Source organism: Eucalyptus grandis, chromosome 2 (genome assembly GCF_016545825.1).
Source record: "Eucalyptus grandis isolate ANBG69807.140 chromosome 2, ASM1654582v1, whole genome shotgun sequence".
Lineage (NCBI taxonomy): Eukaryota > Viridiplantae > Streptophyta > Magnoliopsida > Myrtales > Myrtaceae > Eucalyptus > Eucalyptus grandis.
The window spans coordinates 57159883-57229858 of NC_052613.1; the positions used below are offsets into that span (position 1 = coordinate 57159883).

At 39.1% G+C, this 69976-nt stretch overlaps 6 protein-coding genes and 1 pseudogene across 6 annotated transcripts; 5 read left to right on the forward strand and 2 right to left on the reverse strand.

Moving 5' to 3' along the window:
- The first annotated feature begins 671 nt into the window (after nt 1-671).
- On the forward strand, nt 672-25611 carry LOC104434102 (E3 ubiquitin-protein ligase UPL6). The gene is given in 27 exon segments (XM_010047064.3): nt 672-1221; nt 2020-2117; nt 2436-2563; nt 3110-3221; nt 5270-5450; nt 7221-7403; nt 7983-8165; nt 9700-9781; nt 9956-10074; nt 10223-10521; nt 10614-10710; nt 10924-11067; nt 13175-13258; nt 13336-13422; nt 13590-13730; nt 13837-13962; nt 14437-14535; nt 15089-15156; nt 16804-16870; nt 19724-19894; nt 19975-20064; nt 21944-22024; nt 22598-22671; nt 23201-23217; nt 23220-23271; nt 23387-23476; nt 24942-25611. Coding segments are annotated over 27 exon segments (3099 nt in total). The 5' UTR covers nt 672-1062; the 3' UTR covers nt 25009-25611.
- Nucleotides 25612-29754: 4143 nt separating this feature from the next.
- On the forward strand, nt 29755-32440 carry LOC104434103 (galactinol synthase 2). Its single transcript, XM_010047065.3, has 4 exons — nt 29755-30213; nt 30630-30950; nt 31477-31611; nt 31998-32440. The coding sequence occupies exons 1-4, from the start codon at nt 29878-29880 to the stop codon at nt 32217-32219; spliced, it is 1014 nt and encodes a 337-aa protein (XP_010045367.1). The 5' UTR covers nt 29755-29877; the 3' UTR covers nt 32220-32440.
- Nucleotides 32441-42237: 9797 nt separating this feature from the next.
- LOC104435748 lies at nt 42238-43525 on the reverse strand (annotated as a pseudogene).
- Nucleotides 43526-53279: 9754 nt separating this feature from the next.
- Nucleotides 53280-53970, forward strand: LOC120285866 (stress-response A/B barrel domain-containing protein HS1). Its single transcript, XM_039306338.1, has 2 exons — nt 53280-53583; nt 53779-53970. Exons 1-2 carry the CDS (start codon nt 53360-53362, stop codon nt 53963-53965), a joined length of 411 nt encoding a protein of 136 aa, XP_039162272.1. The 5' UTR covers nt 53280-53359; the 3' UTR covers nt 53966-53970.
- An 855-nt stretch (nt 53971-54825) lies between these two features.
- Nucleotides 54826-58136, forward strand: LOC104434106 (protein DOUBLE-STRAND BREAK FORMATION). Its single transcript, XM_039306137.1, has 5 exons — nt 54826-54970; nt 55068-55275; nt 55612-55755; nt 56487-56613; nt 57840-58136. The coding sequence occupies exons 1-5, from the start codon at nt 54909-54911 to the stop codon at nt 58043-58045; spliced, it is 747 nt and encodes a 248-aa protein (XP_039162071.1). The 5' UTR covers nt 54826-54908; the 3' UTR covers nt 58046-58136.
- A 5438-nt stretch (nt 58137-63574) lies between these two features.
- LOC104434107 (LOB domain-containing protein 12) lies at nt 63575-64610 on the forward strand. Its single transcript, XM_010047070.2, has 2 exons — nt 63575-63860; nt 64235-64610. Exons 1-2 carry the CDS (start codon nt 63696-63698, stop codon nt 64547-64549), a joined length of 480 nt encoding a protein of 159 aa, XP_010045372.1. The 5' UTR covers nt 63575-63695; the 3' UTR covers nt 64550-64610.
- A 390-nt stretch (nt 64611-65000) lies between these two features.
- LOC104434108 (ferric reduction oxidase 7, chloroplastic) lies at nt 65001-69198 on the reverse strand. The gene is made up of 9 exons (XM_010047071.3): nt 68740-69198; nt 68546-68648; nt 68233-68427; nt 67869-68103; nt 67292-67619; nt 66944-67211; nt 66417-66672; nt 65917-66328; nt 65001-65450 (listed from the first exon to the last, which is right to left on the reverse strand). The coding sequence occupies exons 1-9, from the start codon at nt 68969-68971 to the stop codon at nt 65281-65283; spliced, it is 2199 nt and encodes a 732-aa protein (XP_010045373.2). The 5' UTR covers nt 68972-69198; the 3' UTR covers nt 65001-65280.
- Nucleotides 69199-69976: the final 778 nt, after the last annotated feature.

The following is a 69976-nucleotide window of genomic DNA, read 5'->3' on the forward strand; positions in this document are numbered from 1 at the left end:
ACTTTCCTTTAATTGATTGGACTTTTTTGCAATTTATCTCGAGTTGGATTTAGTTAATGAGTTCAAACACGAGACATATTTTAACAAAATAAATAATAAAAAAATCCAAAATATGTAACCAAGAGAATTTCAAATCGAACTAGATTGGTAATTGTAGGAACTTTAAACCGAATCGGTTGGTCCTGGTCCCTAAAAAGCACGCATGATAAAATTTCTACTTTTTTATTTTTTCGTTTTTATTCTCCGGAAGAGGTTTTGAATAGAAATTTATTTGGTAACGCAATTTGATTTTTTTATTTTTGGAATAGATTTATATTCCAGAAATAGATTAGAAGAAGAAATCAGAAGCTAAAATTTTTAATTTCTTAATTTCTGAAATAAAAATTAAAAAATTTAATATTTGGTCAAAAATCAATTTTCGTTGTAGAAATTTTGTGACAATCACCCTAATTTTCTCCCGGACTGTGCTCAGCTTAGAAGATAAGGCGCGTGGCGAAAGATTCGAAAGAAACGCGAAGACAAACCAAAAGAATTTGAAGGGATGGGGATCGGGTCGACCCGCTCCGCAGCCGACGTCTAACCCGGATCAGCCCGACGCGATCCGACCGCCTGGCCCGGTTCCCGAACTCCAGAGTACGAAGTTTACCCAGAAAGAAGAATATATCGAATCCCTGCGAGAAGTCGAAGTCGAAGTCGTCGTCTCCGTCTCTTCCTCCTCTTCCTCCTCTTCCTCCTCAAGTCACGCAAAAACCAGCTCACCGACACCGCGAAGGAAAGAACCACGAGGGAGCGCGCGCGAGAGGGGAAGATTTGAACCGACCTCCGCCGCACGTCTTCTTCCAATCGATCCTTGAATCCTCTCCATTCGAACGCGGTAGTGGGGCACGCGATCGGAGCCCCGCCGATCCAAACCTCTCTCTCTCTCTCTCGCTCTTCGCATCGCCGGCTTTGGACCGCTAGGGCGGGTAAACCCGATTCTGTCGTCGCCCCCACGCGATCGTCTCGGGCGATAGGTTTCTTTCTTCCGGAGGAAATCTCGAGGCCTCTCTGCCTGATCGAGCCATGTTCTTCAGCGGCGATCCCTCGTCTCGCAAGCGCGTCGCTCTCGGGGGCCGCAGCACGAAGGAGAGGGACCGGCAGAAGCTCCTCGAGCAGACTCGCTTGGAGCGCGAGCGTCGCTCGTGGCTGCGGAAGCAGACGCTGGCGGCCATCAAAATTCAGGTTCGCTCCCCTGGGCTTTTGTCTTCTGCCCGCTCTTTCTCTCCTCCTCCTCCTCCTCCTCCTCTTTTTCCTTCCTTTTTTGATGATCAGAATATGACTAGTATATAGAATTGCTGTTTTGGTAGCATCTTTCTTTTTGATGAAATGGAAGCTTCTTTTCTCCGTGTAGTAGTAGTTCAATAGATTCACCATGATAGTTGCCATGCCCCTTGATAAGGTCGGAAGGCTTTAACTGTCAAACGAGCAAATGCTCCAGGTTCTACAACTATTCATAACATGTGCCGACAATGCGCGTATACAAGTGGAGATAGGCAGTGTAAATGTATGGGCATCAATTCAGGTGGTTCGATTTAAGTTGGAATAATGGTTCCTGGATCATTGGAAAGATGATGGAATTTGATTTGTTCCTGTGCCCTGCTATCAGCCTTTATTCAATCTTGTTTCTGATTCAACTTCAAGGGAAAAGAAAGTCGTCCTCTTCTTTTTCTTGATTGAGGTGGGGGTAGGGTTAAGCTTGGAAGAGCCTTCCGTAGTCCTAATTTTACAATTCGAGCCAACAAGTAAAAGAGAAATTAAGCTTTTGCTGGAGCAGAGGTTGATTATAGCGTTGTTGAAGCCATTTGCTCACGTGAAGAACTACAGGGCATCTCGTCTAGTCTAAGATTGTCGATGGTCCTTACTGATATTTCTCACTTTTCTCTATCCCAAGTAATTTCAAGTCCTCGATTGAGACTATTTCTTTGAGAGGCATTATGTATTGTGGTTTATGTGAATGTGTTGACCAACTTGTACCTGCAGAAAGGCTATAGAGGAAGAAAGGATGTGGAAGCTGCCCGTTCGGATGTAAGAATGGAATTCTATTGCACGTATGGGAAGCGATGTGAAAATGTCAACAGGTAGATGTTAAACCTTTAACTTTAGACCATTGCCCATAGTTATATAGTGGTTGAATATAATGTTTTCGGAAAAGTGGGTGTCATGGCTGCCACTCAGGTGCAAGATCATTTATTTGCAAGAATTACATTTTTCAGGCCATAAAAAGAAAAAAGGATGTACTAGTGAGCATCATGGAAAATGTTTCATGATCTCTTATTGTGCTCTTATTTTACCTCGTTTTTTTTTCTTCTGGGGGGTGGGGTGGGGTGGGGTGGTTGATAGATTGTTCTCCTCCTTTTAAGCAATTGATTTGTGCTAAAATTTGCTGCATATTCCAGGCATTGTTTTGGTCCAGATTCAGTGTTCCTTCGTCAGTTGCTTTTTTTCTTCAATGCACACATTGACGGCGACCTATCAATCCTTGTGGAGGTCTGCTTATATATTCGGAGATATGTTCATGATAGTGGTATGTTTACCTACCACTTTTTTCCAGAAAGTTTCTTGACTTTGGGAGCTGACATTACCTAATAATTGTATGTAGTCTGTTATTTGTTTTTGGGGCCACCGAAGACTTCTTGTTTGAGCACACCGTTTAGTTTCTGTGCATGAAACTATTTCACTTGCAGTTTGATGTTCTTGTGGCCTGGCTTCCCAATTATTGTTTGCTAGGGTTGGACACATGCTAAATGCTTTGAGGGCTTATTTAGAAACACAGTGGGTTTCTCCATTGCATTCTTTTCAAGAGTCAACAAGGGGAAAGGAGAATTTCTTTTGCAATTTTTCTTTTCCATATGCTCGGGGTTTCAAATTGTTGGGACAAAGTTCTAGTTTACCCTGAATTGCTGAATTAGACCAATAATTCTGGACATTTGGAATCTTCTTGTTTTCTTGTTGCCCATCTTCTTGTGGTTTCATGTTTATCTTTCTTGTTCATTGCTTGGAGTTAGGGATGGTTTAATTATGTTCTGTTTAATTTCTCTCTGCAAGGGAAATAATCTTTGTTCTGCAACAGGTGACCTTGTGAGCCTCTTTGCTGGAGAAGATTATCTGTCCAGGCAGGCTTTGGTGGACTTTAGAGTGAAACGACTTGCATACTCTTGCATTGATGCTGTATATAAAAATAGGTTGGTTGTATTAAAAGATGTTTTGGTGAATAGAGTTGATGAGTTATTTTATTAGTTGCAAAAGGAGAATTATATTTTTCATCCTATATCTTTGGTTTAGTTTCACCTTACATCCTCAACACAATGGTAACAATAACACTATTAGATTCTTGGATGTAATTGTCACATCCTTCACCTAACATTATTACGTTTCACGCCCTAATTCTCCTTTTTTTGTCCTCATCGTATTGATCCTTCATCACTAGTATAGCATTTCTTCAAAGCCTTGAGCTATTTAAAAAGGCTAGAGAATGACAACAAACAAGTGCTAGTGGCAATCGTGCATATTCTAGGAGGGAGTGGTGTGTGTTTGTGTCAGGCCATCACAATAAACAAAAGACAATTATTTAGCAGGTGAAGGTGAGGAAAAAGCCATTGACATGAGCAAGATAAGTTGTGAAGGTCAGTTGGACCTAAGGAAGAAAATCTGCCAGAAATAGGGCCCTCTAACTTCATTGTTTTTGTTTTTTTTGTTTTTTTTAGTGGGAGAGGGGAGGGGGTTGGAGAGGGGAGTCCTGTTTCCAGTGGGCTATTTGAATTTTCAGGGTGGTGGTGTTTCGTTTTCCTGCTGTGTATTCAGGTGTACGTTGCCTATAGTGAAGCTTTGTAGTTGGTGTTTGTTGTGTGGATTTATGGGTAAATCATGCATGTTGGTTGGACGGTGCAGGGGGTGTTGTGGTGCCAACAGTGGTTGTGGAGGGCATGTCAGTGATGCCCAATAGGACATTTTATGTGGGGGTGGTTTTATTGAAGCTTGAGAAAGGAAGGAGAGCGGTCATGTTCGCTTGTCGTGCCCAATTTCTAGAATGTTTTCCTTTTTGAAATCATAATAATGTCATTTCCATTATCAAGTGAAATATTAGCTCACAGTGGCTTTAACGGGTTTCCAAACAACAGTCTAAAGAGCTAACAGATAATGTAATTGAAGGATGAAAAATATAATTTGTGAAAAAGGATGTATAGTGTAATTGGACCTGATATATATGGTGTAAAATGGAGTTTCCCATTTGAAAATGAGTTTGATGCAAAATCGCAATTTTGCTTATTAATGGCTTGATTGTTTATTCAAATATGGAATCTCTAGAAATCTATTTATATTGTATATGAAACTGCTGCATTACTCATGTTTTTGGCGATATGTGAACAAAAGCTTAGAATCTGCTCTGATGATGGGTTAAATAATTATTATAAGACTTTCTTGTTGATTGAACTTCAATCAGGTGAATACCTCACTGTTCACGAGGTTTGAACGAATCATCGGGCACTAGCAATAACCATTGCTATGTCCCTGCAAAAGTCCCTTGTATTTATTTGGCCATCAAAAAGGCAATACATAAGGTTTAGTCCTTATTGTGAGTACTCTGGATGTCAACTAAATTATGTCTTTTGTTACTCTTTACACCGTATTAAGAGTTTGCAAGAGTTTGCAAGCTGAAAAGGACTCTAGGAGCCTTATAGAAATTATAAATGGTGTAGTTGGCCACACCACACCGTCAACTGTCCAAATTAACATGTGAACTAGAAATGAAAACGTGGAAGAAGTTAGGTGGTGCACAATGATGACACGATGAGATGAACTCATCGATGGTGATTTGGACGTGTGAGAGGCAAATCGAAAAATTTCCAGTCCAAAGATGCAAGGACTAGGATTTAGGTTGTTGGCCTAGGCAAGAAGTCTTATGAGAGCTGCATTGAAATACTAAAGATGCAAGCGTTAAGATTTGTATTTACTCTTTCACTGCTGTACGGTAAGACTTGTTTGTCGTTCTCTGGTGGCTCCCTTGCATTTCCTGTTGTTGCCATTGATTTATTTTTGCTGCCTTATGTTGTTAATAGGTGTAATGTTGTTAGTCATTTCATTAATATGGTAAGTTGACATTGGGTGATGGATTTTCTGGGTGCTTGCTTCCAACTAAAGAGTTTTCTTCCCCATGCTAAACATAAACAGGGAACTTTTCAGTGATTGCAGTTATAATCTGATGTTCTTATTTAGCCTTTTCTCATCACAGATATAAATTCAGGGATCAACTTATTATGACATCGAGTGAATCTAGCCAACCTATGACTCTCTTGCTGGAGGCACTAGCTCTGCTGATAGATCCTAGACTTCCATGGGTTTGTAAGACGGTTGGTTATCTCTTGCAGGGAAGTGTGTTCGCTAAGTCTAGAGAGATTGTTCTAGCAGGGCAGGTATATATCTCTCTACATTGTATTTCCGTGTCATCTTTTTTTTTTTTTTTTTTTTTTTCTGTTAGTTGTGTTAAGTTTGAACCCCTTTTTTTCTGCCAAGCTTCTTTATTCGGCCTTGCTACAGTCAAACATGGGATCTTCGTTTCTCAGAAGACTGAAACAGTACCAGTTATTTTGGCTTTGGAGCCTTTGATGTTGGATGATGCTTAGGGGATCACAAGTGGACCGTTACGTGAATACATTTCTGAAATTTGGAATGACTGAACATGTTTTTCTTTGTCTAGGTTTTCTCTTTGGTATGTTTGTCCTCGATAAACAAACATTATAGGAAGATTGAAAAAAGAATCTGCAATAAGGAAGATATTTCAGGCAAAAGTATCGTATAGTTTGCTGGAGGTACAGATGTGTCAACTTTAGAAGCTGACAAATATGTCTATAAACACATATAGTGGATCCTCTGATGCTTGAGGATGACATCCTCAATATCTGAAATTTTGAGTTCATATTTGTGAATGTCTTGATATACTTCCACATTTGTTTATGCCCTTTTAACCTCTAATTTATAGCAGCTTATGGTGGTAAAATTTCTTTAGAATTTCGCAGTTTGTTGAGATCGAAGTTGTAGTTAATCCAACTCAATTCATGCAAGACTTCTGCTAGGTTCCCTTTTTTTTTTTTTTTAACACAGTGAATTGAGGAAATAAATGGCCAGAGAAAGGATCATAATGTCTTTATTGGCATATCAGGGGTCTTGCTTGGTCTTTTTCTGTAATAATTTATGAATTTTGGGTTAGTAGGATGTCACCTAAGCTTAGGTTTGTGTCTTACCTGTTTTGTCAAGTTATCCAGGATTTGGAGTTCCATGTCATCAAAAAATAATATTGGTAAAAAGTCTTTTTTTAATTAATCAGAAAGTGTTTTATTTATTTATTTATTTATGATCAAAATGATATTTTTGTTATATACTTTTTGTCTGAGAAACGTTGATGAAACAATGCCACACTAATTATTTTGGGTAAAATCATTTATAAATTAATCCCTTGTAGCAATAAGTTGCTTCATGATATGCCAAAAGAAATTGTAATACTAAAAGCATCCGGACTTTGCTCTTTTATCTGTTTTCAGATGATTCTTCTGTTATGTGAATAATCTTAGAATTACTTTCTTTCTGAGTGAGAAAAATTACTCAAAAGTTTCTGTCAATTTCTACTTGCCTATATCATTGTGGCTTCTCTTAGTGGCTTGGCCTGAACTACAATTTATGCAATTATATTGTATAGCCGTTTGAAGGATTCATCATGAAGTCTGTCCTTTTCCCCTTTAAATGAACTGTAAATATGTCCAACCTCCTGCCTGGAGGTGTGCTTTCATTGTTCCATGGAAGTTTTTATTGGTTTCATTGGGTGGAAATCGGAGAAATTACTCTTGTTCCGTCATATTCATCTGGGTATATTGATTTTCGGTTCATGCTATAGGCCTGATTATACTGATCATGTGTTATGAGACTGAAATTTATTGTGGATACCATCTATCCTCTGTCAAATGACTTGACTAGAGAACATCTGTGATGCATTGGTTTCAAGTAAGATATGTAGATGTTGATCTTTAGCTGAATTTATTTGTATGTCGTGAACTTCATTCAAGGTGTATCTGACTGTTACTAATTGCTAGTTTTGTTTCAGTCCACTGGTAATTTGCTTATAATTGAAACAAGATATGTTTTGTATTCTCTCTTTTATATGAGACATCTTAACCCCTAATGACATGCAGGAAACTAGGAAAAGTTTTATTTTCAGTGGATCTGTCGCTGCATTGGAGTGTGTTCTTTGCCAAATGATCCCTCATACCAGTCAGGAGCCATGTAATTGCTTAAGCATTGATCCTCAGCGGAGTTTTTCATGCCAGCTTCTTACAATTCCTTTCTTATGGCAACTTTTCCCCCATCTGAAGGAGGTGATCCTTTCTAATCTTTCTCTGTTTAGAAGAATCTACATTTTGCATCTCTTTATTAGGGGATCAACTGTACTAATCTTTGTAGTCCCGGTATATCTGTATTCAAACATTCTGTATGTCAGTTGATTAGTCACTAATTATATCAACCACTGTATGCGAGAAAGCAACCGTCTCCTGCAAAAACATTGTATCTAGATTGTTTAGAACGTTTTTTAGTCAGTTACTGGAGATTAAAATGCATGTGCAATAATTGCTTTTATGGATGATCTAAATTCTCTCTCCAATGAGCTCATATATGGATATGTGCTCCTTGTATATATTCTCAACTTCTGTTCCTCCTTCAGTAAAATCTCTAATAAACATTCCCTCCCCCAACATGCACACTCACTCCCCAAAGAGAAAAGGAAAATACAAAGATATAAGACACATAGTGAAAAAGGAAGAATAAGATTGATAGTATTCTTCTTTTGAATGTGTGGGTGTCAATTCTTTGGATTCTTCAAACTGAACTATAAAGAAAAATACTAAGAAAATTATTTTTAAACAAAGGCTCTGATGATGGACATGCTCATTTTCCAGGTTTTTGCAGCACAAGGTTTGAGTCAACACTACATACATCAGATGGCACTCTGTGTGAACAATCAAGCTAATTTATTGCCAAAGGATTTATCTCATGATCTTCCAGGCTATGCCTGCCTCCTTGGGAATGTATTGGAAACTGCTGGAATTGCTTTATCTCATCCAGGCTGCAGTTTTGACATGGTACGGCAGTTGCAGTTCCCATCTATTTAAATAACCTTTCAATTATCATAGCATGGGGTTACCTCCTTTTCAAGTTTTTAACAAGGAATGTAGTACATTAATGCTGATAAATAATTCACTGAAGAGAGTGCAGTTATTATATCCCCAATATACGGTAAATTTTTGTCTTGGGCAAGTGATTATATCCCCAATATGCGGTAAGTTTTTGTCTTGGGCCATTTTCATTTCCTCATGAACAAAACTGGTCCAGTCTTGTGTATGAGATGAAATGTTTTAACAAGGATTAATCAATTTTTAGGTTGTCCTTACTCCTTAAAGAAGGTTCTTAATGAGCTTCCATCCTTCTTCTTTCCATGCTTTAAACTATGTTTTTTAAAGAAGAATATGCTGACGAGGTTTTATCCATGTCCTAGTTTTGTCCTCTGCTAATTGCCGACTGTCTTAAATCTTGATGTCATCATATTCTTGGATAAATGACTGCAGGCATTGGAATGCCAAGCCTAGGAACTGCAGTTTCGTATGAGTCGTATTAAATCTCACCAGTTTTATGTTATGTAATCTTTTGCCTGAAAAAGGATGGTTGAACATTAATGAAAGAAACTTGTAGAAGGTGCTTCACCACCTACAGTTTCATTTTGAAGTCTTGTTATTCAAATTGTTTTATTAGGAGCTCTCTCTTAAAACTCTTGTCACGATTTGAACTAAATTCAAGTGAGGCTCCTAAGTATGGTCTGATAGCCACTAAAAGGGTCATATCCTGTTGAAGAGGAAGTGAAAGGAGCGAGACCTTGCGGAGTATAGCAGAAAATAGATTGGTTCATGACTATACAGGAAGTTGGCTGAAAGGAAGTATCTAGTTTGTTAAACACATGCAAAACGCATATTCTTAATTAGGATTTCAAGGTTAATTACCACGTAATATTTCTACAATCATATCAGTCGGTGTCGTTTGTGCTTGCCTCAGCTAGATTGCCTTGTAGTTCTCCACTTCCATTTTTACCTTATAGCAACTTTACAGCTGAATGACATTACTGCCACAGTATGTAATTCCAAAATGATAATATTTTGGATTGAAACCAATAGATGTTCATAGATTTAAGAAGTGGATTTCTAGTGACTAGGGTTATGAACTAATGTGTTCACAGTTTGTTATTGTGATTTTCAGAAGTATGGTCTAACATGTACGATAGAAGGATTCACCATCACTGAACTGAACATGTGGAAACTCGTTAGTAGAGCACATTGCATCTACCTGCTTACCTTCAGCTATTTTTGAACACTAGTTTTTAAGTGTTACTGTTGTATGTTGTCTGTTCATTTTAGAAAGGATACCAGCAACAATTGCTTGAGTTCATTAGTAAAACATAGTATGGGATATTAGTGTCTGTTTATCTTTTGCATTTTGGTGGTTCTTTCCAATAATTTTTTTTCCATTGCTGAGGATCCTGGGCTTTGCTTGATCTAATAGAACTATTTATTTGTTAAGTAAATCTAAATCTTATAATTCTCATATGTTTTACAATCTTATGATCAGGCTGTAGATCTTGCCTCTGTTGCAACCTTCTTATTGGAGGCCCTCCCCCCTATAAAACAACCCAATATGGAGATCAATGAGGGTAAGTTTCCTTGTGAACTATTACCTTCATGAAGCCTTTTTTCTGTCATGTCCTTTCAGAGATTTTTGGAGGTTGCCCATTTCTGTAACTGGTTGTTAGATGATTACTACGATTGGCACTGGCTTTGAACTCTTTTTTGTGCATTCACTGACTGCGTGCATGTATGCTGTTCAGGGTCTACATTTGGTGAGGATGATGTGATGGCTGGTGATGAATTGATGAAACCATCCTTAGATAAGGACTTGGAACGGCAGATAATCAATGCAATTGATCCACGCTTTCTTCTCCAATTGGTGAGATAGCTTGTAGTAACTTTTCAAGTAAAATTACCAGATTTCCTTGGATTCTCTGAAAGCTTTGTTGTTTTTGGTGAATATAGCTTATGTTCGTCTACTTACTTTATTTCTATGGTTTTCTTACCTTGGTCATTATATGGAGAAGACCAACGTTCTGTTTGGGGGACTGTCGTGCGTAGTTGGTTCACATAATGGAGTGGATGAGAAAGAGGCAGCAGCCATCAGTGCTGCTTGTGCTTTTCTGCATGTTGCATTCAACACCTTGCCCCTTGAACGAATCATGACGGTGCTAGCTTACAGAACAGAGCTGGTACCTGTTCTTTGGAACTTTATGAAGCGCTGCCATGAAAATGAGAACTGGTCAACTTTGTCTGAATGTGATTATTTGAGAGGTGAATCACCAGGGTGGCTTCTACCACTGGCTGTTTTCTGCCCTGTATACAAGTAAGATAAAACCTTTGACTCTGGAGTTCACTCCATTAACATTTATGAGCTAATCTCGTGATTGATTGGAAGTGCTCTTTGGTTTTGGCCAGGCACATGCTTATGATTGTTGACAATGAAGAGTTTTATGAGCAGCAGAAGCCCCTCTCCCTGAAGGATATCAGATGCTTGATTGTAATTTTGAGGCAGGTAAGATTTTGTGAGAGAATCAGCATACTGTTGCCTTGTGGAAAATGTGATTGATTACTATTTTGCTTCCAGTGATTAAAGAAAAATTTCCATCAAGTGGTTTTCTGATCAAGATGTGTATTAAATGGAAATTCAAAAATCAATGTCTTTGATCAGATGCTACAATTAATGTCTGTGAAATTACATACCTGGATTTGGTCCTCCATCATGCAGGCCTTGTGGCAACTCTTGTGGTTGATGCCTATGACCACTCCAAATCTTCCAAAATCAGCTTCTAAAGCCCCTGCTGATGGCATGAATCGCCTAGATCTCATTAAAAGCAGAGTCAGTCTTGTAGCTTCTGAGCTTCTTTCTCAGGTAGTTGTTTGTTCTTGACTTGTTCTGGCTTTCCTTTGTCGCCTTGTGGAAAGAGGCTGAGTTACAGTTAGCTATTTCTTAGTACACATGATGAATGAACTAATTAGTACTATCCTATGAAGGAAGACTTTCCCTCTCATATTCACCCAAGATACTGAAATCATAGGCGCATAGGAATAATACTGGCAAGCTAGGAAAGTTAATGTGTTAAAGTTATTCCCTTACTTTTGAAAACTCAGTACTGATGATTCTTTCATGCACAGCTTATGGTTAAGAAAGCCACCAAAGGAACTTCATCTCTCTTAAATCCATCAGAAGGTTTTTTGTTTGTATTTTCAAACCACATTTATTGTCTTAGTGGTAGCAAGGCTTGATAGGAGACAAATGTTAACTGTTTATTGTTTTTTCAGATTCATTTTGATCTTGTCTTTTCTCACTTGCCTACACATGATCTAACGAAGAACTCCGCATGTCTACTAAACTCATTTTGTGCATAAGTTGTTATTGACCATTTGAATTCCATGCCATACAACATTCTGGTCATATTGCCATCTTATGGAATATTCCCTTAAGCTTAAGTGTTACACGACGGTTTCACAAATTACTATATATATTTCTCCACTTCATCCATCCTGTTTGTACTGTATGGGTGAGCTCTCCAGCGATGTCTCCATCCTTTTGCAAAACAAAATACAAGATACTGGAATTGTTCAATTTTTGGTATGTTTCGGTCCCTAATATTGAGTACTGTTAAAATTTCTACTAGCTTCTATAGTTGCACGGTCATTAATGGTCCTTGATAAAGCATTTCGATAGGGTTAACATGTATAGTTTGAATGTAACATTTGGAAGACTGAACAGCTTTTCATTGGCTTGCTAACTCAAAGAACTCTATTAGAACAAGTGACCTCGTTCTGGCAAAACTGGCTTCTAGAATTCTATTGTGGCATGCACGTCAATTGCAGTCTCTTCAGGTTGAAATACACAATTAATTGACAGGTATGCTTGACATGAGATAAAAGTGAATCTTGATTGAAAACTGTGAAAATCAACTTACATTCACTTAGCTGTTACCTTTGCTTGATTTTCTCTTCTTTCTCACTCTTTTGCTCTCTAGATTTTTCTCTTTTTGAACTCATTCCTTTCAAGAGGTTTGATGATTTAGTGAATTCGAGAGTTCTTTTGAGCTTTTACAGTTGTTGAAGTATCGAGATGAACTGGTGGGGCAGCTTGAATATGCTAACTTTTTCATGCTTGCAACACCACAGTTTTGTCTAAACCGGATCAATTGGTTTCTTATTTACATTCTGTATTGTTTGAGTTGTATCTCGTATTTATGTTTTGTTCCATTCATTAGAAAAAAGAGGTTACCTTCGATTTATTAGAGACATTTATCAAGAATGAGGAAGCAGTACTCCTCACCCTCACAAAAGTCTTGATTCGAGAAAGATTAAGAAAAAATTTCTAAAGAATCTGTATGAATATGCAAGTTTAAGCATAAAAATCAGATTCCTGCGAACTTTCTGGTATTCAGTCACCATAAGGATGTTAAGGTAATAATTTTATATAGGTTGTTTTATGATGGTACTTTAAAAATCGTATTAAAGTTTCTTATAATGATTATTCTGAAGTTAATGTTAGGAATCGTAAGGACACCATTGTGATGTAATTAAAGTTGCAATTTACAATTACAATCATGGAGAAAGCATGGCGATACTTATAGATTCTATACTTTCGTGTAATTAAAATCTGATGCCTCTTATAAAACTAATGAACCTTGGCTTTTACAGCTATTACAATCTTCCAGTACAAAACAGCTAGATGTTATTGCAGCTTGCTTGCCTAAGACAAAAATAAGCCCATCGAATAGACAAGTAATCATTAATAGGTTCAGCCCAAATTAGTGTCAATCTTGAACTTTGGCTTGTGGCAAACATAGAATAAAAACTTTCTTATATGCAAAAATTGGGCATGAAATATGTATTCCCCATGGGTTAGCAAGCAATTCTGGATAAACGGTGACCTCTGTTATTTTTAAGAGAAAAAAGTAGTATTTTGAGAAAGCTGTGATTTGGTTTTCCCTTCTAACTTTTGAAGTCCTGTGAAGTTGCAAGATTGGAACAATAGAAGACAGTTTGCTCCTCCCAGTGACTTTCATGCGGATGGCGTGAACGAATTTTTTATCTCTCAGGTACCAATCTTGAAATTAGTTTTTAGGATTGTTGTGCCATTACTGATGCAGCTACTTGGCCAATGCCATTTTATCAGGCTGTGATTGAGAATACCAGAGCGCACGACATATTGAAGCAAGCTCCTTTCCTGGTGCCGTTTACAAGTCGTGTTAAGATATTTGCTGTAAGCGATTGGAGCATCAGAATTTTTCTTTTGATGAGTAATCTTGGCAGTCATGCAGATTGATTATTTCAAGGAAGTTTGACATCATCATTGTGATTGAGGGTCATGCAAATTTGCTTGTGCTTTCTCAATATTCCACGATTAATTTGTTCAAACTGATCTTGCAGTCACAGTTAGCAACATATAGGCAGAAACATGGCTCTCATTCTGTTTTTACTAGAAACCGGTTTAGAATACGGAGAGACCATATCTTGGAAGATGCTTATAATCAGATGAGTGCATTATCTGAAGAGGATCTTCGAGGACTGGTAAGATTTCTCTGATTACTTTTTCATTTGACCTCAGCTTAACATAAGGGGCAGGAAGGAGTAGCTTTGTGTTTGTTCAATGTTGACATGACCACTTCACTTGCAGATTCGCGTATCCTTCGTGAATGAATTAGGTGTTGAGGAGGCTGGTATTGATGGTGGTGGAATTTTTAAGGATTTCATGGAAAATATAACACGAGCTGCCTTTGATGTGCAATATGGATTGTTTAAGGTTTGGTTCTTCAGTCCTTCATTTATCTTTTCTGCTTATGCACAATTTCCCATCATGATCCTATGCATTGTTGAGATTGTTGATGCTTAAGCTTTTTCTAGTTGATTCAAACCTTTGATTTGAGGAAGAATGCAGGTTCTGTTTCTTAATGCTTTATCATATTTCCCTGAAATTGCACTCTTTTAGGATATGGGACTTCTCTTCTTTAGTAAAGTCATAATGAGATTACTCCGTATGGATCTTGATGGCCTCTTAGATCTGCTGATATTAAGCTGGTGATTCTTTTTGCCTTTTTGTATTCTGCTTTGAAGTATGAGGTCTAGTTGTTTTCTTGGAGTCTAGCAAAAGTTAATATCCTCATAAACAAGTTGGTATATCTATAGCTTATCATATGGACGACTTTGACCTTTTTGTAATTGCCTCTAGGTTTGATGTTGTCATGAAACTCTGTATTTGACTTTTCCGCATATACAGGAAACTGCTGATCACCTGCTCTATCCCAATCCTGGGTCGGGCTTGATACATGAACAGCATCTCCAGTTCTTCCATTTTTTAGGTACTCTTCTGGCAAAGGTATCCTTCCTATAACTGATGCTTCTCTTAACGAAATGTCATCTCTCTTCGTTTTGACGGCAAAATATCCAATAAGGCATTATTAAACAGGCATTAGGGACCGAGAAAGCCAATCATCATTTTTTGGATTAAAATTACTAGTTATTAATGTACCAATGGCTCTTTTGTTAGCCAATTCTATAGTTTCACCACAAAGAAACAATGTTTTATACAGGTTTTTATAGGAGATATGCCAATTGTAGAGTGGATATTCACTTTCCTCTGTGCCTTTCTAGCTTTCCTACCATAAAGTTCAAGTAGGTTTGCGCCGAATCCACCATCACCTCTCATAGGGCTTAGTTTATCGAGCCATAGGTTCTCACTCTTGTTGTGCTCCTTACAAAACTATTTTTGACTTAATGTCATGTAATGTTTTGAGTGTTTTTGCATTACATAGGCACTGAGATTTTTATAGCAGTACACCAAACCCTTTACTTGTACCACTCTTTTTAATTGAATGAGTTCAAATTGGTTGATAGCATTGGGCAGGTTTTAATAAATCTTCTACTTGTAGGCAATGTTTGAGGGGATTCTTGTGGACATACCATTCGCGACCTTCTTCTTGAGCAAATTAAAGCAAAAGTAAGATTGTGTTACCTTTTCTGCACTCTATATCAATGTCAATAGCCATCCATCCACCATGGTAATGTGTATATATGAATCTAAGTGTGTCATTTCACACTTGAAAATGTGAACCCGCTTAAAGGATCTGAACTCTGCAAATTTTTGTGAAACTCACTGGCAAACAGAGGTAGTTTCTTTGATAGATCTGTTGGCATTATAAATAGGGAAAAGACCACAAAAAACTCCAAACTTTGTCCAAAGTGACAAAATTACCCCAAGCTGTTTTGTATGATATGAAAAATCCCAAACTTTGCTAATCGTGACATATTTACCCCACCAAAGGCATTTTCGTCTTATTTTTTCTGTTTTTCCTTTTTTTTTTTTCCTTTTTTCTTCTTTTCTCTTCCCTCTGCCGGCCATGGCGGAGGGAAGCTAGAGTTAGGTGAGGGCCGTCCTTGCTTGACTCTGGCTTCCCTCTGCCATGGCCGGTGGTAGGGGTGTGCAACTGGATCGGGTATACTCGGGAACCGGACCGGTCCACTTGGAAAACAGGGCCGGGAACCGGTTCCCGTTGAAATCGGTTTGGGAGCCGGGTCCGATTGATTACCCACCCAGGAACTGGTTCCCAAACCGGTTTTGTAAGTATAGGTCAAAAACCCTATTTTTTCTCCGTATTTTTATTTTTATTCCTGCAATCACATGGTGTTTTTCCTCGACTCTCTCAAACATGCACGGCACTCCTCCATCATTTCTCTTCCTCACTTGCTTCCCTCCCTCATCGACTTCCTCTCATATCGTCTGACGGGCGGACGGTGTTCGTCGCCACAAAATTCTTGTGTACTACGTGAATTGGCTCGCTTAATTTTTCTTTTGTAGGAGGAGTTATGCTTGCATAAATAAGTAGTTTCATGTAGTAGTTGTGGGAATAAGACTAATATTAGACCCATGTTTGTTGCTAATTCTTTGCCTTATGATTTTATTTATTACAAGTAGCTCTGTGGATTCTTAATTTTTCGTTTAGTCAAAAAGTTCATATATTTATTTATTACAAGTGCTTAAAGTTTTGATACAAATTAGGAGGATTATGTTACTTTCTCGCGTATTAATATAAAATTTGAAGTTGTATAGGATATTGAGAGATTGCAAAACAGGTTTCAGTGGAAAAAGGTTGACCCTAGAATCGAACCGGAAAACAGGGTGGGTCTAGTACAGGGTCTAATACAAACAGGGTCAGGTACCGGTTCCAAAAAAGGAGAACCGGTTATAATGGGGTCGGGTATAGGGTCCAGGTCTAGGCCCTACCTACCCTGGACCCAATCACCCCTAGCTGGTGGAGGGAGGGAAAAAGAAAAAAAAGGAAAAAGAAGAATAAAAGACGAAAATGCCCTAGGGTTAATGTGTCACATGGATACAAGTTTAGAGTTTTTTGTGTCATGAAAAAAAGTTTGGGGTAAATATGTCACAGTTGTCAAAGTTTGGGATTTTCATGCCACAAAAAAAGTTTGGGGTAAATTTGTCACTTTGGGCAAAGTTTGGGATTTTTGGTGGTCTTTTCCCTTACAAATATAACTAATTGAGTAATTCTATTTAAAAAAAAAAAAAAATAAGACTAGGAATTCTGTTCCTTTCTTTGTTTCTTATATGTTTGGTATTTATTTGCATTAGGTACAACTATCTCCATGACCTGCCTTCGTTGGACCCAGAGTTGTACCGTCACCTTATCTTTTTGAAGGTAATTTCTTTTTCTCCTGCTTACTCACAACAGGCTAAGGATCTTGCTTCATGTGATATGCTTGGCAGTGTTAAACTTTTGCTATGGCTAATTAGAGGGGGGAGGGAGAGAGGTTATGGTATCTTTAGAATAACAAGTAGTTATGGGAGAGAAACTGTTCCAGTACATTAAAACAAAAGAAAAAAAGAAAGACAAAACAAGACAGTCAAACATACCTAAGTACATGACAGCAATAGGCAAAGTAGAGACTACCCAGCTTCTGGCACCCTGGTGTGGCTGTGGCCTGGAGTGATGGGCTTGTACACACCTACGGGTAGAATTAGTAGCTATTGTTCAAACCGAACACATCACTTTTAACTGAAAAATTGGTATGGGTACAGCTAGTTGAAGAGATAGAACTCACTTTCCCATTGATTGGCATTTAAAAGCCCGTTTGCCAAGTGTCTGGTCAGAAAAATCCAAGTTCCAAGCTCACTTCCAAGAGTCTTTGTTCAATGCAATCAATAATATCTCAGGATACTTCACCTTCTAAGAGAATCCTTGTACAAGGCATAAAATATGATGTTAGAATATGTTTAGAGTCCAATTGTTTTCCCTTTCCCATCCTTGAACTGTTTTATTGTAGCTATTTTCAAAGTGCGAGATGGTCCATTTGTGAGCTACGTTTTTTATTTTCATCCATTGAGAAGACGTTCTTTCCTGCCAGCATTTTTTTGCACTATGAATCTTCAAATTACTAGCCTAATAGTGCCTTTTGAAAACATTGGGAGGATTGATACCCAGACAACCTTTGTCCATGGGCCAATCACCTACTATGAATCTAGCAAGGTGATGTTTGAGAGCATCTTCAGACAGACCTGATGAGGTCACTTCTGTGTGTACCCAAGCCTCCCAGCAATTGAGATATGAGTTGGGATGAAGATAAATCTGTACATTGGACAATGTACTCTTTCTGAAAGACAGTGCTTCTTTTGATTGGGTAGATATTTCCGATTATATTATTTAGGTGGGTCTCAGAGGTTAGATCCTTCCTAGTGGGATTCCCAGATAATCTGTCGGAGAAGAACCTCCTTTTCCACCTTGGGATGCTGGCCAGCTAAGAACAATTGACTCCCTCACCAACTACAATCATCTCTTTGAAAACAAAAGGTGAAATCATATGATTACTTATCCTAAAACTAGTCATAACCGTCTGTAGCTGCCTGGTCAATCATGCTGAATGCTTTCATACAAAAAAGATCATACTTATATAAATCAAGGTGATTGGTGGAGCTAATTGAGATTATGCCAGATGCACTATTAACTAGCTCAAAGAGCTGAGTTGGCAGAACCACCTCTGCATAAGTTAGCTGAACCCTGATTTTGGGATTCAAAGTTCTGCGTCAATTATGATTGCATGTGAAAGTTGAGGATTTATTAGTCAATTTGGTAGAACTAAGCAAATTTCCTTTCACTTTAGTTGCCAAAGATAATTCTGTTACCATTTTTTTGGGTCAGGGAGTCACAAAGATTTGAAGAGTTCCTCGGGGACTTGTGATGTGACCTCGTTCTGAATTGGTTTGCTGGAAAATATAAAGAATGAAATTTTACTCATTACAAAAAATTTCAACTTCAATGAGATAAGGAGACTAATGGTCTATTCGAAAAGGACTTGAGTAATATTTGAATGGAAAAGAATATGCTGTGATATTGTTGTTCAACAAAACTAAGTTGAGCGATTCCTTGGTAAACCAATTATATGATAGCCCATGACCTTGTGACGATCATCGATGGCTAGAAATATGTGTAGTGGATGTGACATCTCAAAATTCACTAAGGGCGTGTTTGGTAATGTTTCCATTGTGGGGAACAATTTTTGAACATAAATAGTTTTATTTATTTATTTCTGTTCCCGGGAACAATTTTTGAACAGAAGAACACGATTCATAAATGCACAAATTTCCGTTTCTGGAATAGAAAAAGGAAAAAAACACATTTCGTAAACTTGTATAATTTTTTTGTTTCTTTTAATTTTTTATTACTTTTATTTTTATTTTTATTTTTTTTCTTCCTTTTAGCTGGTCGTTGGCCTCGGCCATGGCCGGCAACCAGCCGACGAGGGCCGGCGGCCTTACCAGATTTGGGTGAGCTCGAGCTCGAGCTCGCCAGCCATCGGCGAGGCTCGGCCTGGTTGGAGGCCGGCGACGCTCGGCCTTGCCGGGGGCCAGCAATTCTTCGGCGAGGTTGCCGGCCCTTAACGGTCGGTCACTGGCCATGGCCGAGGCCGGCGGCTGGCCAAAGAAAAAAGGAGAAGAAAAAAGAAGAAAAAGGAGAAAAAAGAAGTGTTTCTCGGAATTGTTCCTGAGAACAAGAAACAAGTTTTTTTTACTTCTTGTTTCTGTTCCAAATCTGTTCCCGCGAACAAAAAAATAGATTTTTGTTCCTCGGAACAAAAGTGTAAACAAACGCGTTTCTGTTATTTTTTTGTTCTTCGGAACAAAAGAACAAAAATTTGTGTTCTAGGAAAAAAATCAAATTTAAACAAACAGCCCCTAAGCTTCTGCTGGACAAGTTCATGGGAACTTTTCATATTCCATTGAAATATGCAAGAGGTTTAGTACCCCAAATTAGGATCAATCATTTTCAGAAACCATTTAAGTATCTTATGACTCACCAAAACTAGTCAACTGTTTTACAAGCCCTGGAAGAGCAGTTTTTTTTTTTTTTAATACTTCCTGAACTTTTAGAGTTCATACTGCAGTTGTGACTTCAATCACCTAGTTGGCTGACCATAAATTCTATATTTTCCTGTATAATTGACTACATAGGAAACAATCAGGTTTTGATGATTATTTCACTGAATATTGTTGGCAGCATTACAAAGGTGACATATCAGATTTGGAGCTGTACTTCGTCATTGTGAATAATGAGTATGGGGAGCAAACAGAAGAAGAGCTTCTTCCTGGAGGGAAAAACAAGCGTGTTACTAATGACACTGTCATCACGTTCATACATCTTGTGGCAAATCATCGTCTGAATATTCAGGTTTGATGAATTCCACTCATTCCTCTTTGTAGTTAGTTTTGCTGAGTGCAAATATGACATTTCATTTGTTATTATTTCAGATAAGGCAACAAAGTTTGCATTTTCTGAGAGGATTTCAGCAGCTCATACAGAAAGAATGGATAGATATGTTTAATGAGCATGAACTGCAGGTATTGTTTTTTTTTGAAAGAAAAGTGCCATATCGCAATATGCATGTAATAGCTGGTATTGTATCTACTATAAAGAAGAGCTTACTCCATCTTGCAGCAATTTGCTTTTAGTTGCTGGCTGTCCTACTTTTAGTCTTACTGTCAATTGGAATTTTGGTAGATATTTTATTTTACAGGTCATCCAGATTGAAGAGAAGTAGATAGCGTTTTAGCCTAAATTATTTTGCAAAAAAGTTTAGACTAAGTTAACACTGGTTACAGATTTTGGGTTATCGCTAGTTTTGAAGTTCCCAAGTTTTATGGCATAATTATTGGTGAATGGATGTAACTTATTTTTAGTTTATGGGCCATACTTCTATGTTTTTTTAATTACACATTTTTTCTAACTGGGCCACTTGTTTTCTTGTGACATTATCATACCCTTTTATGGTGTCTATTAGTTTTTTATGCTTTGACTTTTATAGTTGTCTTAATTCATTGCCTGAACCATCGGATGTTCTTCCATGGATTTTTTGTTCATTCTTCTTCTTCGCTGGGCACATATCACTTGCTATATATCATAGTAGAAATGGAAAGGGGAAAACTTTAAGGGTCTTGTTGGACCAAGACTCATGATTGTTTTTATGTATCTAAGCTAAATTGATGGGAGCTATCTTGATTCTAAGATGTTTTTTTGGAAAGGCCATGGGTTGGGTGGGAGCTGAAAGACTGATTGAATGCAATCAGCTCTAGACTGACCCAGTTGGACACTGGGGCATAGGTGTTGCCTGACATTTACTCAGACGTTTCCAAATTTCTCCTACCTACATACTCAACCTTTCAAGTTTATTAGTGTGAATAACAGCAATAAGTAGATTGAAAGGCACACAGGAATACAAATGAGAAAATGTTAAAATAATAAGGTGAAATAATATTTGGCTGAAGCTGGTGATACCGATTTTACATGAAACTATAATAGCGGGTAGATGAAGCTTTGGAGTAAAGCCACCTGCCATGTGACCACCAACCTCCATTCCACTGCTTTGTGTATTTTAAAAGTCGCAAAGTAGTTGTTTTGATTCTATCAACTTTGTTGTAAAATGTCTCAATCTTTACTGAACATATTTGTTCTCATAATATTGTTCTTCTGCAAGTGCCTTTCTAGTGCTGCTTAGATTTGTTAGTTAATTTCCACTTTCTTCAACTATCATCAAGGACACCTTTCATCCTATTTATTTATTCACACATTGTCTTTCCTTATTTTGATTTGGAATTCTAATTACCTATTTCAGTGTCTATTATTACGATTGGTTTTTCGAGTATACTACCTTAAAAACACAGCCAATACTGCAGGACCTCCAGTATACTCAACTATACTAATAGGGGGCCATTGTGGGTATTTAATCTGGTATTGGAAGGCTAGAGAATGTCTAGTTGGTTTCCTGTTTTAGAGTCAGTAACAAGTAATTAAGAGGACTATAGACTGACTTATACCATATGAAAGAGTTTATAGTGTTTTTGTTTTCATTCCATTTTCTATAAGTAAATGCTAATATATCTAGAGAGACAAGCAAGTTGACTAATATTTATGATCCGATTAAGTCAACTTTCAAAATGCTTAAATTTGGGCATAGGATTGTCATAATGCCAATGGGATATAGTCTGGTTCAATCTCTCTTGTCAGAATATATAATTCCAAGTTTTCAAAGAAATTTGGTTGGTTATTGTCTATTTCCATATCTAGGTTGGAACGGAACCAAAAGTTGGATATCTTGGGCTAAAGAGGGTTCTCTGTCTGTCCCATGATGTAGTTGTTTGTCATCATAGGTTCTTCTTACATCAGACTCGTGAATTCTATGTCTATGTCTATGACTATGTCATTCATCCTTTGTTTCTACAGCTTCTTATATCAGGTTCATTAGACAGCTTGGATTTTGATGACTTGCGGAGTAACACCAACTATGCAGGCGGTTATCACAGTGTAAGTTTCTGTCTTTGCCACCGACAGGATTATTTTGCTAATTGGTAGAATGGTTTTATACTTCTGCTTGTGGATCTTATCTTGGATATTATTAGCTCTCACTGAACAAGCTGTTGCATTTTATTCTCTGAAATGAAGAGTGAGTATCGCTTGATCGCTTTAAGGGATGGTAAAGCCCTTTTTTTTTCTTTTTCCTTATATTTTTGAAGATTGAGAAAGGTTGTACAAGTGACCAAACTGGTGCATTTGTGAATTTGTTCTTCTTTGGCAAAGTTTTACAATAATAGTTTCATATGGCATTCTGTATTATATTGCTGCAGGGATTGTTGATGTAAAATGAACCATGTAAGTTTGTGAAATTTGGTTTTGCATGGTTTTATTTGGTCTGGTGAGACGAAAGACTTTGCATAGTCCTACTGCTTATGTTGCTTATGCAGGATTTAATGGCCAGTGGTTGTCTTTCTTCATATATGATCGATATATTACAGGATGTATTTGCATTTTTATATAGCTAATTGTTGCAGGGAGACCATCTGACTGGGTTACTTTTTATATGTGTCCTTAATATGACAGGAGCACTATGTCATCGAGATGTTCTGGGGAGTTATCAAGGGTTTCTCATCTGAAAATCAAAAGAAATTTTTGAAGTGAGTCTGACTACCTTTTTTGCTTTTATGAATTTCATTAGGCAAGATTTTAAGCTGTTTGATGATTGGTCAAAGCTAGATTCTAAGTTATGCCTTGTAATTTTCTTGTCATCTATGGAACTTCTTACCTTTTCATGGTTTTAGATCCTCTTTCTTTTTTTCTTTTTTTTGGTGTTTGCCTTAAAAACTATTGGATCCTATCTTTCGTTTTGATATGTATAAGTAATTTATTCATAGGGTAATGCTTTTTATATTTTGCAAAGAGTTGATGTGAACACCTATTATGTGAATCAGCTAGTGGGTAGTGCATTAAATGATGGGGCACTCAAAATCCAATGGATGTTTGCCTCTTCAACTCTTTGTAAAAGTTTTGGAAAGCACCTTTTCTGCAATGATCAGTACTCTGTTTTATTTGATATTTTACTGTTCCAGGAACTTCATGTCAGTATCCTTCTCTATATTTTAACTTGAAGAATTTGAAATTGACTTGCGAAATATACCAATTAATAGTCAGTCTCTTTTGCTTCAGATTTGTGACAGGGTGCTCTCGGGGCCATTGCTTGGATTCAGGTACTTGGAACCATCATTCTGCATACAAAGGTAAAATACATTGACCTAAATCTGCTTCAACAAAAGGTCTTCTATCCTTGTCTTATAATTGATGGGTAGAAATGTGCTGTATGGATGTTCTTATCATGTTTGTCTGTTTTGCCAGGGCTGCTGGTAGTGCTTCTGAAGAGGCTCTGGACCGATTGCCTACGTCAGCCACTTGTATGAATCTGCTAAAACTGCCACCATACCGAAGGTTTGTCCAGTTGTCATATATTTTTTTTTGGGGCCTGAATTTTGGATCTTCTCCTACTATATCCACCAAGATAATCCTACTGCTTGGTTACATAAAGACACCTGAGACACATGCCATTCTGACATATAAGTTTCCTTGCTGCTGTCAGTGTCTAGAAACATCATCACTCACATTTGCTTGTTGCCAGCGTGATGCAAGTAATCCTAGCATGCTAAACATGTTAAAGCATTATTTTACTCGAGTTGGACCTATACTATCCGTGATATGCACACCTCATTATCTTTGGGCCTCTTTCTATTCTGGTGGGATAAGCTCTCTTTTGAAAGAGTGGTGCAATAGTACGGGATTGAATTTTTTTTTTTACCTGGTTTATCTTATTATTAAAAAATAAGAATCTTATCCTAACATTTTATTCCTCAATAATCCGATTGACACAACTAAATTACAGACTTTTTATTAATGATCATTGTTTTGCTAATCTCAGGCTTGGTAGATAGATTAAGTTTTGTCATGTGCCAGTCATCTGCAATATACTTGGTATGGGAATGTATTGATATGAAGAACCAACACATTGCACCTTTGCATATAATAAGATTTTGTCATACAACTACTTCATCTATTATCTTATTGCTTACATGATTTGAGAAAGTGCAAACTTCTCATCTATGGATTAGTCTATGGGTTTTGGGCAGTATAATATTTACGCGTCTTGCTTAGGTATTACATGTAGAGCCCATCTTTTATGTACAGTCAGTTGAAGTTGTCATGCGGTGCAACCTGCTTCATTGTCATGTTAAAGAATTCATGGAACAATCTTTTATATATATACGCATTACATTAGTTGCTGTGTAAGCACAACTCTTGGCAGTTTTGCTGTTGTATCATTTTGCCAACAATGTGAATCCATATGCTCAATGCTTAATGTCTTTTTCTTCTTTTAAATTTTTTATGTTGAAAGTGAACCTTTTTGTTCTCTTATTTTCCTTCTGACAATGCAAAAAGAAAAGGAGGGAAAGGAAAAAGAAAGAACACTGTTATATATGAAGAGCTCTATGTACAGCAGCGCATGAGGCCGACAGGCTGAATATGCCTGTTGCTATTAAATTAGAGCCTCAAGCAATATTAACTATACGAGGAGAAAAGGTCAAGTTTATTTTTTTTTGATGTTCTTCAGTCTTCAGGGATTTCATCCATGCTTTATACAACCCTTTTTGTCATTGGCTTAAAAGTTCCAAATTTTTGTATAGTGGAAACTTGCATATGTACGTAAATGCATAGGTTGATATCTGGTCAATATGATTTATGATTTATCATGTAGTTGAGGTCTCTTTTGGTTATGAGATCTGTTTTGTGTATGGCTTAGTTTTTTGATCTCTATGGCTATGTGGGCTGCACCCCTTTGGTGCCCTATAGTTGATCTTTCTCACGTATAAACAAAATAATCCTCCACTGGATTTCTATGCAGCAAAGAGCAGCTGGAAGCAAAATTACTGTATGCAATAAATGCAGAGGCTGGTTTTGACTTGAGTTGATCTACATGTGTCGCATTATCTTCCTGGCACTCGCTGGAGTGCTCTTATATCAGCGTTCCCGACATTCAGTGGGTGTGAGGCCTGGGTTTTAGATGTCACTCATGCGCAAAGTCTCTCAAGGACATCTAAGCCTCCACAGAACTGCGGTTATTGCTGAAGCCCAGGTCGAGTGAGTGTTGATTCATGGGGGCCTGGAACTGTACATATGGGGTTCCTAAGATGCAGTAGAGATCCTATGTATATTAATTGGATGTACGGAAAGCTTTCGGAAGCTGTCTTTGGCTCCTAATTTATAGATTGATCTTTAGTTTGTATCTAGGAAAGCATATCAAGTAATGTACAGTGAAGGTTCAGCTCTTGTATCTGTGCCAATGATTGCATCTCTAGAAGCCACCGATTGATGGCCCGATCTTGCAGTTGGGTTCCTCGAAGAAACTTTCGAAACAGTATTCTGTAGAAATCAATGGAGCGTTCTTCATTGGAAGAATGGCGTTGGGATAAATATAATTTACTTCTAGTCTCAACTGTGTCCTAATTTGTGATGTTATTTTGTTAATACATATGCTGGTGTTGATGGATCGGGGATCAAATCAGATTTGAAGTTCTTTTTGTATTCGTGTACACGAAGTCTATATGCTGATATACGTATGATGGGTCGATTTTAGGTAATTCTGATTCCTTGGAGGTTCACTTAGATCTTCGTTGAATTCTACCGTCACAACGTCGTAACCGAGGTTTTCAAACTTGTCTGAATGCATCTGAAAAACAAATGCGGTTTATTGCTTCAATCGGGGACGGTTCTAGGGGGGAAGGACTGCGCTATAATGGGACAGTCTCTAGATAAAGCTTTAGAGACTATTAGCAAGTAGTCATCTTAGAACATTATAATGTATGTATTGAAATTTTCCGACTTATAAATGTGAAATTCAGTGCTATAAAGATCGAGGGCTGAAGTTTCGACAATGGTGTACCAGTCACTTGTATGTTCTTGTTTGGGTATAAATGGAGTTGCTATTGAGTCGATGACTGAATGAAAGATCCTATGAAGTGATGCTGCCGATGTGGATGCCCTTTATTGTGCCGTTGATGTGGTTAATATGAACTTTTCAATCGTTGGGCTTCGACTAGATGTTATGGATCTCTCTCAGTCATTTCTCGGCAATGCTCTCGAGGAGTCGGCCATTGTCGATGAGCTTCTACGATCCCTCAATTGTTGCGACCTGAGGTCTCTTCTCCCTGTCCTGAAATTTCGGCAGTTCGGCCCGTTCGCGTTCTTTGGATTGTCTTAAATTGCTTATTGCAAATAGGAAATCCATTTCCATAAAAGAAGACGAGATATGTTTCAATCGATATCATTTTCTGTTAGGGAGAAAGATTCAGAAATTGTTTGGGATTTTTCATCACGATTTTGACAGGACTTTAGGCGTGGATATTTACTTACAATAAATAGGCTTATCGATCCTTCCATAATTGTCGATGCAATGCGTTTCTTTCTTTAGATAATATTCTGGGAGTTTTGCTAAGGCTTGGTGCTCATATTCCTTTGCTCCTTCGTTTGCATAACCTCCTTTTTTCGCTAGGTTGATTCTCCTCTTTTTCCTACGATTCTGAATCTATTTGACCGTGTGCTTCGGCCTCGCTTCATGGGAAAGTATATTAAACCTTTCTTTTTTACCGGTCTTTTTTATTTTTTGTTGTAATTAACCCCTCATCTAAACGTATGGAAATAATTGTCCAAAAAGTCTCAAATCTACTGTACAACGATCGGTTCAATTTTAAAATTTTCAATTTTGCCAAATATAATCGTAAACCTTTTGACGATTTGCCAATATGGCAATTTTAGCTATTTTTGGCTAAAAATCGTTAACATGGACTCCGGCTATCTTACATGATATGATTGGTGTTCATGTAGATAATTTTTTTTTTTCCTAAAGTTCCTATTTTTAATTATTTTTTTCCTTCTTTTTTGTCAGTTGTGGGCCAACAATGATTGTTGCAGGCCCTTACTAGATCAAGGCAAGGGTCACAAACCCTTGCCGAACACTGAGGAGGGCCATGACCCTCGCCAACCCACAATTAAAAAAAAAATAAAAAATTATAGAGAATGATGAAATTTTCAATCATATTACACATAAACCATTTGCAATTACGTTTATGATTTCTTGCCAAAATTGGCTAGTAGGACTAAATTGGCAAATTATCAAAAGGTTTAAGATTAATATGGTTAAATTGAAAAGTTTAAGATTCAATTGGTCAATCTAATATAAGTTTAGATTTTTGGATATTTTTTCAGTAGTAGGTATAAGAGATAAAAGAAAGAATTGGGGAATTTTCTGTCTTTATATATGGTATCTTATCTGCATATCCTAGCTCAAACGGAGTCCAAGAGTTCCCAATCTTGATATGCTCAATCCTAAATGTTCTCTTCACATAGAAAGCAAGAGGGGATGGTCGCTATTGTCCTCTCTCTCTCTCTCTCTCTCTCTCTCTCTCTCTCTCTCTCTCTCTCTCTCTCTCTCTCTATTTGCAACTAAAAAAGCACATCCCAACAAAAACCTTTTGGCCACTATGTACACTTGTTGTTACAACATGTGAGGAGAGCGAAAGTAGGTCTACATTTTTCTTTTTGCTCGTATGGAGAATAAAATGGAAATGACAACCCCAAAATACCCCAAAAAGAAAAGGAAAGGAAAAGAAAAGCTTATCTCTACGTGGTGCAATTCATGGATACACACGCAATAAATTTCTTAAATGTGCAGATTCTTCCAAAAGCCAACTTAAAATGGAAACTCCGATTTCATACAATAACCCATCAATAGCGTAAATTAGGCAAGATAAAAGTCCAAATCCAGTCGGTAGCCGAAAAAAAAGACATTGTTTGTAACTAATGATGTCGTGGATGGCAAATCCATATCGTGTCTTCTACCCAAATATATACGAGTCCGTTCCTTGGCCAATAAATCGAAAGGCAACTTACAACAGATATTTTTGCTCGCCAAAGACAATTGCTTTGGCCATGATTGCATCATGCTGGCAAGTGCAGACTATTTCTATCATGCAATGATAGGGGTATGGCACTACGTGTTCCTGCCAAGTCACGTACTGAATCATCGAGCACATCAATTTTCTAGTTAAATCCGTAACAATCTGCAGTATTTAAGCTTCTCATCGAGTCCGTTTGGGACTTTCATTTTCGGGTCCTTGTACAAGTGGTGTCGATGTATTGTGGCGAAAGACACCCCTGCCAGAAGCTGGCGAGTTGTGTAATACGACAGGAGACGTCTGCATCTCGTTGCCCACCTTTTGGAAAACCCTAATAATGCCTTCGGATGCTGAGAAAACCTTTTTATATACGTTTTCTTTGTTCGCAAAAGTGTTAGAATCGTGCGGAACATATTGTTCTGTTACCTTTCCTTTTGGTGTTCGCATATCCTAAAGGGACCTCAAACTGACACGAGTGTCGCAAACATCCGGATGGAAAAAGAGGTATTGAGAACTGGTTTTCAAGCATCGCCAAGACCTGCTTATGTCTTCGGCTTCTACATTGTCTACATTGATATTATTTTCATTTATTGACGAAAGGACATGAAATGGCGATAAGTGATTGTGGCCATAAAAATCTTTTCTAGGCAGAATGTTTAATTTGAATCATAATTACTTGGCATCACCTGTCATTCAAAAATTTGAGGTTGGCAAGCCCATCACCACAATCTTAATAATAATGTTAATAGTCAGGAAATCTCATTACATGAATTATACCTTATCTAGCTAGCTTAGCATGAGCCATTCAAACGTTCTTATGAATTCGCGGGACACAGTTGAACTCCTTTATTTATCACTAGCCCAATCATCATATATGCTGATATTATTTTGTATTACACATAGGAGAGGTAGATATTATCCAAACTAGTTTCCGAATCACAGACATGCTCTCCAGGTCCCCCTGTGCTATGCTATATACATGATTAATGGCATATAAACAATATGAATTGCTTAATTATCCCCCAAAAAAGGAAAAAAACAAAGATCGAACCGCGAGATTCCACGCCTTTGGATGAAGCTGATCTTTTAAGAAAGTCAATTCTCATTGGTTTCAACTTTGTAATTACCTATATATTATGTAGATATAAAATAAAATGAAGATTCCATGTTAATTTCAAGTTTCGACTAATGTGGAAAAGGAATGAAATAAGATGAGGATTGTGCAATTTCACCGATCAAGCATGATTTCCAAAAACTTAGGCATACGAACGCCGTCATTGTCTTTCTTTAATTTAACTATTATTCTATCCAACTAAACAAGGAAATAAAAAAAAAACTTGAGTATATTCATGGTGAGTGAATCTCGATCCTTGAATCCATGGTTGGTATTTTTCCCCATCTTTTTTTGCAAGAAAGGACATTTTTTCCTTGAAGGAACACTAGATTCTATTACTCTCTTTTATTTAAAGCTACCTTGGTTTTTAATGCGTCGTGTTGGAAATGAGAAGGTAGGGATTTGAACCCCTTACCTCCCCCTTCCACGTTGGAAGGATGGCCACTGTTGCGAATCCCAGTGATTTTTTCTTTAGTGAAAAGAAAATCTGACATTCCTCTCTCTTTGTAGGACACGTGTAGGGAAAAAAAAAACAGAATCATGATCAATGAAATCACAAACCAATCAATTCGCTCCCATCTTTCTCCCCACCATATCTTTTCATTCTTCCCATTTCGGCCCCCATTCTCCAGGCTTATATAAACACCCGACCTCTCTCCCTAACAACCAAAACTCCATATCTTCCTTTCCTTTCCTTTCTTCCTCAAAGTTTTGCAACTTCTTGTTAGTTATCATCATCTCTTTCGTTTGCGCTCTTTTCTTGAACTCATAGGATGGCACCGCCTGTGGCAATGACCGAAGCAGTGAGTGGTGAGAATGAAGTCATCGCTGGCGGCAACGTGCCAAAGAGAGCGTACGTTACGTTCTTGGCCGGGAACGGCGACTACGTGAAGGGCGTGGTCGGGCTGGCCAAGGGGTTGAGGAAGTCGAAGGCGGCGTATCCGCTTGTTGTGGCGTGTCTGCCCGACGTACCAGAGGAGCACCGCCAGATCCTCGAGTCGCAGGGTTGCATCGTCCGTGAGATCGAGCCGGTGTATCCCCCCGAGAACCAGGCCCAGTTTGCCATGGCCTATTATGTCATCAACTACTCGAAGCTTCGCATTTGGGAGGTAATGGAAAAGACTGCGTTCAATACAAATCTGCCGCTCACAACTAAAAAAACAATTACATGCATCAAACCATCGTCTCTCTATATTCACGTATGCTTTCAGTATGTTCTTTTTGTACCTTAAGACGCTATTCTCCAATTTTTTGTATTTCCTTATCGTGAAAACAGAAATCTGACTTAGACTTCTGCAATTGGTTTTGTTTAAAATTCCTTTTTGGATGAAAAAAAATCCTGTTTAAAAGCCCTTTCGGAAAGGTTGTTTTTAAAAAAAATATCTTCACAGGAATCTATTCAATTTTTGATTGATATCCCCCTTTGTTTCCTTTTCCATGTGCAACTTACATATAAATATTCGACATGTGATCCGCATTTACTCGGGACAATGACTTGATCAAATTTTGTCGGTTCGGCTCGCAGTTTGTGGAGTACACAAAGATGATATACTTGGATGGAGACATACAAGTTTTCGACAACATTGATCACCTCTTTGATGCGCCAGATGGCTTCTTCTACGCGGTTATGGACTGCTTCTGCGAGAAGACCTGGAGCTCGTCCCTTCAGTACAAGGTCGGATACTGCCAACAGTGCCCCGAGCGTGTGCCGTGGACCCCGGAGCTCGGCCCGCCCCCGCCGTTGTACTTCAATGCGGGCATGTTTGTGTTCGAGCCCAATCTCTTGACTTACCTTGACCTGTTGAAGACCGTCAAAGTCACCTCTCCTACCTCATTTGCTGAGCAGGTATACAAAAACCCTAGTCAATTGCTTTCATTTTAAACGTGCTAATTTGCATTGCGAAATTGTTGATTATAGATATGTTTACACTTTAAGCGGGAGAATTCGAAATATTAGACCACATCATCATAGCCACAAATTTGAGGCTGTCCATATAGCTCGTATGTTTTTTTGGATGTACCTTTGGTCTCTAGCTACAAGACATCGTTGCCTGCATGATTGCCCCTTCATTACAACACTCTGATAAGAATGTTGCGGTCTCTGTCAAGTCACACTCAACCATGGCATTCTGTATTTGAAAGAAGCTTCTGAAAGTCCGACTCAGCATGTACATGAACAAAAAAATTATGTGAAACTTTTGCTCTAAATACGCCATAGATGACTCGGTTAGTCACGCATCATGTAGTTCTGGGCGTGCAACAATTAAACCAGACTTGCTTGGCAGACCGTATTAACTATAATTGACCCAAACGACCGCTTAACAACGTATATCTTGTACTAATGGGATGTAAGCGTATGTTTCTTCGTGCAGGATTTTCTGAACATGTACTTCAGGGATATATACAAGCCAATCCCTCCAACGTATAACCTTGTTTTGGCGATGCTATGGCGTCACCCAGAAAATGTTGATGTTGAGCGAGTGAAGGTTGTTCACTATTGTGCGGCGGTGAGTGAATCCTCTCTTATATTAACTAGCACAAAGCTATACAATCCAACTTGAATGTAGGCAATTAATTACCAAACTGGGATTTTGCTAATATGATTCTTCTCACGAGAATTTTGTGTTTTAAGATATGTAGGCCATTAATAACAAGAGTATAAAACAAATGAAGTCCATTTCTATCTTTGGACACAGAACGTTCCTTTTGCTTCATGTCTATATCAGTTGTATCTTCACAAGATCTGCATTGAATATCTTGAGATTAGAAACTATCTTCTTGATATTGTCTGCAGAAAATATCCTCAGAAAATATGTTAAACAAAAATCCAACTTAGGTTTTTTAACGGGTGGTGTTTAATTAGGCCAATTTTTACTTTGTTGATCAATGATAGGGGTCAAAGCCATGGAGGTACACTGGGCTGGAAGAGAACATGCAGAGGGAAGACATCAAGATGCTGGTGAAGAAATGGTGGGACATCTATGAGGATGAAGCTCTGAACTACAAGAACGCCACTTCAGACAGCTCCACAAAGTTCGGGCCCTTCATTGCTGCTCTATCTGAGGCCGAGGCTGATGCTGGCGTTCAACAGAGAACTGCTCCGTCTGCAGCTTAAACATATAACGATATAATCATCATAATTATCACCTTTTATGTTGCTCTTGGTTGGCTTCCTTTTTCTTTTTCTTTCTTGACCTTTTCTTGGACTTACTCTACTCTAGACAGAAGAATGTCATGAGCTGTGTTGATTATGTGAGTTGCCACCCATGGCATGACTTCTATGAGATAAATAAATATCGAGTGTTACAATAAAAATAGTCTTCTGAACCATGGTCATCCTTTTATGTAGGTGCATGTTTGCATTGCCGATCTTTATAAATAATCTCTAGCAGTTATGCTCAGTGAAAATTACACTCGCTTTAGTGATTTTTGTTGACCAAGTGAGGTTTCATCATGAAGATAATAACTCTGGCGGATGAAGTAGGAGACGTTTTATATTATCTCTATTGGGCTGGGTCCACCTCATGGGGCCCGGCTCATCATCATTTAAAGAAAATGAAAATAATTCGAAAGAACAAAAAGCGACCGGACTGGATCGGTCATTGCTTTTTTTTTTCTTGTTTTCTCGGAAACAATAAACTAACCCCACCATTTTCTTTTTAAAGAAATAAAAAGAAAAATATGGAGACGGTCCGGACCGGGTGGTTCTTGATGTGGGTGATCCATTTTGCACACCCCTCATATGAAGAATAGAAAGAAAGGAGGGAGAGGGAATGATGATTCTACGAGGGAGAAGAAGCAGCATCCCTCCAACAAAGATTGTTGGAATCGGTTTATTATGTTGTTTGTGAGACCAAGAGCTACAAAGTGAATGGTTCTAATTCTGGAAATCATTCTCCAATTTATCTCTCAATCTCTGTGGTGATGGTTAGATTATTTGAGCTTCTTTATGTTAATACACCACTGTGATGATAATATATTGTTGTATCGTTCATGTGTTAAGCCTCTAGTGTACTTAGTAACCAGTGGGAGTTTTGAGCGGTCCCTTGATTTGTCCCACATTGGGTTTTTCATATAAAATTTGTGGGTTCTGTCTTTGTTTCTCTAATTATGCAACTATCTACCTTAGCAAAAAAACTTGTTGCATTCAAGGTTGAAGCATATCAATGTGAAACGTCATTAGATTCGAGAGAAATTAGAAATGAAGCTCTTTTATTTAAGAAAGTTACATCGATAATAATGGATCTAATACGATGAACAAATCTTAAACTTGACTTCCAAGAAAAAGAAAGCTGGCATGGTGGAGCTTCCCTCATGAGGCGGGGAGGGAAATTTATTGGCTGAGTTCGCCTCATGGGGCCCGCCTCATCATCTTTAAAAAAAGGAAAATATTCAAAAGAAAGAAGAGTGAGCAGCAGAATTGGAGTATGTAGAATAGAAACAAAGGGGGAAGAGAGACGATCCCGCAAGGGAAAAAATTTGCGTGGCCCCGCAATTTTTTTTTTAAAAAAGATTTCCACGTATATTTTGTGTTTGTTATTTTATATTGAGCACTATATGATGCGTGATGGGGTCTGGTTTTGTGGTTGATATTGCCAAAATATTGTGGTTGGTTGCTGTGGATGTTGATTCAATATTAGTTGGTTGAGTTTTGAGGAAGATATTGATCCTGTACAGATTTAAGATATCAGCAAATTGTTGCCGTTCCTCCCTAACAATCCTTGGGAATATTTTAAAGCCCATGATGAGGCCCATACCCAATTATCTAACCCATTTATGTTGACGCCCAATAATCAACTACTGTGAGCTGCAGCCATGCGACCCGTTTAATTAATAGCCCTAGCCAGATCACTAAGGCCTGTTTGGTAACCATTCAAATAGGGCCAAATTCTGATTCTTTGTTCCCGGAATCAGTTTAGGCCTAGAATCGCGTTTGGTAAAATTTTTGTTCCCGGGAACAGATTGGGAATAGAATCAAGAACAAAAAAAAAGTTGATTCTTGTTCCGGGAACGAATTTGAGAATCAAAATCAAGAACCCTCATTCTTCCCTTTGGCCATCTCGCGACCGCCGTCCACCACCGCTCACCACCGTCCGCCGTCCGTCGCCGCCGTCCGCCGCCGGTTCGGCAAGCTTGCCGGAGGCTCGCTAGACCAGGGTGAGGTTCGGCGAGCTCGCTGGAGGCAAGCCCAGCCACCGGCAAGGCTCGGCCTCCCCAGATTTGGTGAGGCCGAGCCTCGCCGGGAGGAGCTAGGCGGGGGGTGGGCAAGCCTCGCGACGCCCGGCCCCGAGGCTTGCCCGACCCACCGGCCCGGCGAGGCCGGCGGGGCCACCGGGGGGCTAGGCGAGCCTCGCCCGGTGCCGACGAGGGCCGGCCTTGCCGAGGGCCGGCGACGCTCCGGCGACCGGCCACAAGAAAGAAGAAGAAGATGAGAAAAAGGAAAAAAAGAAAAGCAAAAAAGGAAAAAAAAAAAAAAAAAGGAAAAAAAAAAGGAAAAAATGAAAAAAAGAAAGAAAAGAAAAGAAAAGTAAAAAAGTAAAAAAGTAAAAAAATTATTTAAAAATAAAAAAATTGATTTGGAACAGAATTAATGAGTACGGTACCAAACACAATTCTATTCCATAATTAGAAATTTTGGACAATTACCAAACCGCTTAAAATGCTTAAAATCAGTTCTCGGGAATAGAATAAAAAAGAATCAGTTGTGATCAGAATCTACACGGAACAGAATCATTACCAAACGCGCCCTAAGCTTACTTGGTTCGATCCCCCTATGCCGAGTTTGTTTAATTCGAAATTCAAACTATAAAACTAGCCGAGTAATGTTCTGGTCATTTTTGAAGCAGTGAATGTTCCTAGAGAGACCACCGCCCGCGGTGGCCGCGCGGTTAAGGCTTGGTACCCTCCACTCCAAGGGGAAGAGTTCGAGACTTCGTGGACGCAGTGCTTCAATGCTCAACGCGCGTCTTACCTGTGGATGGGCCAGCGGTGGGGGCCCTACCCATCCCAAGGTTTACTCTCCACCGCGAAGCGGCGCACGGAGGTTCCCTAGGTCACCAAAAAAAAAAAAAAATGTTCCTAGAGAGGAGTTTTGGCATGATCCATCGATCGCGCAGCGATATCCCTCTATGTTAGCGATGCCACATTTCCTTTGCGCAATGGATATTCCTAGAAAGAAGCTCTGGTTACATCCATCCATCACATAGTGACGTTCCTAATCCCTGGTAAGCTCTGTTGGAGAAATCTTTCTGGAATATTTTGAAGCTGACAAAACGTTTCTATCAGTCTAGTATGAAGTTTTGCAGACTCTACTATTAAAGTCGAAGACCTCGGACTACCGGACTCAAGACTCAAAGTCTATTCTCATTGACAGTTTCTAATCCGTTGAAGAAAGGCTATCCAGAACTGCTTCATTAAGGATTTGGCCTTATCGACTGGCAAAGATCTCTTGGCTGGATATGACATAACGGATTCCTTTATTCGAATCAAGAATGATTAAAGATCCGATGATTGGTGAAATATTCTTGGAAGGTTCTATTTATGGAAACCAAGATCCTGATTGTATGGGCGAGCGGGATTGATGGGCTATCGACATGTTCCTCTAATAGCTCGAATGATCTTCCTAATTGATTCTGTCCAACGGGAGGATTTGAAGAATTCCTTTGGTAAGTGCCAACGGGTATGATGGCACAAAGGAGTATAAAAGGAAGCCGTTCTAGTTGTTCGAGGTGGTACACGATAGAAGAATTCCAAAGTCTGAAGCTCTTTGATTCTTAATCAATTCACTTATTGAGCGAAATCTTGTACGCAAAAGAGAGTCTATATTTTGAGATACCTTGAGGAAGTGTAGTAGAATATCTACACTGTGGAATCAAGGGAAAGCATTGCTGTAACATCTTTTTTGTTCATAGTGAAATCCAGTCGGTGGGCTGTCAGTGCAGAAGAGTAGACGTAGGCTTGGAATAAACCGAACCACTATAAACCCCGTGTTCAATTTTCTCTTCACTACTCTCTGCTTTACTTTGATCATAGTTCGTTTTGTTAACTAAAGGAGAGCTTCCTTTCTATTGTTTACCTAGTATTGCTTTCATATCTCGAGAAATTATTTTTACACCTATTCACCCCCCACTAGGTGCTTATACTAGCTATATCAAGCTCAACTACCTTCACTTCAGGGGATGTTCCTAGGAAAGAATTCTGGTGATATCCATCATTCATTCAGTGACATCTCCTAGTGTTAGAAGTGAACTCACAATGCCTTCGTCCTTTATTGCATGCGAATTTTGCATTTTCATATTATTTCGTATACTTTTGCTTCTTTCCAGGACATTGCGATAGTGTTTATCAAGGAGCTTCAATGATTCAAATTAGAAATGCTATTAACCTTGGATGACAAAGATGCTGTTGCTGATAATGATTTAACCTTTCTTGTTAATAGACGGATGGCTGGCCATTCTGCTGCTTCCTGTGCTAAGCTCGTAAATTCCAGCCATCCAAAATCTTGGACGAGCGAAGCAGCACGACGGTCATCTTCCACTCAAGCACTTTCTTTGTTGTCTCCTACTCATACATGTTCCTCCAAGCCGAGTTCATCTGTCCCTGAGAAGAATTTTTGCCAGTGAAGCTTATCGGGCTGTTCCCTCAAGATTTTGGGTGAGTTTTTGTACATTCCAAAATACTGGAAATAGCTTGAGGACGTTATCCTGAGGCGTAAGAAAGACTTATTGCATGCCTATCTCAACTATGCTGTTGAAAGATCTTGGTATCCATCTGATTGGAACAATGACATTGTCGAGCTTTTTGTGATGCCCGGTGTCCAATGACAAAACATAGATGAACACATGTGGAGGGTTTATCTTGATTTCTCTCGCGAACCTTTTTAAATTGCCCCGGCTTTCTATATATGGCGATCATTACTGAGAAAGTCATTCCAAGCTGCAAGGAACCGAGTCGGGATGATAGGCCTTTTTCAAGAAGCTGCGAGGACCTGTTCGCAGCTTGTCATCATTTTTCACAAGACGAAAGGGGGAATCCACTAATTAGGCTCGAAAAGTGGATTATATTTTGGTTTAGGGGAGAGCAGAAGTATGCAAAGCCTCTACCTCGAAAGACAACACAATCCTACCTGCAAAATTAAATGAACTGTAGCGTCCGACTCACGAAGAACAACCATTGCAGGAGTTGGGAGTTGATGAAGAATTTCGCGAGAGGACATATCTAGCAGCATTCTTGTCTTGCTGGCTATCCGTTTCTGTCTTCCCATAAAACGACATTAACCGCGTGCGACATGAAACTTTCAAGGCTGCAAGCATGATGGACAACTAATAAGGGCATAATTGGAAAAACACATAGACAGGGGCAAAACAGTAATAATGCAAAGAAAGTAGGGGCAAAAGAGTAAATTCATGCAGGAGCATGCCATGCACAAGCCCGCGGTTTACCCCATGCGTGCCGCACACGTGCTCGGGAAATTGCCTTGGTGCATGCAATGTCTGCTCCTTCCGATCGTGTGTGGGGGTGCGTCTGGCGGCCCCCAACAACGTGCCACTTGTCGTTTGTAGCGTCTCGATAAGAACTATGACCTTGCATTATCCAAAAAAATTTTGATTCATGAAAAATAGAAAAAGGAGGGGCGAATAGTAGGTAAGTGTCAGGATCTCCATGCCCGAGCGTTCGACGGCAACGTTTTTCAAAATTTTGGCCAAAAACAAATTATAAATATTAACAATGATCGGAGAAACATGAACAACATTGCTCCGATACCAATGTTGGAAACGTATTATTGAAAAACGAACCAATACTCAAATGACCGAATACTGAAAAACAACATGGAAACAAGCCCAATAAACATATAACATCGATCAAAAGACATATCACGAAGACGAATATACTTTATTTGCCATAGATTAAGTATTTGTTGTAGTCTTAGAGGAATTAATTGAAGTCTTGGAGTTTCGTTCTTCAAGAGGGAGTACATTATTGTCTCAAAAAAGAGATAAATAACGTATTATGTCAAAAAAAACTTCTTTCAATGTTCTTCCTTTTTCATTTATATATTACAGTTAATTTCACTTAAAAAATAATTGCTCTCTTCCTCTCATGGATCTTTCTCTTATGGGCCTAGTTTGGCCCAACATGGCCGGGCGAGCTTAGTTTGGTCCATCAAATAAAAAACCACCACTACTTTTCTTCTCATTTCCACACCATCCTACTTTTCACCTGTTGACACCTAATTTTGGAAAAATAAAATTGCATTTTTTGAAAATAGGGGAAATTGATTTGATTGAATTATGCAGGGAAAATTAGAATTCTGATGGATATTCAGATTTTGTTAAATGCAGAAGCAATTTAAAAATCAAGTGGATAAGGGGCAAGAATTTTCACAAAAAGGAATAAATCGGAGCAAAATCGAGTTGATTGCGAAATCACATTGATTTGCATTTTTGATTTAATGCGACAGAAGATGGAAACTCAGAAAATGCCATACAAAACGGTCGTTTAGAATTAGTATAAAAGAGAGCTTCATTTTTCGTAACTGGGGGAGAATCCGCTTAAAAATTTCGTGAAAAGAGCTAAGAGGATTCGTGAAAGTGAAAAAAAAATAAAAGAGAGGAAACCCCATTTTCTTGTCCAAGAGTCTTTGGGGCTGCATGTTTTCGTTTCTTTTTTCTGTTTAAGAACATAAATTTTATTTTTTTGTTCCGGGGAAAAAAAAGAATAGAATCGCGTTTGTTTGCGTTTTTGTTCAAAATCTAATTTTGTGTTCCGGAACACAAAAAGAACATAAATGAGAAACAAAAAAAAATTGTTTCTTGTTCGAAACACTTTTGAAGAAACACTTCTTCTTTCTCTTCTCTTTTCTTCTTCTTTTCTTCTTCTTTTTTCTTTGGCCGGTTCTTTGGCCTTAGCCATGGCTGGTGATCGGCCGTTGAGGGCCGGCGACCTCGCCGGAGTGTCGCCCGGCCCCGGCGAGGCCGAGCGTCACTGGCTGGCGACCGGCCGTCGAGGGCCGGTGACCTCGTCGGAGTGTCGCCGCCCCAGCGAGGCGAGGCTCGTCGGGGGCCGAGTAAGGCTCGGCCTCGCCGAGATCTGGCGAGGCCAAGCTCGCCCGACCAAGGTGAGGCCGAGCCTCGCCGTGCGGCGAGCCTCGCCGTGGGCGCCGAAAGAAGAAAAATAAAAAGAAAGGAAAAAGGAAAAATAAAATAAAAATATTAAAAAATTAAAAGAAACAAAAAATAATATAAATTTACCAAACGTGTTTTTATTTATTTTTATTCCCGGAATAAGTTTACCAAATGCATCTTTCTAGTAAAAAATTGTTCATTGGAACAAAAACACTTTTTTCTATTTCTATTCCCTAGAACAATTTTTAAACGAAACGTTTAAACACGCCCTTTTTCTTTTTTCCCTTCTAACAACCTGCAGAAGAAAAGAAAGGGAAAAGTCAGCAAAAGAAAGAGAAAAAGTGCAGAGAAGTGATGTGTGGCCAGAAAAAAGAAAAAAAGAAAAAAAGAAAAAGCAGCAGCAGCAACTGTTCGTCTTCTTCGCATGGACGCCCCTACCCACGCTCGCGTTGCACCTCCTCCGTCCGTGAGCATTGCACTAGCACCACCCGCGCTGGCAACCGAGCCGTCGACCACCGCACCTTCGCGTTGCGCCTCCCTCTCTGCCTTGCCGTCGCTGCACCGGCGCCGACGTTTGCAGTTGCGTCCCCGGTTGCAGCCTTTCGCTTGGAGCCTGCTCGCCACCGCGCGTCCGTTCTTCACTAGCCCAGCCGGAGCTACGCCACCGCAACACTAGCCACCTCCGCGACCCGAGCGCCCCAGCTCCGCCTCTGCCATCGCCGATCTACAGCATCGGAGACCACACCGCCCCTGTTTGCCTCTGCCCAACGCTCAGCTGTCGTTGCACTGCTGTCCCTACCACGACACGACGCCATCGGAGCCCACACCGCCGCTACTCGCCTTCGCCCGGGGCCCGACAGCTAGCCTCGCACCCACGCCGCTGCTGCAAACCTCACCCGCGTCTACACCAGTGCCCGTCGCCTGCGACCCTCCTCTGCTCCGACACCATAGCCTCCCCTGCGACGCCCCTCGCCGTCGCCTTGCTTCGCCAGAGTCCCTCGCCGGTAGCTACCCTTGCTGCTCTCGCCGGAGTCCATTGCCGGCGAATCCCCTTACCAGAGCAATCATCATCTTTCTTTGGGAAAAAGAAAAAACAAAAAAAAAGAAAACGCATTAAGTAGTTTTTTCTTTTTAGTTTAGTTTATTTTATTTTACTTTATCTTTTTTTTAGTATAATTAGTCTTTAATATATGATTGGAAATTCGAACATATCACCTGATTTGCAACCGTACCTGGATTTTTTATTTCATCTATAAGACTTTAGATGAAGTAATTAATCAAGCGGGAATAAAATTGATATTTTGATCTTTAAGGCTTAAGATCAATTTATCGATTTTACTAGCGGAATATTACCTATGATCTGAATGATGTGTGATATTTTCGAGATCTTAATTGTTTTAATTATCTTGAAATATGTTTGAGTTAGAATATTGCGTGCTTTATGGTGATTTGCATATTTAGACTAGATATTTTATTTATCATCAATTTTTGAAAAAAATAATAAAAATAAAAAACATGAATTTAGGATGTTAGGTTCTTGTTTCATTAGCTTAAATTATCGAAATTAATAAAACAAAAACACAACAAAAAATAATCACGCATATATATATCATGTAGATTTAGGGCATATTTTGTACGTCACTGCATATTAGAGTAAAATTGCACTTAATTTAATTCTAGATAATAGTTTTCTTAATTTATTATAAGTTTAGATATTAGATAAATTGCATTTTATGATTATTTGGGTTAAGATAATATTTTAGTTTAAATTAGGATTTGGCTTAACCTAATTCCTAATGCAAATTAAATAGAATTTTAATCTAGTTAAATAATTTTCACATTTTCCTAATTCCGAATTTTCATGAAAAAATACAAAAAATGACTTAGGATAAATTAATTTTAATCCTTTAGGATGAATTGTATTTTTTTTTTTTTATAGAAAAAAATGTCAGTGCATGAAGTAGATTTATGAAATGCATGCCATTTAGTGATCATTGCTAGGTTCATTTAATTAGAAATTGTATGTCATTAGAATTAGGTCATTTAGCTAATATTGCATTGCATATTGCATGATTTTCATTAATTAAGTGAAAACAAATAAAAAAATTGCGCGTTAATTAAAAATCATATCTAGGGTTAATGATGTGAATTTTTAATCTAACTATGCAGATGCTTTCGTTGCTACAAGGTAAGTTCCCCAATTTTTATTATTATTTATTTTCATTGCTTTCTTGGGTGTTAAAATGGTGGTTTGTGCACCTGCATGATCACCTCACATGTTAGGAAATAGATTTAAAATCAATCCGAACTGCCTGCAAAAACATTTTTGAAAATTAAAAAAGAAGTGGTACCGAAATGGCATTAGAGAAATCTAGTGTAACCAAGTCCCCGTACCCTTAGACTCTGGTTTGTAGGAGTAAAGTGAAACTCTCGTTACTTTACTTGGGTTTCTAATCAACCCACCAAAAAATAGATTAGTGGCGACTTCTGATTAAAAAATCAATTGCATGTTAAGAACTTGAACTTTAGTCACGAATTGGTATGGGCTTCGGAGAGCCCGAGTTAAGTCTAGGTTTAATAATCCATTAGCCAAATTTTAGGTGGTTCACCCGAAATTTTGGTCGCGACATCACCTAACCCAAAATAACTGTTGTCTTGGGAAAATATCGAACGATATATTAAATAAAGTTGATTTGAATTAGGGAAAATCCCAAATAAGGACTCAAAGTGCCTTTCTTTTCTCAAAAGAGGACCTTGAGTGAAGTTTGTCTTAAATAAGAACCCAAGTGAAGTTTGTCTTAAATAAGAACCCAAAGTGGTCATTTAGTCTAAAAAAAAGACCTCACTCGCCGGCCTACGAACAAATACATTTCCAATTCATATTCTGGTAGCTTGATCAAGGGTATTTTTGTCCATTTCTTTTAAAAAATTTCGGTTGTCTTATTTTTTTTTTTTTGGGTCGATGGTTGCACTATTCATCATCTTCATCATCCCCTGTTCGTCTTCTTCTCAAGACCATTGAACTTGGGAAGGGCCGACGAGGGCTAGACACCCATCGCCGGCAGTGGGCGAGGGTCGCCAAGCCCTTGCTGATCGCAGGCGAGGGCTTGCTGGCCGACTCTTGCCAGATCTGATGAGGGTGGCCTCGGCGGCGGTAGGGACCGGCGCGTAGTTCTCAATTCCGCTAAGCAATGGGGCACCAACAACACGCACCGACTTCACATTCAAAACAGTACTGCTCAAATTCTTCACGGTGTAATGCCAATCGAAAGCCGCGAATTGCCCGACCTCCTTATAGATATCGATCCTGTTCGCGTTCGCTCTGTTCATCAGAACATCAAACTCCCTCTAGCCCGCCTTGTTCACCCGTGGATCGATCTCCGCGAAGTGGAACCATAACAGGTAATCCAGCTTAGCGTCCACCTCCAATTCATACTTCAGGGCCCCCATTTGACCGGCTGTCACCACAGTCTGGTACAATTTCATGGGGAAATAAGTGGTTGCTGATTGGTCCCCACGACGTTGCTCGCAGTCGAGATGGCGTCGATGATTTTACACATGGCGTTGGTTCAGGCGTTGTAATCCAACTGCCAGGACTGGCCGAAGTAGTTGGCGTCGTCGCTTAAACCTGGCTCCCATTGACTAGTGCCACAATCTAGTCTCCCGTAGTTGACCAGGATGAAATCGTTGCCCACAGACGTGGATATGACAGTGGATCGAGCTAGACGAGCAACAGGGATCCGACCACGAGGGAGTCGGTGGCAATGCTATAGAAGCAGATGTCGGCCTCGCCGTAGCGAACGAAGGCGAGGAGTCAGAATAGGCACCGGCGAGGTCAAGGGAGGGCCAAGGGGAGCGCTAGCTGAAGACGAGGGTGCCCTTGACGGAGGTGTCAAAGCTCGGGGGGGTGGGACTTGCCGTCGTAATTGTCGTAGACGGTGAAGGTTCGGAGGTAGTAGCGGCCGAAGGGGAGGCCGGGGAGGACGTAGTAGTTCTTCTTGCAGGAGGAGAGGGGGAAGTAGTGGAGTGTCTTCTCCTGGGGCTGGTGGAAGCGGAGGGGCTCCGAGACGGTGTCGGCGGCGCCACCGATGAAGTAGCGGTGGGGGAGCCACGTGGTGTTGAAAGAGTCGACGGTAGGGGTGTGGCCGCTGCAGTGGATGTGGCACGAGACGTTGCCGTACGAATGCACAGCGGAAGCGGCGAGGAGAGGGAGGAGGAGGAAGAAGAGAGAGAACATGGCTGGCTCCCTCTTCGCTGCTTCCTTTCTCTCTCTAACTCTCTCTTTTTCTCTCTCCATGACTGGCTTTGCTTGGGGATCGTGAGAGAGATAAAGAGTGCAACCATTGACCAAGAAAAAAAAAAACAAGATAACCGAAATTTTTTAAAAGAAATGGACAAAAATACCCCTGATCAAGCCATCATAATATGAATCGGAAATGTATCTGTTCACCGGCCGACGAGTGAGTCTTTCTTTGAGACTAAATAACCACTTTGGATCATTATTTGAGACAGACTTCACTTCAGGTCATCTTTTGAAAAAAGGAAGGCACTTTGGGTCTTTATTCAGGATTTTCCCTTTGAATTATGCCGCAAGTAATGAGGCAAGTTGAGAATTTTTTTGAAGTGTTTTGATTTTTTTTTTCTAATTTCACTTTACTAAATACATTCTTAGTTAAGATGTACTATGAAACATTCTGCTATTAGTTAAAAGAAAATTAATATATTAGATGCATTTGAATAATTCACATGTCATATTACCTCTTGACCACGATTTCAATATGGTCTTGTTTACTTTAATGTATTCCACTCTTTTAGATGATGTGTTTATACTCTTGTGAAATCTAATCTACATTGATGTTGACACCTAAATTTTGGTGTCTCATTTGGTGACTAAATTGCACAACAATTGGGGATTAATCTCTAACCCCTAAACAAAAATAAATATGATAACATTAGAAAAAGAATAAACACAGGTTATATAAAAATGGAAGGGGGCGTAATAATAAAAAGGACAAATTACAAGAATTGATTATTCACTATGTAAATTGAAATGGTTAATCAATGAAGAAAATGATTGATCAATAAAAAAATCTAACAAATTATACAAAGAATTGATGTCCCAACTCATAAAAGGAAATGATTAACATAAATCCAATGCAATATATTTAATTTTTTACTAATCAATCATTTTTCATTAATCAACTTTTAAGTATCCAATTTTTGTAAGTATGATTGGAGTATACAATAAGATTGCAATCATTCTCTTTCAAAGAAAAATATTTGGAGATAATTTCCACCATTAGTTTGAATGGAAATTAAGTAAATTTTTGTCATGTTATTTATTAATTTAGTGAGGAGAAAAATACCAAAAAAGTTATAAACCTATTGGATCGATACCAATTTAGTTTAAATCTTTTAATTGTATTAATTTTGTCATGAATCTTTTTGCATTGGTACCAATTTAATCAATTTGATCAATTTAGACAGGAAATTGCTGATATGGATTTTAGTGATCCTATATGACACGATTGGCGCAAACGTGGAAATTGTTTTTATAATTATTAAATTTTTTCAGAATGTTTTACTATTTTTTTTTCTTTTTCTTTGCCCTTTGGTTGGTGAGGTTGCTAGCCAGAGGTTGCCTTGGGCAAGGGCTTCTACACCTTGGCTAGTACCAGGCAAGGGCATTGGGCCTTGCTCAGGTCCAAGCAAGGGTGGTCAGAACCCTTGCTTGTTGGCTAATGAGGGCTGTGACGCCCTCGCCCAAACTAGGCAAGGGTGTTGCAATCATTGCCAGTCACGGGCGAGGGCCTCCGCTTGCGGTGGGTTGTTAGATGAATTGTAAGTGCACAATATTTACAAGTAATGAAGTGATGAGTGAGCATCATTCCCACCAGAATTGTCTCTAATTATCCAATTACTTACCAAATGTGACCAATCCAAAAATTTAGCTAACCAAGTCGAAAATGCAAGTAAAAAGTGAACTAAACCAATTAAAGGATTGAAAAATAAGAGAACCGAAATTTAAAGGATTCAAAAGCTAATTTAAATTGTAAGGTAAACCTAATCTAAAGCAAACTAAAAATTTACAAGGCAAGTTTCAAGATTTTAACTAAGATTACAAAGTGTTAGAGTATCCAACTTGACTTAACCAATCATAATCTATTCTCTTAACTTATCATGCAACAAATTAATTCCCAATTGTGTTGGTGAAATTTCCCTAAGTTAAATTACAAGCCAACCTTGGTCTTATAATCCCTAATTAGGTACGTTAACCCACACTAACCTTAGGTGAATTTAAACTATCTATAAGCATTAAGTTCTTGTGGAAATTCCCAGATTCAATCTAAGTAGTCCCAACCTAGATCTACTATTGTAACCACGCAAACAACCTAGTGTACCTTGACCTAGATTTAATTTATGATTCAATATCATTAGTGCTCATGCATGCAATCTCCACCCGGTATCATGCATACATCAAAAATCATTTTAAAGTTGGTCAAACTTCAAAAAACATTAAGATCATGATAGAGAATGCCACAATTAAAGTAGTTATATTGCATAAACAAGTCTTGAAAATCAATCAATCATGGTTAAGATCCATTGTAACTTAACAAAAGAAATTTAGGACATAATTAAAGCTAAACTAACAACAAAAAATAAAGAGAAGATAATGCTAAATTTAAACAAATTCACCAATTTGAGTCATAAATAGGTTCAAGTTTGTCTCCTCCTTTTCTTGGCATGTGCCAATTCCACTAATAAAATAGAAGCATAAAAGCTAATTAAGAAAACCTAAAATCTGGTTGCGGCTCTAAGACTCCTTTGTAATTTGAACTATGTGACACAAGAGGGGTTTATATAGCCTCCAAAAATTTGTCCTAGGTTAGCCTCTCATTAGGTCTTGACTGGCTTTTTCTCTAAGATAAAATATTTTGGAAAATATTGAAATATTTTGGAAGATATTGAAATGGTAAAATTCCATATATGGTCCCGGCGTGTTCTACAAATGGTGTGCACAGTACCTTATGATTCCGAAAGTCATATTTCCTATAAAATTCAATAAAATTACATGAGTAGCAAATAAATTCACCCAAAATTCATTAAAACTTAGCAAATATCAAGCTTAAATTAGTAAAAATACCCTATCTAAAATAGAGTTATTAATTACCCCAACTTAAAGGTTTGCTAGTCCTCAAGCAAACAATAGAAGTAGACAAACCTCATCTCCAATTATCACCATCCATTCAAAATTACTTGGAATCACAACTTAAAGGAAAACATAAATCCCATCAAACCCAAAACCAATACATAAGATATATCTAACCTTAATCACGTAATTCGTGTGTGTGATCCTTGATTTTTCAAATCATGTATACTCAAATAAATCAAGTTGATCTGCAACACCCCAAACTCAAAATGTACTAACCAAGTCTCATAGGTTTGCTTTTCAGTTCTTTCTCTATTCATGAAAACCAATGCGCAATAAAAAAATCAATAGGTATTGAAGGCTCATAATGTGGCTCGGCTAAGGGTAGGATATAAATCATATAAGCTCAACACACCCCATAAACATATCCATTCTCAAAGCATTTGAATTAAATAGGATTTTAGACATGTCCTCCATCTGCTTACACTATCGTAGTTATGCAATTCATAAATACTTAACACTCAAAACTTCCATTGCTTCTCTTTTCACGCTTTATGATGAAGTTCCTCCTTAAGCCTCTCTCATTGAGTATCCAAAAGGCTCACTCAAGTTAAAAGTTAGCGGTGAGGATCTGTATGAATAGTACTGGAGTAAACAACTTCCGCTTTATAACTTGCCCTTAAACATTTTTCCTTCTTTCAATGCCATTTTTTTAAAAAAACTTTTCATGACTATTTCAAGCTTTGGAACTTCAGACATATCAAGAATCCATAATTATTAAAGTAATCCTTAGGATAAACATGCCTATGGGGTATAAGGTAGGGTAATAGACTTAACTTGGATCAACATTATAAGCTCGTCAAAGAAAAATAGGCCAATTAAAAACTCAAAAGGTTATTGGGGATCAATTAATAAGGTAGGCTTGAAAGGCTCAAACGATTCAAAGAATGCCTATATGACCTTCTTGATTGAGTATGACATATAAATTTCAAGAGAACATTAAACAAATTCTAAGACTAAGGTTAGTTCTAGAGAATCATATACTTCACATTGATCTTTTCTAAGCACACATAGCTCAAAAAGCAAGGATAAGTGCTCAAAATATGGATTGCACAATCAAGATTAAGACTAACTCATATATCAATCTCAAGTTAAACAAGATTTGTATACCCCTAAAAATCACAACAACTCATAACCGTGAAAAGGACATCGATCTTGTAAATTAAGGTTCGAAAGTCATCATCTCCTGTAAAGTTTGCCTCAAAAGTATTTCAAAAATTTCAAATAAGCCCATAAATTTTCAAGACTAGAAAAAATTTTAGCACAAAAAATTTCAAAAATTTTCAGTCCTCTTACCCCAACTTAAAATGAAGCATTTTTACAATGCGTAAAATAAAAAATTAAGCATGAATAATGAGTTAACCAAATTAGAGTAAAGTTCGAAATACTCCCCTGGATATGTGAAGATGCCAATTATCTATGTTGAATTAGAGGCTGCTCGATGGCTGCACAATCGCACAATAGTGCATCCATAATCCCTCTTCTACCTTTGTGTCGCATGGCAGGGCTGCAGAATATGCATTATACCTCTTGCCCATGTGCATTGCTATTTGTGTAAAATAGAAAATTAGTCGCCACAAAAATTCTTCCTTTTTTTAATTAATTTTTTTAAGCTAACACGCAAACCAAACAAATACAAGAAAAAGAATATTAAAAACTTGGGTTGCCTCCCAAGAAGCGCTTGCTTTATAGTTCACAGCCGAACTCTTCCCATGCTTTTAAGTAGGTGGAACTAAGGTAATGAAAGATGTTTGGGCATTGAAACCTCCGCCATAGTAGTGCTTGAGTCTATGACCATTCACCTTGAAAGTCTCTTCCTTCTTATTGGTAATCTCGATTGCTCCAAAAGGGAATACTTTGGTGATGGTGTAAGGACCGGTCCATTTAGACTTCAACTTACTTGGAAACAAACGAAGATGTGAGTTATATAATAAAACTTTTTCACCTACATGAAACTCCTTCGTTAAGATGTGTTGATCATGCCATCTCTTTGTTTTTTCCTTGTAAATTCTTGCACTTTCGAATGCATCATTGCGTATCTCTTCCAACTCATCCAACTTAAGCAATCATTTTTCATATACTACCTGCATATTAAAGTTAAGTTTCTGCAAAGCCCAATATGCTTTTTGTTCCAACTCAATAGGTAGATGACATACTTTACCATACAAAAGCCGAAAATGTGACATATCGATAAGAGTTTTGAAAGCAGTTTTATAAGCTCACAAAGCATCATCAAGTTTTCTTGCTCAATCCTTCATATTAGTGTTCATAGTCTTTTCCAAAATTCTCTTTATCTCCCTATCATATATCTTAGTTTGGCCACTAGTTTGGGGATAATAAACAGTGGCTACTTTATGAGTGACTTCATATTTATGCAAAAGTGACTTAAAATGTTTATTCATGAAGTGTGTGCCTTGGTCACTTATAATGCGCTTAGGTGTATAATACTGAGTAAAGATGTGTTTTTTCAAGAAATTACAAACAACCCTAGCATCATTAGACGGCAAAGCCACAACCTTTACCCATTTAGACACATACTCACAAGCAACTAATATGTAAGTGTTATTGAAAGAAGGTAGAAATGGACCCATGAAGTCAATGCCCTAAACATCAAACAATTCACACACTATAATATTGTTTAAGGGCATTTCATGCCTTCTAGATATGTTCCCAGTTTTTTTGACACCTATCATAATGAGAAACATAAGCATATGCATCCTTAAGAAGAGTAAATCAATAAAATCCACATTGTAAGATCTTAGCAGTAGTCTTGGTGGCACCATAGTGACCACCCGGCTCTCCATCATGACAATGAGAAAGAATATTAGGGATTTCTTCATAAGCAACACAACATCTAATAACTTGGTTAGCACGTACCTTAAACAAGTAAGGATTCTTTCAAAAGTAGTGCTTAACATCAGAGCAAAACTTCTTCCTTTGGTGATAAATCGAGTCAGGGGGAAGGATATCACTTACCAAATAGTTCACAATATTTGCATACGATGGAATTTTGATTTTCATAGAAAGGGGTGCCTCATTAGGAAAGTCATCCAAGATCGGTACCTCATTATTAGAGGCATTTGGTAACCTAGATAGATGATTGGCCACAAGGTTCTTGACCCCTTTCTTGTCCTTGCTCTCTGAATCAAACTCTCGGAGGAACAAGATCCAACGAATCAACCTTGGTTTCGCATCCTTCTTTGCCAACGAGTACTTTAAAGCTACATGATCAGTAGAGACAATTATTTTAGAGCCGATCAATTAAGAATAGAATTTATCAAAAGCAAAAACAACTGCGAAAAGCTCCTTTTCAGTAATGGCATAATTCAATTGGGCTTTACTATGGGTTCGGCTAGCATAATATGTGGCTCAAAAAATTTCATCCTTTCTTTGACCAAGATTGGCTCCAACGGCATAATCGCTAGCATCGCACATCAATTCAAATTGATGCTTTCCAACTTTTTTTCCACTCCTTAATTTAATAGCTTTTGTATTCTCTATGGGGTTTCTCTTGGTATTGCTGGACAAGACACCATTTTGTCTCTCATTAATTCCTTGAGCTAGTTGCCCCACTTGCTTCTCTATGTTTCGAATTGATGCTTCTTGATTGTGGAGTCTTATATGAGTGTTTCCCATGAAATCTTGCATGGTTTGAGCTTGTTTTTCTACAGCTTGGACTTGCCTATCCACATTTTGGGCTATCTTGGTAACAAAATCCTCCAAGTTAGAATTCGGCTTCTCCATGTGTGGTGGTGGTGCTCTCGGTCCTTGTTGATTTTGACCACCCCAAGATAGATTATAATGATTCCTTCATCCCGAATTATAAGTGTTGGAATACAAATTGTTTTGAGAGCCCTGTTAAAATTTGAAACAATGTTAACATGTTCAAAAGAACTACCATAAGGATTACCTACTTGATAATCAGTGCTAATATGATTTTTTTGGGTAAAAAGTGCTAATATGATTTCCACCACAAAATTTACAAGATACTTCTTGAGTTTTCAAAGAAGCAATCATTCTGCTTAATGTATCAAGTTTCATGTTCAAAGCCGTATTGGTGTCAACTTCATGAACTTCACTTGGCTTCTAGGCTTGGTATCTCTCAGTTGGCCATTGGTAGCTATTACTTGCCATCTCCTCAAGTAGATCAAAAGTTTCTTCGGTGACTTATTTTGCAAAGTGCCTCCAATTGCTGCATTTAGACTAGCCTGAATAATAGGATGTGCTCCATTATAGAATGTGTGCTTTTGTATCCAAAGCGGCGCAGTCTATGATACGGGCGTCTCCTTAGCAGTTCTTTAAATCTATCTCATGCTTTATAAAAGGACTCACCATTCATTTGCATAAATGTAATACTATTGTTTCACATTTTGAAGGAAAATACTTAGAAATTTTTTTAGCCAAGTCATGCCAAGTGGTAATGGGGCTTGCGGGAAGAGAAGTCAACCAAGCCTTAACTTTATCACGAAGAGAAAATAGGACCAATCTTAACTTAAGGGCATCATCAGTAATGCCATTGAATTTAACAATGTCATGAATTTCAAGGAATGCTTCTAAATGTAGATTTGGATCATCATTAGGTGATCCGTTGAATTGCCCTGCATTTTAAAGCATTTCAATTAAGGATGGGTTAATCTCAAAATTATTAGCTTGCACCACCAGCCTTCTTATACTTGATTGTGCTTTTTGAATTGTTGGTGTAGCATAATCTTTCAAAGTTCTCCTTAGAAGTGTGTCTTTTTAATTTTTGGCCATTGCAATGAAGATTGCTTGTGCTTGCTCTTTTCTTCTCCTAAAAAAGGTTCTTTCAATTTAGAGATCAAACATTTCAAGGTCTTCTTGTTGGCTTCGGGTTATGCGATGCTCTTCCCACCTTTTATAGAGAGGTCAATTTGGCCAACAAGAGAAACAAATTAAAAACAAAATAAAGACTAGTCTAAACCAAGAATCACTCGATATCAATACTAATTGGAAAATTATCAAAGCAATCCCCGACAACAGTGCCAAAACTTGTCAAGTGAATTGGAAGTGCACAATATCTACAAGTAATAAAGTGATGAGTGAGTATTGTTCACATTGGGATTGTCTCTAATTATTCAATGCTTACCGAAGGTGATTAATCCAAAAATTTAGCTAACCAAGTCAAAAAGGCAAGTAAAAAGTGAACTAAACCAATTAAAGGACTGAAATATAAAAGAGCTAAAACTTAAATGATTCAAAAGCTAATTAAAATTGCAAAGTAAATCTAATCTAAAGCAAACCAAAAATTTACAATGCAAATTTCAAGATTTTAACCAAGATCACAAAGTGTTTGAGCATCCAACTTTATTTAACCAATCATAATCAATTCTCTAAACTCGTCATGCAATAAATTAATTTCCAATTGTGTTGGTGAAATTTCCCTATGTTAGATTACAAGCCAACTTTGATCTAATAATCTCTAATTAGGTATATTAACCCACACTAACCTTAGGTGAATTTAAATTACCTAAAAGTATTAAGTTCTTGTGGAAATTTCTGTATTCAATCTAAGTATTCCAAACCTAGATCTGCTACTGCAACCACATAAACAACCTAGTGTACTTTGACTTAGATTTAATTTATAGTTCAATATTGCTAGTGCTCATGCATGCAATCTCCACTCGGTATCATGCATACATCGAAAATCATTTAAAAGTTGGCAAAATTTCAAAAAACATTAAGATTATAATAGAGAACGCCACAATCAAAACAATTAAATTACATTAACAAGTCTTGAAAATCAATCAATCATGATTAAGATCCATTGTAGCTTTAACAAAAGAAATTTAGAACATAATTAAAGCTAAACCAACAACAAAAATTAAAGAGGAGATAATGCTAAATTAAAACAAATTCACCAATTTGAGTCATATATAGGTTTGGGTTTGCCGCCTCCTTCTCTTCTTGACATGCGCCAATTCCATTAATAAAATATAAGCATAAACGCTAACTAAGAAAACCTAAAATCTGGTGGTGGCTCCATGGCTCTCTGGAATTTGAAATATGCGGCACAAGAGAGGTTTATATAGCCTCCAAAAATATGTCCTAAGCCAGTCTCCTATTAGGTCTTGGCTAGCTTTTTCTTCAAGATAAATTACTCTGGAAGATATTGAAATATTTCAGAAGATATTAAAATATTCTAGATGATATTGAGATCTTTTGAAAGATATTGAGGCGTAAGGACTGATAAGCAAATTCTAGCACTGACACATGGTAAAATTATGCATATGGCCCTGGCATATTCTACAAACAGTGCAGATGGTTCCTACAAAATTCAATAAAATCATATGAGTAGCAAATAAGTTCACCAAAAATTCATTAAAACTTAGTAAATATCAAGCTTAAATTAATAGAAGTACTCTATCTAAAATAAAGTTATCACGGGTGAGGGCGTCGTGGCCGGTCAAACAAAGCGAGGGCACGATACCCTTGCTTGGATATATAGGCAAGTTGATATATTTCTATTAACATATTCATAAAATTCTTTTATGATGTTAGTTAATGTATTTCTCTAATTCTCTATGTATGCATGCATGCATGTATGCATGTATGTATGTATGTATGTATGTATGTGCTTTAGAGACCTTCAACGTGGACTTCTTCCTTTCAATGAATCTACCAACCTTCCTCCCGCGGACTTCCTCCCTTTCGCCTACCCTTCCGACCTCTACTGCTTTTATTTAAGCCGTACAATACAGCTTTCACTTGTACCCTACCATCCATGACTACCATCCATTGCTCCAGAGTCCTGATCCCATCGATGTCCAGCTTTTTCTAGACAATAATTGATCAGGATTTCAGAAAAAACGTGGACTACCCGAAAATCCAGGTGCGTGAGTTCCGTGTAATTCCCCGCGAAACCACTATAAGTAAAGGGATAGTGTGGATCGTGGAGTCTAAATGCTTGAGAGTGGGGAAAACTGTTTTGAAGTCGGAAGTTGGAAACTAACCATGGAGGAAGCGTCACGACCAAAAGAGAAAACAATGGAGGAAGCGAAGGGATTCGTGAGGCGTGTGTTGCTATTCAAGTTCAAAGCCGAAACAGCCCCTGACCACATCGAGCAGCTCATCAAGGATCACTCCAATCTCGTCAACCTCGTCGAATCCTTAAAATCTTGGCACATGTATTCTCCTCTCTCTGTCTAATCTCTACGTTCTTCTTTCCCTTTCTTTTGCGCTCTTTCCCATTATCCCCCTCGATAGAAGTTGGGTGCGCCTACGTCCTCATATTTATGTCTTGGTGTATCTGTCATGGAACGTTCCTCAGCAGTCTGTTCAGATGTCTGATCTTGGGTTGTCATTTCTCATGTGACATTTAGGGGAAAGGATGTGAGCGTCAAGTACTCAAATGAGGGCTTCACGCACGTCATCGAGCTAACATTTGAAAGCACCGAGGGAATAGCAGCGTACATGGGTCATCCTGCTCACCTCGAAATGCACGAGCGCATCTGGCCTCATTTGGAGAAGATAGTCGTGATCGACTACAAACCAACTCTCTGTAACTGAATCGAACATTGCATTGCAAGCTCTACTTGTATTGCGTATGAATAATAAGGTTTTTTAACGTATGATGGAACTGAAGTTCTGAGGGTGCCATTTTCTTTGGGCAAGGTGATTAATTTGGTTCAGACTTGAGAGACTTACTTTGCAAATTACAAGTCAGAAATCATGCTATATTGAATCTCAACCACTGTTTTGATCAAAGGTTGGGATTCAATCTTAAGGAATAAGATAAAAAATACTAAAGGATTAAGTAATTTTATGATTGACTGAAATTTTAATCACATAGATTAGTGACATGACATAACTCATGGCCTAGATAAATCCTAAATGAACAGTGGAGATCGAATTCTCTTTTAAATTAAAAAAAAAAAATGTTTAAGGGCATTTTAGTCATTTTCGTCCTGAAAGGGCAATTTTGTAGTTTCAATAGAAAAAAAAAAGAAAAGAAAGAAGAAGGGGTTAGGAGGGCTGGTGAGTGAGACAAATATTTTACTTTTTTTTTTTTTTGAAAAATGAAAAATATTTTTCCTTATTTTAGAAGATTATTTTTTAAATCGATAAAAAGTGTTTTTTCTTGACTAGTTCATTTTCCATGAACGAGACGTCAAAAAAGCCAAAAATATTTTTCAAATTATTTTTGTGAAATAAAAAGTATGAGTTAGATTACGGAAGGCGATTGACATATAAAGACGAATGATTTTCCTTATTCCTACAAGGCATAGAGGAAAAATTTACAATTTCAACTCTCTTTTGCAATGACTTTAAACAAAATCATTTCCCGCACCAAAAGTTAGAAAAAGAAAAAGAAAAAGAAAAAGGAATTAGGGCCGATGTTGCTTTGCTTTGGGCCTGAAACGCCCGAGGCAGCACCACAAGAAGGAGGAGACGCAGCGAGAGAAAGTGGCGCCATCGACAGAAGCAAGCGGCTCCCTCCGCAATCTCGAAAATGGCGGACGCGCTCTCGTCGCCGGAAGTCTCTCTCTTTCTCTCCCTCATCGAGCTCAGAAGGTTCGCGTCGACGCTCGTTTCGCGAGGCTGATACAGTGCGCGGACGCCGCCGGCAATCGTTCGTGTTGACATCGCGCACTTCCATCGCCATTCGCAGGTTCGACGATGCGGCTCTCGGCCTTCTCCGGACCTTGCTGGTCTCCAAGGACGTGGACTCGGCGGTTCAAGTGCGATCGAGCCTAGAACGGTTCCTGAGATTCGAGACTCTTCGTGTACTTCGGGAGATCGTGGATGAGAGCGTCGTTCGTGTGCTTTCGGTTCTCGAGTTCCTGGTTCGAGCTTTTGCCGTCATTGGGGATTTTGAGGTCAGTGCCACCTCTTCCGTTATGCATGATTTCAAAAAAAAAAAAAAAAAAAAAAAAATCCTGAAAGAGGAACTGATGATTTAACTTATGTATGTTTCTAAACGCACGATGAACAGATGAGCTGATTTATGTCATCGTTTCTTCTTCTTCTTCTTTTTCTTCTTCTTTGTTATGACCAATTGACCATTTACGACGTTGAAGCCAGATCCTTGATGGAATTGTCGATGAATTAGGGGCTTCCTTAGTCGAATGCTGATCACGTTCCTACAGCCTTGGATGTAGTCTTGGAGGGGCCTTTTTCATTCCTTTTGTGTTTGGTTTGTATGATCTTATCAGAGTTGCTTGGCACTGAGGTACGAAGCACTTGTTTTTCGGGAAAACAAATCTGGAGTTCATCAATGGCTACAAGTTGGTCACACCGAATGGGAGAACTTTGCCAAGGATGCGCTTGACAATGGTTTTTATCCCATTGCCACAAAGGTAGCATATTGTTGCTGCCATAGTTCCATTGACCTCTCAAAGTTTTCACTGCAATGCTGAGTGGAAAATGAAGCAATGTGCATTTCTTCAATGCCACACGGGGGCGATATCTATTCTCATTTCCAAATCATGGTTGGTAGCAATTTGGATAACTAGGTTTGGAACTATGCATCTTCAAGCTGATATTAGTATTCCAATGCTGTTGTATCTTATTGACCAGATTAATTGGTACATGCATCGAATTCTATTTGACTGGTCGAGTAAGTCGATGTATTAAGGTGTGGTGGATCAAGACGACTACTTTGGACTTCCTTACGACAACTCCGTCAATAACAAAACTGTGTTTAGCTGGATACTTAGAATGCGTTGTCGGACATAGAAGTTAGTTATGAATGTATCAGTGTCTGCATTGACAAATTGCTCTCTGCCGTTCCCGTGGCGATGCATTGACAATCCAAACTAGGACAGTCAGCATGAACGCGGGACTATTTAATATGTAATATACTCAATAATCCGCAGGCAGTAACAGTTTCCTCACTTTTGTCATGCAAGTCTTTTATTTATTCACCATCAAGTGTTTTTGAGGACTTCCGCCTTAAAATTAGCATGTCTAACTTATGTGGATGCAGACCAATATGCTTTTGATGCTTTTTAAACTAGTATTACGTCCCCTGAATTATAATGTGCAGTCTTCACCTATGCTTTTGGTTTTTCCCTCCTTTGCCAACCAGGCATGTGAAAATGCCCTTCTATATCTACGGAGGAGTGATACTTCTGGCTTGGAAAATTTCACTGGAGATATCCAGAGTATAGTAAGTCTCAAGGAAGTTGCTATTGCATCCACTGGTGCATGCAGTGGTATGTTGTATGTAAAGCATTAGTCTTATCTATTTTTATCTGATCTTATCTCTACTGCTTGTCCTGCCTCTATCATACTAATGGTCCATGAACATTCTCTCTTCGATATAATACTTTACTCTGCTAATGGAAGGATATAATCCATAAAAGAATTCTCTCAATTTTCTTTCATGATGCACTTTAGGGCATGATGTTACAGTGACAGTTGACAATGTTGGTTCAAACTCATAATATTTTTATTTCTTCCTTGAAAATGTTTTGGTGAAGTTACATTATTTTTGGATGCGCCATTTAAGTTGCTCCATTTGATCAAGTCTGTATGTAAGTATTCTTTGCGCTGAGCGCTTATGGAGAATGGTCGAGGGAGTGGAAGAAATCGACAGTCGTCATTCTGCTGTATTCAAAGACTACAGAGCTTTGAGTGGAAATCTAATTTTTTATGGAATTTATTAGACAAACTGATATAGATAAACAGAGACAGCTGTTGAACCTGTTCCCTTCGCCTATTCCAACTTTTGCCAGTAGGGATAAATGTATCCCTTGGCTCATAGTAGTGATGGCAGCTAAGTAAATGAACCTGAAATTAGATGTGATGATGAAGAAGTACCCTGGTTGTATTATTTAATTGTCCTTTGTTGACCTACAAGACAACATCGTTGTTAAAGATTTTGCACAGCGTTCTCTAAGTTTACTTCCTTTACTTTTTGATCAATTCTGATTCTCAACATGCAAAGTTGTTCTTTTCGTTGAAAATAAAAAATTGTAGGTAGCCAGGTCTTGGGCATACTTATATCACTTGAATTAAAATACTTCCCAATGTTGAGTGAACCACGCATCAAGTTTAGAAACAGCTTGTCGGTGCTGCTGCACTTGCAATTTGCTGGTCAATATTTGCGGAGTCACATGTTCCCTCTTTAGCAGATTTCACCATCTTTAAGTCAGCAGTGATGTTCATCAATATGAAGCCTGAATATCACAGTGTGTCTAGGGAAATATTTGATTGTATGGAGCGTCAGATGTGAATTTCTGTTGATTAAACTCTCCATGTAGAAAGTTTGTCTCGGATGTTACCATAAGAATTTTGGGACTTATTTCAATCTTGACTTGGGACCACTAGCACTTATTTGATTGGTGAGTGCCTTCAACTGCATTTTAATAAGCTCTTTGCAGCGAATGGAATTCTAAGCATAGTCATTCTGTTGTTTGACTCATCTGGGTATGTACAGTTCAGGCAAAGGCAGTGAAATATTTGAAGAGGAAAGAAATGGAGAGAAGCAAACAGCAAGCTTCTACATTAAGAGAAATCCATCCCGTTGCAAGTGTTCTGTTTAGAGATGGTATTAAGAAGCGTAATGCAAGGAAATTTTCAGAATGCCAAGCTTTAAGGTCAGATGCGAGAAACTCACACACTAAAATTTCAGGTTCCATGTAGTCTCCTAGCCTTGCACATACGGGTGTAATTGTAATGGTCCATTTCCTGAATATAAAATGATTTGAAAGAAGTTTAAGTTGTAACCTTGACCTCTATGTGAAGAGATGGTGCGGTTTCAACTTTTTAAGAACTCGCCATATATTGATCATATATATCTGATAAGATCCAGGTTGCTTGATTTGTGGCTACATTATTTATCAATGGGGACTACTGCTGCATCAATGCTGTGTTATCATGTCCAAAAAGCATCTTTGTATGGTGTTGTTGGTCCTTTTGAAATGATATATGGCACTTTAAACTTCTTTCAAATGTTATGAACTCTCAAATACAAGATGGATGGACTTGTGGATATGGAGCCTGGCCAAGGAATTGTGTTCAGAGTAGACGAGACCACATTTCTGGTTCTTCCGTTAGTCTGAGTTACAGCTTGAAGTTCATAATAGTTGAATTTCAAACGGGTATTGCTTATGCAGTCAAATATTACAAAGGCAGAGTGTTTCACACTAGCTGAATCGTGTGGGCCACGACACAATGTCGGTCCTTCACCAAACGTGCATTTCCTTTCTAGGTTGTCTACTTCAAAGAAGTCTGAGCACCTGAACTGCTAGAATCCGAGGGGCAATTACGAGACAAGGGGTATGGGAAACAAATGAGCTGGGTCAAGCCATGGGTATCATGCGCTTGTTGCTTCATCCGAGTCTAATATCTGTTCTCTCGTGATGGGAGATCATGAGAACTCCAAATTTGAATTTCCACCAGTCAATTTTGGAGACCGAAAGCCTTTTGTCTCCGTTTCTTTCGGTTTTTTTTTTTGGGTGAAGATTTTGTCCTTGTTGAATGCTGTGAAGGTCATAGCAATTCTGCTTAAGACCCCTTCTCTCTCTCATTACATAAGACTGCCATTCTCAAACTTTGCTCCTCAGCTGCACCCGTTTTTCAGAGTTGAGGAACTTGCGTCCCCGTTTGCGTTGAAGTTCGCACGTTCTCTACAGCGGTTAGAGACGACTGTCCTCCTAGTGTTTTCACGAAGCTTAAAATCAACGTACCAGTTTCTCACCGTCCAAGGCGTTCCCGAGTTTTTCCGCTTTCCTAGCGGGGCTTTTAGGGGTTTGAAAGGTTGGTGAACGCGTTTCGCGAGGTGGCAAACCCGCTGAAAGGAGTTCAGCCCAAGCCTTTCGTTTTCGCCTTTCTGAAATCTAACCGTACACCTATAATAAAATGAACAGCTGTCTGGTGAGGACGATAATACCATTGGCGCAATTTTCTTGACAATCAGTTCAACACCGAATGCCCCCGATGAGGTGCGAATCAACTCGGTTTCCCAGAATTTGCGAAAGAGAAAAATATTGTTTTATTCTCATTTACTAGCAAATTATTAGCTTGCGGTCCTTTTGACGAAATCAGTGGGAAAGAATTGCAGCATAAGGTTGAAAGTTCAGCGTCCAATTAGTCTATGTGCAGACTATGTGTCTCTCAACAATGTGTAAATATTTTGAAAGTGCATTTGAATTCTTAAACTTGCAAAAAGTACAATTAAATCTTAAAACATTTTAAATTGGTGCAATTGAGTTTTGTTAACTCTGTCCAATTTGATTGATGGAAATTGCTGACTTGTTTTTTTTTTTTTCATTATTATTTTTCTATCTTACATTGTTGGCGTACCTACAATGATATCGTTTGGATCCAAATCTGATTTTTATATATTTTTAAAATTAAAATAAAAAAGCTAAATTGTAATTATTATTTTTTTTTTAAAGGAGAAGGGTGAGAATGCAGCCCTCAACCGTTGCTGCCCCCACCATTGCTACGAAGGGCCAATGAGAGTGGGGAATGGCTAGCGACCTCACTTGCTATGACCCTTGCCTATTGTTGGTGAGGGTTGCCATTCACTGGTCAAGACCCGACGAACCCCATCAACCATCCTCCACTGTTGCTAGCTCTTCCTAGCAATGGTGGGCGGCAATGGCGACGAGAGCTTGCAACCCTTAGCCGCCTAGTTTATCACCCCTCTCTTTATATGTATATTAGTTTATTTTTAAATTTAATTTCACTAAAATTCGAATTAAAAAAATTGGACTAAAATGATATCATTTACTGTATGTTTCATGTTTTTAGCCATGTCATCGTCATGTAAGGGAGAGAAAATATTAAAAATAACCACATTGACATTTTCTATTAACTAAGTTGGACGAAGTTAATAAAATAACTTGATTGCATCAATTTGATAGACTTCCATTACTCTTATTCCTAAACATTAATATCAAAACGCACATGTGCAAAAGAAACAAATGAGAAAATAGTCCTGGTCATAAGTCAAGCTGTTTTACCAAGTCATTTGAAATTGTCATCAGAATATTCCTTCGATGCCATAAACAAATCCAACTGCAACTATGATAAAATATCTACTAAAGATGGTTGCTGATTTAACATTTGGTAAGAACTCTTAAATATTGGGTCATTTCCCTCTAAATCGACTCTTTTGAGCACATAATCAATTTGCACCAGGAATGACCGTCCTACTGTTTCACAAACACTGGGCAATTACTATAATTCACACATTTTGTGTGTTCCTCTGGCAGTCTCAAAAGATTATTCGATCTCAAGGATTGATATAAAAAGCTTAATATGTGTTCCTAAGACGGCGACCGTGGTTTCTTGTAAGTGAAATATATGAACTCACCAACTTTTATGTCCTGAGAGTCATTTTCACAGAATTTCATATATTATCACACGATTTGGAAGAACAATGTTTACGAATACTTAAGGCCACCTATTAGTTTTTAGTTTGTAAGTTAAAGTTACTTATTGCGCATGAGGTTAAATGCTCATGTGTGCAAGCTTTTAAAAGACGTAGGCTCGAATCGTTTTGTGAAAAAGTTGCGTTTTTAGAAAATATTTTTCAAAAAGTCACTTTTTTAAGAAAATGATAGTATTTTTGATGTTTCACTAGAACCTGAAAGTAATTAAAAAATATTTTTGCCGTTTGGTGTTGAAAATTTGATTTGATTTTCCTCCTTCCATTGCTTTTCATAATTTTTTAAAATTATTCTTAAAAAATAAAAAAAATTTCCCTTTTTCTTCCCTTTTTTTTTTCCTACTTCTTCTTCTTCGATTAATCGCAAGTCACATCAATGATTGGCGACCGGCCACAAACTTGCTAGATTTCAGCAAGCTTGAGCTTGTGGCGAGGCTTACGCTTACCGACCTTGGGTGAGCTCGAGGCTTGTGTTTGCTGATCTAGTGAGTGGTGAGCATGCCTGTGGCTGGTGATCGACTAAAGAAGGGGATAAGATAAAATAAAGAAAGGAAAAAGAGAAAAATAATATTTGAATATTTGAATTTTTTTAAAAAGAAAGAAGAAAAAAGAAAGAAGAGGGGACTCGCATGGCCATCCTAAAAGGTGAAATAAGAGAAAGTGAGTGATGAAAATATTTTCCGGAAAAAAAAAATATTTTCTCATATTTCAGAAGACATTTTTGTTGATGGAAAATATTTTTCTCAATTAGTTCTTTTTTCGAGAATCAATTATAAAAAAAAAAATGAAAAATATTTTTCAAGTTGTTTTTGGTGAAATCAACGGACCTGTTTTAGTTGGGTTAAAGGAAGAGTCGTGAATCAAACGCCGACAAAAAGCAATGATTCCCGTGGGCCGTCGTCCAAGACCAAGAGGTGCAGTCAGGGCATGACACGTGCACGTCGTGTTCCTCAGAGGACAACAGCGGCGCTCGTATGAACGCATAAGCCCAATTTAAGAATGTCTGGCGTGCTGCTCTTATAGATGTGCCACGATTTTTATGCTCTTATAGATGTGCCACAAAGTGGTACGACGATTGCAATGAAGGTGTCTCGGTAAAGGTAGTATTTTGGTTCGTTAAATGTGGCTGAGATCCTACCTTTTGGGAAACACATGATTGGCTATGGTAATTCTACTTCTTTGTGGCATGACAATCGGCATCCGCATGGCATCTTAGCTGATAAACATCTTGTAGTGGGTTGTTCGTGTGGCTCAAATATTGCCGCAGATGCTGAGGTTTCTTCTGTGATTTGAGTACTCTCAATGGTTCTACCCTCATGCCAGATCAGAGGACTCAGCAGCTATCCAAGCAGCTCCTTGTGGTGCCATTTAACCTAGTATTTAACGTGAAGATAAAGAGTGATCTGTACCAGAACCGCCAGTGGACTGTTTAGTTCAGGAAATGCTCGGCATATTGTGATGAAAAGAAGTAATAAAGTGGAGGCATAGTCTCTTGTGGTTCTTTCCCAATATTCGCGGAGTTAGCTCCCTAAAGTGAATGGCTGTGCATGATTAGCTTCCTACATTTCTTTTTTTCCTTGCCGGTGGTAACCTTCCGACTTTGGAAAGAATAAGGAGACAGATGATCAGGTACTACTTGTCCTCTCCGTCGATGCACATTGGCGTTTTCAACAAGCATGTCTGAAAACCTTTGCCCCTCAGAACTTGGCTTAACCGGGTCACCTCAGCAGTCCAATCACCAGGCTGTCTTGTAATCAAACACGAACTCGTAGCCTCGTTTCATAAGACGAGCGTGCACCTCATCCACATCATTCTGCATAATCAATCATTATCTTACTGTTAGATGGAGGATGCACTAGCGCAAGGCTTCCCCGTAGCTCATAGACGGTAACATTAGCGATGACTCATCTGCACAAGTTTAGCACGCAAGAGAACCAAATCGAGATGCTTAGGGTCAATTTCGAGCTGAGGATCTATATGCTTCCCCGTAGCTCATAGACGGTAAGATTAGCAATGGCTCATCTGCACAAGTTTCGCACGCAAGAGAACCAAATTGAGATGCTTAGGGTTAATTTCGAGCTGAGGATCTATATGAGAGAGAGAGAGAGAGAGAGAGAGAGAGAGAGAGAGAGAGTTTCATGAGAAGATTCACAGCGATTAGCGAGTATTCACATTGGATCTAGCTAGAGATGTCACGAAGTATTGGACATAAAGTCATGGTTTCATGGTTAGATTTCAAAAAAATTTCATATATGTGAACTTTAGGTAGAAAGTAAAGTCAAGTGTGAAATGGATCATTACTCTCGAGATAAGATTGGGTTGCCCCTTCAATATATTTGACATTATCTAATCAACCACCTTCTGGAAATTGGAAGTTAAGGCGATTCAATTGAAAAAAGGGATTACACACGGAAGGCAGGTCAATTAAATGGATCATTGTATAGATGTGGAGAGAGTCAAAGAAGAACGTGGGAACTACACAAGTGCATGGATCGAGATTGCCAACCCATCACGCGCCTAGGCGGTGGTCAACCTCTCCATCCATCCCGTTGCTTGTGTCTTTAATTTAAAAAAAAAAAAGAAAAAGAAAAAAGAAAAACCTAGTCTCCGTCTGCGATCTAGCTAGTTCGTTTTTCTAATCGAGTAATTATGATGGTGTTTAGATTTCAAAACGATGCATGTGCATCCAATTTATGTACTGCAGCAGGCTAGGGAAAACACGTCCACGCTGTCACCTTCGCTCTCTAGTATAAATGGCCATTTCCACATGCCCTTTTGTCTTCAGCTCTAAGCTTGCAACATTGTGCTGCTGCAACATATGCTGAGTGTCTGGCTTCGTCTTTCATCAAGACGAGCAAGTGCTTTCGTAATACTCACAACCGGGGAAAGGGAATTATGGGAGGATCGTCGGGATCTTCGCCATGTGCTTCCTGCAAGCTGTTGAGACGCCGCTGCTCCAAGGATTGCATCTTCGCTCCATATTTCCCACCCCACGACCCTCATAAGTTTGCCATTGTTCATAAGGTCTTTGGTGCCAGTAATCTCAGCAAAATGTTGCAGGTCTCTCTCTCTCTCTCTCTCTCTCTCTCTCTCTCTCTCTGTGTGCTGTGTGTGGATGTGCAGCCCTCAGTAAACACCCCCACCTTCCAGTGTGTGTGATCCGAAGTAGTTACCTATTTTCTAGGTCGATTGATTCATGTCGAGTAAGAGCAACTGTACTTTTGGCCTTTAGGTACAGATGTGACCTAGTGCTGGTGGTGCACTCATTTTTTTTTTTCCAGATCTATCGATACAACAATGGTGGACTATAGAATATGCGTTGATATATATGGTTAATTAGATCAACCCAGATGATTTCAGTAACTGTCATAGGGCAGTTTCAGTTCCTCCAGAGTAATTCAGAGCCTGAGGCAATCCGGGTTTTACTTTTGCAGGAACTTCCGGTGAATCAGAGAGGAGATGCGGTGAGCAGTTTAGTGTACGAGGCAAATGCAAGGGTGAGAGACCCAGTATATGGGTGCGTAGGCACGATATCTTACTTGCAGAATCAAGTGTCTGAATTGCAGCTTCAGCTTGCAGCGGCCCAAGCAGAAGTTCTTTCCATGCAAATGCACCAAAAGCCACATCTTGTACAACAAGATAGGGAGACGTCTTTTCTCATGGCTGGGGACAACTTCAACAGCGTTTCACACTATATTGCCGCCAGTGTAATCCAGGATCCTCTTAAGAGAGAGTCCTTTTCGACTTAACTTCTCTTGTGGTGATTAAAATGACAAGTTCCACTTGTTTCAGAGTTATATTTTTTTCCTCCACGTCTTCTCTCGAAGTATCCTGATATTTAAAATCCCAATCGGAAAAGTCTAGACAAGTCTTACGTGAACTTGTACTCTCTAAAAGGGCATAGTACATGCATGTGTACAGAAGCCCCCTTTAGTGGGAATTGATTATGCGCAATTGCTAAGAAGGGATATCCAGTGATCGAAAGTCCGAGATCCCTGCGTGTGCGCGCGTTTATGTGGTTCACGCTCCCTCTAGCAAATGAAAGGGCCAAGTCTGGTCTCTAAGTCAATGAATCCACTGGGGGTACGATTTTGCAATTAGAGATTGATAAACACATTACACAATTATCTTACCCATCTGTACTGGGTCATCGAGGGAAGACGCACGATGAAGTGGTCTTTCAAGTCCTACTCTGGGTAGTTATCAAAAACTGACAAGAAGTCAGTCATTTCAGACAGCAATAGCTTACGACTTGATAGTCTTTTTATATGTGAGGCAGCAAATAGACGAAAATGGAATTAAAATCTAGACAATGACAAACTCCGCAAATTGCAGCGTGACGTATACAGCCAGGCATGAATTAAGATACTGCCAGTCGAGAATAAGCTTCATATTGGACACCTATGGGACCTGTAAATAAAGCTCCCATACCCATGATGTTACTATCTAGTTCTAAACTAACATGATCTCATGGTGAAGGCTACAGATCAAAGCTATGGCTGTTAAAGTGGAAAACAGGTCTATTGCCCTTTCTTCTTAAATCCTGTGACCTGATTTCTTTTGCAACACTTGATTGAAGAGTTTGCGGACCGCACACAATTACACCAACATCCACGCAGCCCCAGGAATCCGAAACCGATCCAAAAATTTCTGCATACAAAGTTTCAAAGTGTCACCAAGATCATAAATCAGTAAGCATTGAGTAGCAAAATCTGAACTAGCATTATCATGTACGCTCACAAGATATTAGACGATACTATGTTCAATCTAAAATTTTTAGGACAAGCAGGAAGCCCATTGTGGTGGCCTGATATATGTTGGTATCTGAAATAAGAAAACCTGAGTCATTTACTTTATTAGACATGAAGACATGAAAAGTGCCACCCACAACACGAGAACTTGACCATTTCTCAGTCAAGCATTGTTTGTTTTGTTCTCCACGTCGGCACATTCTTAAGTATGTATCCACACCAATTGGCAAGATGGACTCAAAAGGTGCACATTAAGCTCTCTACCAATATCCAGGAAATGATTTTATAGCTCTAGTAGCATTTATGCACATATTATCATCAAAATAATAAGATGAAACTAATATTGTCAAGAGGAGATCTTTTACCTTTGAAGTCTGGTCTTTGACCATAGAATACATTAGTATTTTCGTGAAGCTTGTATCGGGTTGTTTCTTGATCCAGCATATAGCCAATCCTTCCACTCTCTTCCCTGTCTTCCTCCCCAGCTGGAGTCACATTTTCAGAGCGATGCCAGAAGAAGATAACACCACCCCCAAATATTACAACACTAATAACCATGCACCCCAAAAACAAAATCCCTCTATACCACCATTTAGAGATGTCGTATGGGTTTAAGTAGCACACATTTAACAAAGCCCATATTATCAGGAAGCCAAGAATGGAAACGATGACATAAGCTCCAGACCAAATTTTATTTCCTGTACCAACCAAAACTGACATGCTTCGTCCTCTTGATCTTGTATTCAAGGATACAACCTTCTCAATTTTTCCCTCTTCCTGCAGTTAGCAACAGCCAAAGCCTCAAACTACAGACTCACAGAAGATAAAATGCAAGTAGTAGAAAAGAAACAGCAGCTTAGCCTACCAATGAGGGTTCTGATTCTCGAGTGACATACAGGCAGATGTCGACATTAACTTTATCTGAGAAAGACGGACAAATAGAATCCATGTCGACGGTCGAAAGAAGAGAAATCTCACTCGATCTTTTTACTGCCCAGATGAGCAAAATGTCTCTCGGCAGACAAGGTTTATCATCCCTAATGCGATGAAGAACATCACTCAAAATTGCCAAGAATGGGGATATCCCACTGCCTCCTGCTACCAGAATAAGCTTTTTATACCTGGGGGAACAATAAGGCAGATTAGTCCCTCCCCTAATAAAACATCTGAAGAGAGCTTTGTTACTTGTAAGTGACTGACACCAAGCCTATTAAACAAATCACAAACTAAGATTTAAAGACAAATTGTTCCATGATAACAATATAAAGGAGATTGAGTTGAATGCTCTATATTGAATGCCACGGAATGTGTTTAAATTGCACTGATTAGACTAATTGTAACAAATAACTAGAGTCGCTATTGTACATGTCAAAGTAATCAAAAAGGACTCACATCAAGTGGTATGGAGATTCATGCCCGTAAGGTCCCTCCACGGAAGCCACAAAGCTAGCATTGGGTCCAGACAGCTGCGTTTGAGAAAGCAGTAGGTCAGATACACTTCTTTTGAGCTTTCCCGTCCATTCCCCAGCGGACTTTATCAGGACCGAAAGATGATGGCCGCCATCAAGAGGACTCGATGAAACGCTAAAAGGATGCCATTGGAGCCAAGATATCTCTCGCACTTGCAGGAAGATGAAACCAAGGGCATTGTAGTGTAGATCTGCGATATCATATAGAGAATTACCTACGGTAAAGAGAAGTGCTCTACCCAATTAAAGAATCACAAGAGAAGTATCGTACTTTTGGGTTTGGATATGACCAAGCTCACTGATCCACATGGAAAGGATGTTGCAGAAATTACATCAACATTCCGTCGAGACTGGCAGAATCTTAGAAACCGGTCAAGCATGAACAGGAAAATTCCCCCTGCTGCTTTGCTGACATACGTATCCCCAACGTGCAGAGAGAAGAAGATCACAAAGAGTATGTAGAGTTGATGAGTGTAGAAGAAGAGCTCAAAAAATCTCTTTCTTATTGGAGGAAGCGTGGTCACCCACATTGTAAATCCAAAACAATAGCAGATTATGCCCGCGAAGTTTGCACCGCCATCACTTTTCCACTCTATTATCTGTAGAAATACGCGTAGATATGATTACGTCATGTGGCAAGAGCTTTCCCCAGGTTCCACCCACTTTGAGTAAGTGATATAGTCACATTGCAATGGCATACCAACTTGTGAGCCATTTGCCTAATGCCATGCAGGTTGAAATGCTCCATAAATGGCAAGCGTAATCAAATCTCTGCCGCCGCAGCAGCGCATGTATGAGTGAAATAATCTTTTTATTCTAGTGCAAGCTAAGATAAAGTAGGAACTTACACTTTCTAATACGATGCCTCGAATAAACCAAACAATAAAGTAGCAGAGTCCGTGCATAGTCAGCAGGAACATGGTGAGATTCCCCAACCATACATGATATCTGGTAGCATGCTCAAAAGGGATGCCAATTAGGCGAAGAAGAATTGATCCCCTGGCAACTGGGAGAAATAAAAATGCCAAGCACGTCAAGGCAGTCAAACCGAAGATATATGCTGACATTTGCAACATCTGAACCCTGAAGAAGGAGAGGAACTGAAGTTACTACAGCAGTAAGCCGTCGATGGTAGACGTTATCTTATAGGGACACGATATTGCAATACCTCACATACGAGATAGGGAAAGCAGCAATAACACACAAGCATACCTCTTTTCCAGAGGGGTTAGATCACCATAAGTGGGCAACATTTCGAAGTTCACCACGGTGTACCCATAAACAGCCCAGGCCACAAACACAACGAACATGGCTATGCCAATGAACTCGGCGGCCGTCACAACCCCAAACACGCCGTCCACCAACACCGGGAATGTCCCTAGACGGAGGCGGGGACTCTTCTTCTTTCTACATGTCAAACAAAGACAGCGCCGACGGTTGATGATATTGGACTCTGACAGACCACTCGAGCAATTAAACAAACAGACGGGAGGCGGCATCCGCAGCAAAAGAAAGAAACACGTACTCAGCGACAACGTCGTCGTCGTCTCCTCCAGAAAGGAGAAGGTAAGGTACGGCGAGCACAGCTATCAGCAGTATAGGCCCAGTGTACAGCAGCAAAGCGCTTCCTGAACCACACGAAAGAGAAGACGGTCAGGGGGCGAGTACAAAGAAAGCGGGATTCTCAGCACGGAAACAGGGTGAGTCGGGAAGCCGGACCTTCGGTGCCGTAGAGAGTGCCGCTGGTGGCGTCCTCCCAGTCGGTGTAAAAGTCGGTGCCGAACTCGGTGGGGATGACGAAGAACATGGCGATCCAGGCGAGGAAGAGGGTCCACAAGGCGAGCTTGAGAGCCCCCCTGGCGAGCGACTTGGCGAGCTTAGCGGCTCTGCTGGGGTGGCCGCCGCCCCTGGGGAGGAGAAGAGGCTCGGACCCATTATCGCCGACGGCCATGGCGGGAAGGGATGGGGGGTGGGGTTGAGCAGGTGGTGGTGAGGCATGGCGGAGATTAAAAAACCGGGCGCTGCTAATGTCAAAAAGCTCGAGTCTTTCCCCCACCTGAAGTTCAAAATGGCCGCAGCTACCCACTTTCTGCCCATCTAATTGTCCTCGTTTCGTCGAGGGGCGACGCTAGAGACGGTTGAACTCTCTCTCTCTCTCTCTCTCTCTCTTTCTCTCTCTCTGCACTCCAACGGCAAAAACGGGAGGGGCGATTGAAAATTGGTTGGCTCATCGATCTCTGTTACGGTTGCGGAGGTCCGTTGCGATGCGAGCGAGGGGCCAAAAAAAGCCCACTTCAGCTTTAGGCCCACGTGCTAAATGTGATAATATTCAACTTGGCGGATGGTCTGTGTCCTCACAAGAAGAAGAAGAAGAAGAAGAAGAAGAAGAAGAAGATTTGCTGCTACCTATTTAACTCGTCCGTCGGCATTCATTTATTTTTAAATGATGTGTCGCTCCGTGAAGCAACCGGGACGTTCTGGTGAATACCCCAAAGCATTTCCTCCATGAACATAGCACCGGCTGACGAGCGTCTCTTTAAGTTGCTCGCTTCCCGAAAGTAGTTGGTACCATTATATTCCTGAAATAGTAGAATGACCATCTTCATCCCAAAATAGTGGATACTCTCTCTCTCAATGTTCCCTAAATGAGCCCTGCCCTACCTTCACCCATTCGGACGGCAGTTTTTTGTTGTTGGGAAAAACGGGATGGTCCAGCAGGCTAAGCCTTGGCAACCACCAGATTGTGGTTTGCCCTGGCTTCGCTTCACAGCTCCCTACTCTTGCTCTCGCACGGCCCCACAGTCGCGACTCTCGGATTTGGATCCAAGAGCCACGCAGCAGCCGCTTGAAAAAGGGTATTGGGTCCACGAGACGCAATAATACCGATGCCTTGCAAAAATTGATGACGTGGTGCCTACTTAGCACACATGACCCAGATTTACATTATGCATGCGAT

What these genes read in the sequence shown, in the direction of transcription:
- LOC104434106 (XM_039306137.1), top strand. Translation starts at nt 54,909, where the DNA reads ATGGCGGACGCGCTCTCGTCGCCGGAAGTCTCTCTCTTTCTCTCCCTC. An exon ending in CCGTCATTGGGGATTTTGAG is followed by an intron (nt 55,276 to 55,611) that starts GTCAGTGCCACC and finishes TGATCTTATCAG; the next exon opens with AGTTGCTTGGCACTGAGGTA. An exon ending in TTTATCCCATTGCCACAAAG is followed by an intron (nt 55,756 to 56,486) that starts GTAGCATATTGT and finishes TTTGCCAACCAG; the next exon opens with GCATGTGAAAATGCCCTTCT.
- LOC120285866 (XM_039306338.1), top strand. Translation starts at nt 53,360, where the DNA reads ATGCTTGAGAGTGGGGAAAACTGTTTTGAAGTCGGAAGTTGGAAACTA. An exon ending in TCCTTAAAATCTTGGCACAT is followed by an intron (nt 53,584 to 53,778) that starts GTATTCTCCTCT and finishes TGTGACATTTAG; the next exon opens with GGGAAAGGATGTGAGCGTCA.
- LOC104434107 (XM_010047070.2), top strand. Translation starts at nt 63,696, where the DNA reads ATGGGAGGATCGTCGGGATCTTCGCCATGTGCTTCCTGCAAGCTGTTG. An exon ending in ATCTCAGCAAAATGTTGCAG is followed by an intron (nt 63,861 to 64,234) that starts GTCTCTCTCTCT and finishes TTACTTTTGCAG; the next exon opens with GAACTTCCGGTGAATCAGAG.
- LOC104434108 (XM_010047071.3), bottom strand. Translation starts at nt 68,971, where the DNA reads ATGGCCGTCGGCGATAATGGGTCCGAGCCTCTTCTCCTCCCCAGGGGC. An exon ending in GACGACGACGTTGTCGCTGA is followed by an intron (nt 68,428 to 68,545) that starts GTACGTGTTTCT and finishes TTTGACATGTAG; the next exon opens with AAAGAAGAAGAGTCCCCGCC. An exon ending in TCAAAGACCAGACTTCAAAG is followed by an intron (nt 65,451 to 65,916) that starts GTAAAAGATCTC and finishes CTTTGTATGCAG; the next exon opens with AAATTTTTGGATCGGTTTCG.
- LOC104434103 (XM_010047065.3), top strand. Translation starts at nt 29,878, where the DNA reads ATGGCACCGCCTGTGGCAATGACCGAAGCAGTGAGTGGTGAGAATGAA. An exon ending in CTACCTCATTTGCTGAGCAG is followed by an intron (nt 30,951 to 31,476) that starts GTATACAAAAAC and finishes TTCTTCGTGCAG; the next exon opens with GATTTTCTGAACATGTACTT. An exon ending in TTGTTCACTATTGTGCGGCG is followed by an intron (nt 31,612 to 31,997) that starts GTGAGTGAATCC and finishes GATCAATGATAG; the next exon opens with GGGTCAAAGCCATGGAGGTA.